We start from the raw sequence: 72,089 nt of genomic DNA, 5'->3' as shown, positions 1-72,089 counted from the left end.
GAAAGTGGGAAGTATTAATCCTAGAGTTATAACTCCATTAAAGGACGTACTTATAGAACTTAATTCCACAAGAGGATGTAAATAAGGGAATTTGTGATAGAGTGGATTCACGAACAATACGTCTCCTTCAAGGAGTAGGTACACACAAGTTTTTGTGAATCACATCTTACCAAGGCCATGTTTATGAGGACTCTTCAATAAGGATGTACACATGCAATGAGTAAAAAAAATTTTGTTTCATAATGATGTACTAGGGAGTGACTTACTTGGTGACTTTAGCTTGATAGGGCAATAACTTAATCGATGCCCCTCGACTCCACATCCCTTACACACGTTGGTAACATACGAATATACTACATTATCCGGTGGTGCCGTGACATTAATAGGAACAAGGGTACTCCCCTTAGCAACAAGTTCTACCAATCACTCCATGGCTCGATACATTCTCATAACAAACGCTTAGGCAATCTCCCTCGGATTCAATGGTGGGGTCATTCCCTCCTTAATGCTTCAAACTCGTGGATTATGGTATCGAGAGTTCTACCGCACGATCTGGAGTATCAGACAAGGGTGAAATTCCTAAATGTCCGAATAGCCTCAAACTTATAGATGTGGTCGACTACACACCGATAAGAATGACTCTACTAGACATGGCTCCGAGACATCCTAGGACACTTTAAAACCTTAGGATCTGATACCAAGTTTGTCACGGCCCCAAAATCCGAGGAGCGCGACCGGCGCTCAACCGAGTAAACCCGACTGAGCAAGCTTGTTAGGTTTCATTCTACCCAAACTAATTCATGAATAAAGAGGAGATGAAATCCATTAATCATACATTGTACATATATCATTAACGACTTCCATTTCATTTCCATTAGCAACTTCATTCATAATTTTCAAAAGTATTACAAGTTTTCTACATCTTTGCCAAATATTAATATTTATAATTCAATTCCCATTATCAAACTCCACCCACAACCTATCTACGGAGCCTCTAAATATAATTGAAAAATAATATGGAAATGCCGGCAACAAGGCTCCGGCTATAATTCAAAATACAAAAATACATGATAAACAGATGAAACAGGACCCCGAAATGAAGTGGGGCTCACCAAGTCAGCTGAAAGGAAGATGCGTCACTAGCTGCGACCAACACTGCCTGCTATGGAAACACCTACATCCATTTAAAGACGTAGCGCCCCCGACAAAAGGGACGTTAGTGCCGTCGAATAGCACTAGTATGTATAACTAAACACCATCTCATTAGAAAGAACTATCATACAAGAACAAAGAAATCATAAGTATTCAACAAAAGCATCAAACAATCACCACGTCATCAAATAAAAGGAATCACATAGCTTTCACATAATTTTCATACCTCTAGGTTGGGACATTTCAAAACTTTTCATCATCGTTCACAATAGCACCGCTTTATGGCGCGGAGTCCGATCACGGCCCGATCGGCTAAGCTGCCTCATTTGAGACATATACCTCAATCACTATTTCTTTGTCATTTTCCGGGTTCAATATCAACACATTACCACCATGTGTGTAGCATGGCATCCGATCACGGCCCGATCGGCTAAGCCGTCTTACCAAGACGTTACCTCAATCACAATTTCATCCTCACTTTCCGATTTCAATATCAGCACAATACCACCATGTATGTAACATGGCATCCGATCACGGCCCGATCGGCTAAGTCGTCTTACCAAGACGTTACCTTTTCCATTAATCATCTCACTTCAATTTTTGTTTCACATATATTAGTTCATAGGCACTTAGGGCCACAATTTCCACATCATGTCCACTTTCAATACAAGCATTGCAATTTAGGATAACAGGTACAAACAGGAGCAATTCAAGTGTAAACATAGATAAGATTTGACATAGTTGGCATGACAATCTCAATTTAAATCCTGACATTGAGGTCTAGGCATTCCAACACATGGTTTATATTCTTCACACATCTTTAAATTAGCAAGAATAGTACATTAAACATATTGAGGCACCCCTATCACGTATACACAGTTGCAAAACCAATTCATGTGAAATAACAATCAATTCATCAGTCCAATTTCAGTCTTACCACATTTGCATATACACCAACAGAGCTCGATTTCTAATAAAAGGGGGTTTTAGCCATACATACCTCAAAGAGCTTCCCCTTAGGTTTCTACAATACACCAACACCTATAGCAATAACAATCTATAAGGAGATAGTGGAAATCGATTAATAATTAGGAAGATTACCCATGGTGTAACTCTATTAGGAATTTCATCAAACACCTAACATGTGAAGTAGACTACAAGGTTTAGAAATGACAATTCCTTCCTCCCTCAACCAATTTTAACATGAACTACCCATATTAGTTCTTTAACATCACATACTACAACTTAGTTCCACATGCATGGCCTATTTCTAAACTCCACAACATATTTGAACCTTTAACCTCTTGCATGAAATTTTGAAAGTAGGACTTACCCGGATGGAGGACAATCTATGGTTATCTTCCTTGATTCTTGAAGACTTGAGCAAGATTTGGATGATTATGAAGCTAGGCCCCTCCTTTCTCTCTCTATATGCTCTCATCTCTCTCTAAAATCAGTAGAAAATGACCCTAAATGAAGTCCCTCAACCTATTTATGAAAATGGGGTCGGGTTATAACAATAGGAAGATTAACCCTCCGAATTCGGGTTTGCGATCGCAGAATGGACCGCAAAACAAGAATGTGGGCCGCAGAATGCATCACGAAATAGGTGCCCAAAACTGGGCAACACTGGCCCAATCTGCGATAGATCTGCGATCGCAGAGTCAAAAATGCGATAGATTTGCGATCGCAAATTCGACACAGGATCGCATTTTTCCAGTCTTTGGTAATTTGATCATAACTTTGTGTAGGAATGTCCAAATGACAAACGATTTGAAGCGTTGGAAACTAGACTCGCAGTCCTTTCATATGATAGATTGTTCATCACATAAAACCTTATACATAATTAGATATGTTTGTTCAAAGTGTGGACTTGTGCAAACTCATTTGGAATTTTAGCCCATTATGAAATTTTTCGATTTGACTTAGACTTAGGCACCTCTTTGGACCCCAAATTACTTACCATAAGAGTTATACACTTATTTATCAAATCCAATTGATGCCCATCATGTTAATAGCAGATAAAATATTATAATTAGTCTACCTGGCACTACGAAATCCTAAATTACTTAGCAAAATTTTCCGGGGCCTTACATGATATTAAGTTATTCTGGCTAGATCTGAATTGTCCGAAGGTTGATTCACGCAGAAAGGCTTATTTGATGTGAAATCACGTATCCTTAAAACCTCATTTTAAGTTTAATTGTTATCCAATTTTTAGGGTAAACAGTTTGGCGCCCACCGTGGGGCTAAGGATAATAGTGATTGCCTAGTATTAATCCTCATAACACACACTGCTTTTACACTTGTTCTCGTAAGTGTCTTTGATTTCAGGAATCAACATGTCAAACTCTCAAGTAGTGCCTACTCACACAGATATCGGCCTTGGTCTTCATGGCGAAAACGAGTACATAGTCGCACGGGAAACAGAGTACCTCCAATCAATCCCGATGGACCACAGGTCGTAGATCTAGTCGATGTCAATTCTCGTGTTGCGATTGATTTAGGTGCCGACCTTGAAATTAGCATTCGCAGAGATGCTCGGGCAGCCGATCAGAATGCATAGAGTGGTAAAGAAGACGGGATTAGCGTTCGAATGATATTTGAAATGTTGCAGACTCAGCAAGCTGCGATAGCGCAACTCCAAAATTATAATCGAGCACCAAGCAGAATTGAACTCGATGCGTCACATGAAGTTATTCACAGGGTCGAGCCTATACCGAAAAAATCGAACGATAACGGATCGGGAACTGACCCCGCCATCATGAAATGCTCGAGGAGCTCACTAAACGGATCGAATCAAGAGAAAAGAAAATTGAGGGTAACGATAAAAAGGTAGAAACATACAACTCACGGATTGATCAAATACCGGGGGCACCCCCGATTTTAAAGGGTTTGGATTCGAAGAAGTTCGTACAGAAACCTTTCCCACCAAGTGTGGCTCCGAAGCCCATTTCGAAGAAATTTCGCATGCCAGAAATTCCCAAGTACAATGGAACCACTGATCCTAATGAGCATGTCACTTCTTATACACGAGCAATAAAAGGAAATGACTTAGAAGATGATGAAATTGAATCTGTTTTGTTGAAAAAATTTGGAGAAACTCTATCGAAGGGGACAATGATATGGTACCACAATTTGCCGCCCAATTGCATCGATTCCTTCGCCATGCTTGCTAATTTGTTCGTAAAGGCACACGCCGGGGCAATAAAGGTTGCGACTAGGAAATCAGACCTTTTCAAAGTGAGACAAAAGGACAATGAAATGCTAAGGGAATTCGTATCTCGGTTCCAGATGGAACGCATGGACCTGCCCTCGGTCACTGATGATTGGGTTGTCCAAGCCTTCACCCAAGGCTTGAACGAGTGAAGTTCGATAGCATCACATGTAAAAGAGAACAATTACTCTCTTTTAATAGGTTAGTAATCAGAGTTTGATTGGGACTCAATTGCTGATCTTCTATCGTAGTTGAGTCCTTGAAGATCTCAAACTCCAACACTATCTTTATCCGGATTGTGTTCTCTTCATATAAGGAGACTTTCTCCCCTTATCCAATATGCAACCTTTTCGATCAGATCAGGAGATATTGTTGCTTGATCAGTAGGACTTATCTCCTTCACGTACATCTCACATGTATAGCTTGATCATGACTATGTTCCATAGGATGGACCTGGTCCATGACTGAGTTCATTTGTCATTCTTCAAAACTTTACTTGTTCTTGGGCCAACAACGACAACTTAAACAGAATTTGATTGAATATCCAGTTGTGACCTGGGCCGATGTACATAACCGATACCAGTCAAAGATCATAGTCGAGGATGATCAGTTGGGAGCCCCTTCCGGTTCCGTTTATCCGAATATAACCGAAGGCAGGATTCAAAGAGACATCGACAGAGAGCCCCGATCAAACAAAGACCGGTACCAACCATACAACGCAGATCGTAGAAACAGTGGACCAGGACGTAATATCGTTCGGAATGATCAAGGACAAAACTCCCGAGGGCTCATGAGTAAGAGTTTCTTTGATAAACATGTCGAGCCCAAGGAAGCGCCACGGTTATCAAAATACAACTTCAGCGTCGATGCATCGGGTATTGTATCAGCCATTGGACGGATCAAAGATACTATGGCCCAACCCCCTACAGTCCGACCCGACTCAAAGAAACCCTAATCAAATATGCAAATACCATGGAACCTATGGTCACAAAATCGAAGACTGCAAGAAATTGAGGGATGAGGTAGCTCGTTTATTCGACGAAGGTCATCTTCGAGAGTTCCTGAGTGACAGAGCTAAAAATCATTTTAGAGACAGGGATGCAAACAAGAAAAACGAACATGAGGAACCACAACACGTGATTCATATGATCGTTGGTGGGGTCGATATTCCTCAGGGCCCGATATTTAAATGCACCAAAGTTACATCACAAGGGAGAAGCATACCCGGGACTGCTTACCAGAAAATACCTTATCTTTCAACGACGAGGATGTAGAAGGGATTAAACAGCCTCACAACGACGCACTGGTAATATCTATCCTTATGAATAAAATTCAAGTTAAACGTGTGTTGGTTGATCCAGGTAACTCGGCAAATATTATTCGATCGAGGGTCGTAGGGCAACTCGCCCTCTAGGATCAAGTCGTGCCTACAACTCGAGTATTCAACATGGCGAGTGAAACCACCAAAGGGGAAATCATTTTGCCAGTAAACGTGGCCGAAGCTGTCCAGGAAACGAAGTTCCATGTAATCAAAGGTGATATGAGGTACAATGTGCTGCTCGAAAGACCTTGGATCCATAATATGAGGGCAGTACCTTCAACGCTTCATCAAGTCTTGAAATTCCCAACACCGGAAGGAATCAAAACGGTTATGGCGAACAACCAGCAACCAAAGAAATGTTTGCAATTGATGAGTTAATACCAGTATCGGCACTAACATCAACAAAGGGACCAGAATCAAGGGAAAAGCAGGAGGTCAAATAGCAACCACTGTCGCCGACCTCGACCAGATCGAAACAACAGGAAATTATCGAGGATGATGATTATATGATACCTCAAAACTTCGTAATCCCCAATGATTCCGATGCTACGAAGTCAACCATTGAAGAGCTGGAACAAGTCATACTGATCGAGCATCTGCCCGATCGAAAGGTATACTTGGGCATGGGGTTAAATCCCGAGCTCAGGGAAAAACTCATTAAATTTCTTATTAAAAATATGGATTGTTTTGCTTGGTCCCATCTTGACATGACAGGGATCCCACCGGAGATTACCACTCATCGATTGAGCTTGGACCCAAAGTTTAGACCGGTAAAGCAAAAGAGAAGGCCATAATCCGAGGTAAAGCATGCATTCATCAAAGATGAGGTAAGAAAACTTCTCAAAATAGGATCCATCCGGGAAGTAAAATATCCCGAATGGTTAACAAACGTAGTCGTAGTCCCCAAGAAAGGGATAAACTTAGAATGTGTGTAGACTACAAAGACTTAAACAAAGCATGCCCTAAGGACTCCTTTCCTTTGTCGAATATCGATCGCATGATTGATGCCACGGCCAGCCACGAGATCCTCAGCTTTCTCGATGTCTACTCCGGGTACAACCAAATACAAATGAGCCCGGAGGATCAGGAAAAGACTTCATTTATCACTAAGTATTGTACTTATTGCTATAATGTAATGCCGTTTGGACTAAAAAATGCTAGTCCTACTTACCAACGCCAGTAAACCCAATGTTCGAAGAAAAAATAGGTAAATCAATGGAGGTTTATATTGATGACATGCTAGTTAAGTCCCTGCGCGCAGATGACCATTTGACACATTTGCAGGAAACCTTCAACATATTGAGAAAATATAACATGAAGCTCAACCCCGAGAAATGTGCGTTCAGGGTCGGTTCGGGCAAATTCCTCGGCTTTTGGTGTCAAATCGGGGAATCGAGATCAACCTCTATAAAATTAAGGTGATCGAAGACATCACAGTCATGGACAGCGTCAAGGCCGTACAAAGATTAACAGGGCGGATAGCCGCCTTAGGCCGGTTTATCTCGAGGTCTTCGGATCGAAGTCACAGGTTCTTCTCATTGCTCAAAAAGAAGAACAATTTCACTTGGACCCCAGAATGCCAACAGGCATTAGAAGAGTTAAAGCGATATCTTTTGAGCCCCCCATTGCTTCACACCCCGAAAGCGGACGAGCAACTCTACTTATATTTGGCAGTCTCGGAAGTTGCGGTAAGTGGTGTCCTAGTTCGAGAAGAGCAAGGTACGCAATTTCCTATTTACTACGTTAGCCGAACATTAGGTAAAGTCGAGACCCAATACCCACACTTAGAAAAATTACCCTAATAAGCGCCTCTAGGAAATTAAACTGTATTTTCAATGTCACCCAATTTGCGTTGTAACCATTTATCCACTTTGCAACATATTTTGCACAAGCCCGAACTCTCGGGCCAACTGGCTAAATGTGCCGTCGAAATCAGTGGGTATGATATCGAGTATCAACTCCAAACGACCATTAAGTCTCAAATCTTAGCAGACTTCTTGGCCGACTTCATGCCTGCCCTCATACCCGAGGTCGAAAAGGAACTATTGCTAAAATCGGGAACATCCTCGGGGGTGTGGACCCTTTTCACAAATGGAGCTTCAAATGTGAAGGGGTCCGGTCTAGGCATCGTTTTGAAGCCACCCACAGGCAATACAATTAGACAATCTATCAAACCCCTAAGTTGACTAACAATGAGGCCGAGTTTGAAGCACTGATTGCAGGTCTCGAGCTAGCTACAAGTTTGGGAGCAGAGGTCATCGAGGCCAAGTGTGATTCCCTACTCGTGGTTAACCAAGTCAACATGACCTTCAATGTTCGAGAAGATCGAATGCAAAGGTACTTGGACAAACTGTAGGTAACCCTACACCGGTTCAAATAATGGACCCTAGAGCATGTACCTCGAGAGCAGAACAGTGAGGCCGGTGCCCTTACAAATTTGGGATCATCAGTCGAAGACGACGAAATCAGCTCGGGGACTGTCGTACAACTTTCAAAGTCGGTAGTCGAAGAAGGCCATGCTGAAATAAACTCCACAAGCCCAACTTGGGATTGGAGGAACAAATATATCGATTATCTAAAGATTGGGAAGCTTCCATCGGACCCTAAGGAATCAAGGACTCTGCGAACGAAAGTTTCACGATTCACATTGGTCGAAGATGGAACATTGTACATAAGGATGTTTGATGGGCCGTTGGCAATATGTTTAGGTCCGGGAGACACCAACTACGTCCTACGAAAAATTTGCGAAGGTACTTGCGAAACCATTCTGGTGCTGAATCGCCGGTTCACAAAGTCATCAGAGGAGGGTACTATTGGGATAGTATGGAAAAATATACTAAGGAGTTCGTTCGAAAATGTGACAAATGCCAAAGACATGCACTAATGATCCACTAGCCTGGGGAGAAACTTCATTCGGTCCCATCCCCATGGACGTTCATGAAATGGGGAATGCCCTCTGCCATCGGCCCCAAATAAAGCTAAGTTCATTTTATTTATGACTGACTATTTCTCTAAGTGGGTTAAATCACAAGCTTTCGAGAAAGTCAGTGAAAAAAAAGTTATAGACTTCATATGGGATCACATCATATGCCAATTCGGGATACCTGCCGAGATAGTATGCGACAATGGAAAACAATTTATCGGCAGCAAAATAATAAAGTTTCTCGAGGATCACAAAATAAAAAGGATATTATCGACGTCGTATCATCCTAGTGGGAACGGACAGGCCGAATCAACAAACAAGACCATCATTCAGAATCTAAAGAAAAGATTGAACGACGCTAAGGGAAAATGGAGAGAAATTTGTCCCGAAGTCCTTTGGGCATATCGAACAACGTCAAAATCTAGTACGGGGTCAACACCATTCTCCTTAGTATATGACGCCGAAGCCCTGATCCCGGTCGAGGTCGGGGAACCCAGCGCCAGGTTTCGATACACAACGGAAAAATCAAATCACGAGGCTATGAACACAAGCCTCGAATTTCTAGATGAAAATCGGGAAGCCGCCCTCGTCAGAATGGCAGCAGAGAAGCAGCGCATCGAAAGATATTACAATCGAAGAGCCAATCTTCACCACTTTCGAATCAGCGACTTAGTTCTGAGAAAAGTTACCCTCAACACTCGAGACCAGAACGAGGGGAAACTTGGCCTAAATTGGGAAGGAACATATTAGGTCATCGGTATTATCGGAAAGGGATCTTACAAGCTTGGCACGATGAACGACGAACAATTTCCAAACAATTGGAACATATCACTCCTCAAACGATATCATTGCTAAGGTATGACTCTCTCCTTTTTTCATTTGTATTTGATACTAACTTATCGCAGGTGTTCGATCGAAGACATCGAGAAATTCTTCAACACAAAGACCTTAGGCTTTAAAGCACGCGTTGCACTCTTTTTCCCTTAGATCGTTTTTTTGTCCCAAATGGGTTTTTCCGGCAAAGTTTTTAACGAGGCAACAATTTATCTTCTTTTTCTTTCCTTTGAAATATCATCACATAAATTGGGAAGGAAGGACTACATATAATGGAAAGAATTTTTAGTAGTTTAATTGGTTGTAGCAGCTTATTTGTCTTCTTTTCTAGGTTCCAATTCATGATAATTATAGACAGTTGCCTGTATTTTTGCTCTTAATTGATTTGCTCTCGACAATGCAACATAAAGCTGGCCATGTGAAAATACTGGTTCTCGTAAATATATACCAACAAAATCTAATGTTTGACCTTGTGATTTATTTATAGTCATACCAAAATAAAGTCTTACTGGAAATTGTGTTCTTTTAAACTGCACTGGGGATTTTTCATCTTCTGATGACATCAATGGTATTCTTGGAATAAACACGTGTGTATTTTTAAAGTCGCCGCTTGCAATTTTTGCGCTTATAACATGTGTTTTAAAATCACAACATGTCAATTTTGTGCCATTGCACAAACCTTCACAAGGATTCAAATTTCTTAGTAATATAATTGGACAATTTTCTTTCAAAGTTAATCTGTAAAGAGGTAAATCAGCAGGATTTAAAGAATGCAAAAAATCTTCATATTGACTTTGATCATTCGATTCACATGTTTCATCAATTGCAACGAATGTTTTAGCTTCTTTTGGAAATTTGCCTATAAGCATATCATTTATTTCATTTACAAAATCATTTTTCGTCGTCAAAATAACGCGGGAAGTTACAGAAGATGCATCACAGAAGAAAGCATGCATGTTAGGAAATATTGTTTCAAATAATGCATTCAAAGATTCCTGTTCAGTAGTATAAGGGACAATAAATGAATTTGGAATTTCAATTTTATTTTCAGAAGTAAGAGATTCTTTTCCATTTCCTATTCTCATCAAATATTCACAAAAGGCTGAATCAGTTTTTGCACGCATGTTTTCTGACAGTTGCAATCTTTCAAGTTGGGGCCAAATGTCAGAATATAATAAACTCTAATGAATTAAATCTTCTCTTTTTCCGTTTCGAACTACTGGTAGAGTTTGTCTAAAATCACCACCAAAGACAACAACTTTACCACCAAAAAGCACATTAGTACTCAAGAGATCTTTCAAAAGTAGATCAAAAGTTTCAATCATTTTCTTTTTTGCCATCGATACTTCATCCCATACAATTAATTTTGCATCTCGAATCAAACAGGCAAGTGAACTTTGTTTGCTAATATTGCAACTAAAGTTTTCATCAATGTCAATGGGAATTTTAAAACGGGAATCAGCTGTACGGCCACCTGGAAGAATCGAAGCCGCAACTCCAGAGGTTGCTGTTGCTAGAGCAATAAATCCTTTGTGCTACCTGGGGACAATTCAACAGTATCCGAGGCTTCTTTACAATCAACCTCGAATACTGGGGGCATCACCCTCGGATGTAATCACACTCGGATGTTATGTTCTCAAGGAAAATACTCCGTATCAACAAGTCTCGATAGGTAAAATTTTGTAAAAGGCCAAATGAACTGTGTCCTTGTAGATTACTCGAGCCCCGATGGAAATACATGTATGCATGAATGATTTGTGGAAAGAAGTATTTTTTTTCCTTACCAGATATTCCATGCCTTAGTGAAATTTCTACTTTACTTATGATCTATTGCGGAAGCTGGCTCAAGTGCCGATCGCAACTAAAGCTCGAGCTATCAACCCCGTACTCGAGCTATCAACCTTTACTTTTTCTGCATCAGATGTGGCCTTTGCAAGCTCAGCGGCCAACCGAGTCTCGAGCTCCTCAATTTTCTTGGCTCGGGCCAAGCTTTCCTCCTTCATGCTTTAGAGTTGACGCTCAGCCGAAAATAGCTGGGCTCGAGCAGTATCTTTCTCCGAGGCGAGGCGGTCCATGTTTTGCTTCCACCCCCAAAGTCTCTGCCTCTTTCATCTTGGCCTCCTCGCGAAGCTGCTCGATCTTTTCGGCCTTCTGCTGAACCTGTAGGATCAAAGTATTAGTCGAATTGATACATCGAACTTCTAAGAAAACTTTTCATTACCTGTTCGATCAGGTCGGTCTGCTCTTTGTGGGCTTTGGCTAGTTCAGCTCGGAGGTCCTTGATCTCCTCTTCTTTTTTCCCACTGAAGAGTTTGAGGTCATCTCTCTCCTCCGTGAGCCTTTTAAGATCGGCCTCACACCGATTTAGCTCGGGCCCGGATTTAGTCCCGATGAAGCGTCATGGCCTACAGAGAAAGAAAGGAAATTAGACAAAAGGAAATAAAGTCAAAAATGATATTGGTAAAGGGAGCTAAGGCTTACCTAACTCAGAAGTAGATGGGCCTCATCGAAGATACTCGATGCATCACCCATATCAGAAGCATCTTCGACTCCCGTAAAGCAACCATGAAAAAAAGTCCTCCCCTTCATGGGCCATTCCGACATCGGGGGTCTCCATGGCATGGGCTTCCTGAAGTTGCCCCTTGGAAAATATGGGGAGAGGTGGCGAATCGTCAACATTCATTGCCCCAAGCGAGTCACTTGGTGCGTTCTCTTCGTTTTGAAGGGCCTCAGAAGTGGCCCCTTCAGGTACGTCCACCGGTTGCCCATCGCGACGGGAGGTATCTTCGGCCTCCGATAACTCGGGACTTTGCTCGGGCCATCTTTCGAGATCCCCTCAGTCTGAGGCTGAACCTCTTCGATCATCACCGGCTCAGCGACCTTTGGGATCTCGGCGCTCCTCTTTCGAGCCACCAGCTCGAAGACGGCATCTTCATTCTCTTCTTCTTCATATCGTAGCTTCTGAACTACATATGCAGGCAGGGCGGCAGTATCTTTCTTCGACTTGCGAGCCTTGCTCTTCTTGGGAATTGGAGTATCGAAGGGCGAGACCCTTTTTCTCTTCTTATCCTTAGCCGGCTTCGGGGCCTCCTCCTCCTCCCCATACGGGGGCCTCATGATAAAGTTGTCTCGAGACCTATATGGAAGGAAATCGAGTAGAAATAGAAAAGAGATATTTCAGAAAAGAGCGTCAAACACATGAAAAGAACTTACCATGATTTTTGGCCTCCCAACGGCCCTTTGACAAATTATGCCACGAGCTCTCGGCATATGAAGAAGTCGATGTCAGTTTCCAAACTCAGTCCTCTATCACACCCCAAAATCCGAGGAGCGGGACCGGCGCTCAACCGAGTAAACCCGACTGAGCAAGCCTGATAGGTTTCATACTACCCAATTTCGTCTCTGAATAAAGAGGAAATATACATCATTAATCAAATTCTATAAACAAGTCTTTAACGATTTCCATTTCATTTTCATTAGCAACTTCGTTCATAATTTTCAATTATATTACAAGTTTTATACATCTTTTGCCAAATATCAATATTTCTAATTCAATTCCCCATTATCAAACTCCACCCACAACCTTTTCTACGGAGCCTCTAAATACAAATGAAGAGTAATATGGAAATGCCGGCAACAAGGCTCCGGCTATACCTCAAAATACAAAGTACATGATAAACAACGATACAGGTCCCCAAAATGAAGTGGGGCTCACCAAGTCCGCTGAAAGGAAGATGCATCACTAGCTGCGACCAACACTGCCTGCTATGGAAACACCTACATCCATTTAAAGATGTAGCGCCCCCGGCAAAAGGGACGTTAGTGCCGTCGAATAGCACCAGTATATATAACTAAACACCACCTAGTTAGAAAGAACTTTCACACAAGAACAAGGAAATCACAAGTATAACTCAAAACCTTTAAACGATCACAACATTATCAAATAAAAGAATCATACAATTTTCACATCTTTCTTTTTCATAGCTTTTAGATTGGGGCATTTCACACTGTTCATCATTGTTCACATTACCACCGCTATCTGGAGCGGAGTCCGATCTCTAACCCAATCGGCTAGGTTGCCTCATTTGAGACGTACACTTCAATCACAAATGCATTACCACCATGTATGTAGCATGGCGTCCGATCTCGGCCCGATCGGCTAGGCTGCCTTACCGGGGCGTTTCCCTTTTCCATCAATCATCTCATTTCATTCTTTGTTTCCCGTAAGTCATTCCTTAGGCACTTGGGGCCACAACTATCACGTTATATATTTGGCACTAGGCCACATCTCACATCATTCCCAATTTCAATGTTAGATTTGCAATTTAGGATAATATGGGCACACAAGAGCAAATAAGATTGTAGGCGTAGATGAGACTTCACATAGATGGCACAACATATGCAACTTCAATCTCAATTTAAGGTCTAAGCATTTCAATACATGATTCATATTCCTTGAACCTTTTCAAGTTATCAAGAATAACACATTGACCATATTGAGACACATCTCCCACGCATATAAGGCTGTAATCCCCACATTCATGTGAAACAACAATTAATACAACAATTTAACTTTCAACTTACCGTATTTACACAAACACCAACGGAGCTCAATTTCTAAAAGACGGGGTTTTAGCCATACATACCTTGTTTAAGCTTTCCTTAGGTTTCTACAATACACCAACACCTCTAGCAATATCAATCTATAAGGAGATAGCGGAAATCGATTAATAATTAGGAAGATTACCCATGGTGTAACTCTCTTAGGAATTTCATCAAACACCTAACATGTGATGTAGACTACAAGGTTTAGAAATGGCAATTCCTTCCTCCCTCAACCAATTTTAACATGAACTACCCATATTAGTTCTTTAACATCACATACTACAACTTAGTCTCACATGCATGGCCTATTTCTAACCCCCACAACATAATTGAACCTTTAACCTCTTGCATGAAATTTTGGAAGTAGGACTTACCCGGATGGAGGACAATCTATGGTTATCTTCCTTGATTCTTGAAGACTTGAGCAAGATTTGGATGATTATGAAGCTAGGCCCCTCCTTTCTCTCCCTATATGCTCTCATCTCTCTCTAAAATCAGTAGAAAAATGACCCCAAATGAAGCCCCTCAACCTATTTATGAAAATGGGGTCGGGTTATAAAAATAGGAAAAATAAACCCCCGAAACAGGGTCTGCGATCGCAGAATGGACCGCAAAACAAGAATGTGGGCCGCAGAATGCATCGCAAAATAGGTGCCCAAAACTGGGCAACACTGGCCCAATCTGCGACAGATCTGCGATCGCAGAGTCAAAATGCGACATATTTGCGATCGCAGATTCGACACAGGATCGCATTTTTCCAGTCTTTGGTAATTTGATCATAACTTTGTGTAGGAATGTCCAAATGACGAATGGTTTGAAGCGTTGGAAACTAGACTCGAAGACCTTTCATATGATAGGTTGTTCATCACATAAAACGTTATACATATTTAGATATGCTTGTTCAAAATGTGGACTTGTGCAAACTCATTTGGGATTTTAGCCTATTATGAAGTTTTCTAACTTGACTTAGACTTAGGCCTCCCATTAGACCCCACATTACTTATTAAAAGATTTATACACTTATATACCAAATCCAATTGATGCCCATCATGTTAATAGCACATAAAAATATTATAATTAGCCTACATGGCACCACAAAATCCTGATTTACTTAGCGAAATTTTTCGGGGCCTTACATCCTCAAGGTTCGGAATTGCATCAGGCACCCAAGAGACCGTTGCATCATAGGAAGGAACATCGATGAGAAAAACCAAAAGGAAAGAAACAGTAAGTGGGGGCCAAGGGTGGGATCTGTACTTACGCTTCATGTTCCAGTCTTCGGGTAATGTCATCTTCTCGGTCGCAATTATGTCAGAAATCCTCACTCGGACAAACTGGCCCATCGAGGGTATCAGAGCTTGAGGGCTCTGTCCAAACGCTGGTTTGCTTTATATTATTATCAATTTGCATCTCTTATCTTTTCTTTTATCAATTGGTATTAGGTGAAATCACTTATCCTTAAAACCACATTATAAGTTTAGTTGTTATCCAATTTAGGGTAAACAATAATTTGGTATGATTGAACAGTTATAGTGTTCAATCTATGGTGGTTACAAGAGAAAGCTAAGCTAATTATTGCTTTGCCTAGAATTCTATAATTGAAAAAACTTGTGTATACGGTCAAAATCAGGGAGCCCGATTTCGAGGTCTTAAAATGGGCTATGAGTCCGAGTCCGGGAAAATCGAGATGGAGGTCGGACCCAGCTGAGGGACACATACCTCGAGGAAGTTGATCGAAGGCCTGGCATGACCTACATCAAGGGCAGCATAATCTCGAAGTCAATTAAGAAAGATCGGGAATTTCTCAAGGGCACGTGGATCAGGGCATAAATTAAAGGATAAGATTTGTACGAAATGGTACAGGTCCGTACTAGGTTGTTATACACATGTACCAACAGAATTCTTTACTACAATTGGGAATGTACTAAATTGGGGTTTTCTCCTCCTATATAAAGGGGACCCCAATCATTTTGTAAGGATCATCTGATATTATTCATTGCTTTAACATGCTCCACAATTATTCTTCAGCTTTATTGTCTTTACTTTATTGCTCATACTTTATTGTTCTTAGCTGACCTCGAGGTCCCTGGGATAAACGAACTCGAGGCCCTATTGCTCCAGCAACACTGATTTGGTTCTTTTTTTCTTCTTACTTAAGCTTAATATTACTTATACAATCACTAGCATTAGAATATATCACATATCTTTAAAACCACAAATTATCTTTAATTGTTACTCACATTTTTCGAGGTAAACAGTTTGGCCCCACCGTGGGGATAAGGATAATAGTGATTATTTTAGTGCTAGTTTTCATATAACACACGTTATTCTTCACACTTTTTCTTGTCAAAGATTTTTTGATTTCAGCCCGAAATATGTCTAGCACACAAAACGCACCAGCTCATGATAGTGAGGGACTTGGAGAAAACTGCGGTATAGGGCTTGGCCTACCACCCATAAACCTTGAGGGAGTGCCAAACATGGAGCCAGTTGATATCAGTTCGCACAACGCTCTAAACACGGACGCAGGCACAGACCCCGTAAGGGATGCACACAAGGAAGGCCGAGCCGGAGGCCAGGAAAGGCGAGGAATGGAAGAAGGAGGACTCAGCCTCCAAGTGATATTCGAGATGCTGCAAGCTCAGCAAGTCGCCATTGCACAACTTCAGAGTCAAAACAGAACTCCAAACACCGCTGAACCAGTGGACGCTCGGCATACAGAACATGCGCCTGAAAGGCCTGATGAAAATGGCTCGGGGACTGACCCCGCTATAATGAAAATGCTCGAAGAAAGAATCGAGTCTGGAGAAAAGAAAATTGAAGAAAATGACAAAAAGGTGGAGACGTACAATTCAAGAGTCGACCAGATACCAGGAGCACCTCCGGATTTGAAAGGACTGGACTCGAAAAAGTTCACACAAAAACCCTTCCCCCCAAGTGCGGCTCCAATGTCCATTCCCAAGAAGTTTCGCATGCCCGATATACTGAAATACAATGGAACAACTGACCCTAATGAACATATTGCTTCATACACTTCTGGAATCAAAGGAAATGACTTGAACGATGATGAAATCGAGTCAGTATTGTTAAAAAAGTTTGGGGAAACATTATCAAAAGGAGCTATGACCTGGTATCACAACTTAGCTCCTAACTCCATTGACTCATTTGCTATGTTGGCGAATGCCTTCGTGAAAGCACACGCTGATCGGACGTCTTCAAAATAAAACAAAGGGATGACGAGATGCTAAGGGAGTTCGTGTCCCGGTTTCAGATGGAAAGGATGGAATTACCACCGGTCTACGACGACTGAGCAGTTCAGGCCTTTATGCAATGTTTGAATGAAAGAAGTTCGATAGCATCTCGATAGCTAAAGCAGAACTTGATCGAATATCCGGCTGTAACATGGTCAGATGTGCACAATCGGTATCAGTCAAAAATTAGGGTCGAGGACGACACGTTGGGAGCCCCCTCGGGCTCAATTCACCCGAATAGATTCGCAGCCAAGCCCCCGAGGGACACAGACCGGGGATCAAGATTCAACAAGGAAAGATATCAATCGTACGTCGAAGATAGAAGGAACGTTTCAAGGCGTAATGCACCTCGGAATGATCGAAGAGTAGATCGATGCCAAAGCTCCTGGGGACTTATAGGCAAAACTGGGTCCGACAGGCGCTCGGAACCAGTGGAGGCACCCAGATTATCAGAATACAACTTCAGTGCCGATGCGTCAAGTATCATCTCAGCCATTGGCAAAATTAAAGATACTAGATGGCCCAAGCCTATACAGACAGATCCTTCTCAGAGGAACCCCAACTTAATGTGTAAGTATCATGGTACTCACGGGCATAAGACCGAGGATTGCAAGCAGCTTAGAGAGGAGGTTGCCAACTACTCAACGAGGGGCACCTTCGTGAATTTCTCAGTGATCAGGCCAAAAACCATTTCCGAGAAAGAGATGCAAACAGGAAGAATGAACCCTAAGAACCTCAACATGTCATCACATGATCATCGGTGGAGCCGATGTCCCACAGGGACCTATATTCAAACGTACTAAAGTATCAATTACAAAGGAAAAATAGACTCGGAGCTATGTGCCTGAGGACGCTCTATCATTCTGCGACAAGGAAGCAGAAGACGTGTCCCAGCCTCACAACAACGCCCTGTAATCTCTATCCTTTTGAATAAAATTCAGGTAAAATGTGTGTTAGTGGATCAAGGTAGCTCGGCGAACATAATCAGGTCGAGGGTCGTGAAACTACTCGGCCTACAAGATCAGATTGTACCTGCGTTCCGGGTGCTGAATGGCTTCAACATGGCAAGTGAAACAACGAAGGGAGAAATCATCTTCCCAATCAACGTGGCCGGAATCAGACAAGACACCAGGTTCCATGTCATCGAAGGTGACATGAGGTATAACGCACTCCTCGGGAGGCCATGGATTCACAATATGAGGGCAGTGCCTTCGACTCTCCATTAGATGATGAAGTTCCCGACAGAGGGAGTGAAAACAGTCCACGAAGAACAGCATGCTGCAAAAGAGATGTTCGCAATCGAGGAAGTGATACCGATACCAGAACCCTTGACCTCGGAGACATCAAACTCCAAAGGTAAGCAGGTGGCTAAGTAGTAGTCACAGCTCCGAGCCTCGATGAAAGTAGAATAACAGGTAATCGAAGGCGAAGAAAGGGATTCCCCAGATCCTCGAACCTTCATTGTTCCTGATAAGCCTGATGCTACCAAGTCTGTCACGACCCAAAATCCACTAAGGGTCGTGATGGCGCCGGACAGCATTGTCAGGCAAGCCAACACTAAATAACTAGTAACTTCTCGTTTTAGATATTTCAAGATGCACCTCTTTTATACATTTAAACAATAAGGAATAAATTTCACTGAATAATTAATGGTATCTTTAACAATTTCAAAATACAGACTAATGTCATAGACATCCCAGAACCCGGTGTCACAAGTGCATGAGCAATTACAAAGGAATCAAATAAAGTGCAATAACTGTCCGGAATACAAATTGGACAGATAGTAAATACAATACGCTGAAAGAGACTATACTGGATGCGGGTCACCTCGAGAAATGTAGCTCACCTAGTCCCAGTATCATCCATGCTGCTACGCCCATTAGGCACCTAGAAATACATGTGCTTGTGCAACAAAAAATGCATAGCAAGTGTAGCATGAGTATGAAAACAACGTGTACTCAGTAAGTATCCCGTCTAATCTCGAAGAAGTAGGGACGAGAGGTCAACTTCGACACTTACTAGTGGTCCGGTAATGATACGTCAATAATATAATAAATCGAGGATTTTTATAAACATGATTGTAATGCAATAGAATGAAGCAAGTAAACATTTCTTCTTTTATGGGAAATTCTCAAATTCCTGTTCACCATTTATACATATATTCTCAGGCCGGGAAGAAACAATATCACATCAATAAATTTCAAGGCAAGCAATATAAGCATGCGCAACTCATGCTGAAGACGTACGGCCCGATCCAACAATAATTAAATTGTGCACTGCCAGAAGGTCGAATGGCGCGAACCATAGATGCATCTATTACCCCGCTCGCGAATCATACATGCGACGCGGTCAAATATAAATAAACACAACAGACAATCAATCAAGAGTCCATCAGGGAGCAATTATTCAAGGAAAACAATTTCTCTTTTAAAAATCAAGAAACGATGTCCAGTCTTTTAGAAAATCATTATACACGTTCAATATGTTTTAAGCATTTTTAAATTGACAATAATGTTTCAATTATTGCAAGTAAAGCATGCTATTGGGTCCTAGACTACCCGGACTTAAGCATAATAGTATCTACGCACGGACTCTCGTCACCCCGTGCATGCGTAGCCCCCGCAATTAACAGCACATATTCAATTAATTCACCTATGGGGACAATTCCCTCTTACAAGGTTAGAAAGGAGACTCACCTCGCTCCGAAGTTCCATAACCGGCATTCCACGCCCTTCCGAAGACTCAAATCGATGCACAATGCTCCAAAACTAGCCAATAATTATGCAAATCCATTAGTTTATGCTTAATTACTCCTAATGATCCAATTTATAACAATTCCTAACTCCGATCAAAAAGTTGACAAAAATGCCCTCGGGCCCACGTGCCCGGATTCCGAAATTTTTCGAAGATAAAATTTACCCATAACCTCACAAACTCAAATATATAATTTACTCTCAATTTCATACCCAAAATCGTGGTCAAAATCCAAAAATACAAATTCTAGGTCTTTCCACCAAAACCCCAAGTTTTCCACTAATTTTCATGTTCAAATCCATATCTAAATCGTGTATTTAACTTGTAATGAGTGGGAACAACTTACCTTGAGATACTTGAAGAACATTTACCCTTGAAGCTCTCCAAAATCGTCTACATCAAATGAAAATGGGAGAAAAATGACCAATTCCCGATTTTAAAAGAACACACTGCCTCCAGCCTTTCCACACCTGCGGTGCACCAGTCGTACCTGCGGCTCCGCACCTGCGGAAATGCATTGGAGGTGCGGTCCTCTTCAAGCTAGGCAAAATCCGCTTCTGCGGTCCCTCGAGCGTATCGGCGCCTTCGCACCTGCGTGCCCTTCCGCTCCTGCGACCCAGCTGCCCCTCACGCATTCCGCATTTGCGGAGCTTACCACGCACCTGCGGGCTCGCAGATGCGAAAATACCCTCGCATCTGCGGTTCCTCCCAGCTCTGCCCAAACGCGCTTCTGTGACCACAAAGCTGCACTTGCGTGATCGCACCTGCGGCCTTCTTCTCGCAGGTGCAGTTACACCAGAAGCCCAGCTGCTTCAGCTCTTCCTCTACTTCAAATTTGATCCGTTAACCATCCGAAATCCACTCGAGGCCCCCCGAAGCCACGTTCAATCACACCAACCAGTCCCAAAACACATTACGGACTTGCTCGAGGCCTCAAATCATATCAAACAATGCTAAAATCATGAATCGACCTCCAATCCAAGCTTAATGAACTTTAGAATTTCAAACTTCTACATTCGATGCTGAAACCTATCAAATCAGGTCTGATTAACCTCAAATTTTGCACATAAGTCATATTTGACATTATGGACCTACTCCAACTTCCAGAATCGGAATCCGACCCCGATATCAAAAAGTCCACTTCCAGTCAAACTTCTCAAAAACCTTCAAATTTCTATCTTTAGCCAAATGACTCCAAAACGACCTACAGACCTCCGAATTCACTTCCGATCGTGCTCCCAATACTAGAATTACCATACGGAGCTATTCCCAGATTCGAAATCCCAAACAGACATTGATAACACTAAAATGCACTTCAACCCAAACTTATGAAATTCCTCCAAAAATGCTAACTTCCACAATAGGCGACGAAACGCTCCAGGGTTACCCAAAACCCGATCCGGGCATATGCCAAAGTACGAAATTGCCATACGAACCTGCTAGAACCTTCAAATCCCGATTCCGAGGTCGTTTACTCGAAAATCTAATCTTAGTTAATTCTTTCATCTTAAAGCTTTCGAAATGAGAATTCTCCTTCCAAATCAACTCCGAACTTCCCGGAATTTAGTTCCGACCATGCGTACAAGTCATAATACCTGAAGTGAAGCTACTCAGGGCCTCAAACCGCTGAACGACGCGCTAGAGCTCCAAACAACTGGTCAGGTCGTTACAAAGTCAACCGCTCAAGAGAAAGGTACACCTGGGAATGGGATTAATCCCCGCACTCAGGAAAAAACTCATTTAGTTTCTTATTGATAATATAGATCGCATTTCTTTGCCCCGTTTAAATATGACAGGGATTCCGCTCGAAGAATAAAGAGGTAAAATAATAAAAGCTTATATTGATGATATGAGTGATCAAGTCCCTGTGCGTAGAGGACCACTTTAATTCATTTGCAGGAAATAGCCAACGTTTCGAGGCGATGCGGCACGAAGCTCAATCCAGAGAAACGTGCCTTCGGGGTTAGCACGGGTAATTTTCCCGGCTTCATGGTGTCGGATCGAGGCATCAGAATCATCCCCGACCAGGTCGAGGCTTTTACGATCGCGGATAGCATGATAGGACCGCATTGAGCCCTCGAAATCATTGGTAAAGGATTTTACAAGCCCGGAATGATGGGAGCTCTCAAAGGCGCATGATCTCGAAGACACCCTTTTTACACGAAGGCCTTAGGTTTTAAAGCATACGTTGCACTCTTTTTCCCTTGGCTCGAGTTTTGTCCCAAATGGGTTTTACCGGCAAGGTTTTTAACGAGGCAACAACTATATGCTGCCTAAGGAAAACTCAACAGTATCCAAGGTTTCTTTTTAATCAACCTCGGATACTGGGGGGCATCACCCTCGGAGGTTACATTTTTGGGAAAGACACTTCACGCCTAAGAGGGTCTCGATAAGAGAACTTTGTAATGGGCCAAACTGTCAAACGAACCGTGTCCATATAGAATAGTCGAGCTGATCGTGGCCAACCCTACACCACTATAGAGTGGCAAGAGCGGTCGATGAAGCTTTTACCCGAAAGGTCGGGATCGAATCCACAAAGAGCTAAGAAAGGTTTGGAATTGGGTTCCTATCTAATCTAGCAATGTGCGATGTTCTTGTTTGCACTTCCAATCATTTTTTGTTTGTTCACTATTCTATTTTAATACTAATGATGCAGGAAAATAAGCTAAGTATGATATTCTTGTATGGGTTTTCTTAATTGGTAAAAAGGCACTAGGGAAGTGACTTACTCCTAGGTGAGTATCTAACGGGATCTAAAACTTAGGGCAAAATTGTTATATTTGAGATCATGATATAGCCATTGCACGTAACTACTCACTCTATACCTCTCGGTAGTTTGAATGACTTTGACCTAATTGACTTTCTCAAGCCCAATTGGGTGTTCAAACAGTGCAAGCAAAATTAGCTCATGTCGGGTATTACTATCTCTAGGTTTAACCCTTTAAATGGGGCTATCAATCTCTTGAGATTGAATGCAGCCCAATTCCTTGTTAGCCTGAATTTTTTAAACTTGGACTCTCTTTCTCAAGAAGAGCCTAAGTCAAAAAGGCATAAATAGTATTTGCAACCACCAATTCAACATTTAAAGCATAAATCAGACCAAATATCAATCACCCATAAACATTTAAGCCCTAAAATAGAAGACCCATTAAATACGCATACTAGGGTTGAGCCACAACCCTAGCTAATGGATCTAGCTACTCATAATCAAAGATTTAGATGAAATATAACCCATAAAAAGTAAATACATGATTAAAATCTAAGATTAATTGTTAAAGATATTCTAAAATTACTCAAAAAGGCTAAAAACGGTTGTTCACGTGCTCTACAAAACAACAGATGACCTAAAATCTGAAAAAGAAGTATTTATACACAGCTAAATTTTGCGGACAAAAATTCCCCTACGGAGGTTCCGCTGACAGCGAAAAATGGACTGTTGCAGCGCTTGGATTACCGCGGCCATGCAAAAGCAAGCGCGGACCGCGGTTCTTCTCTTTTTAGCTGGTTCTGAGCTTAGGACCGCTGGGAGCGGAAAAATGACCGCCATAGCGCTTCTCCTACCGCGGCCGCGAAATATGAGCGCGGACCACGGTCTTTACTTTGAGCTCCAGAATGAGTTCTCTGATTCTCTCCTCCGCTGAGGGCGATAAATTGACCGCTGCCGCGCAAAAGCACCGCGAGCATGTTGATACCTAATTTCCCCCATGTATTTTTATATACTCAAAATAGTCTCAAAATAGCATGTACATGCATATATAAGCATGCCCAAGAATTTTGGTATTTTCCCTTATTTTTAAAGTTTTAAAAGCAATTTATTGTCCATTTTAGCAGTACAAAACCAATAATTGTCCCAAAACAATTATCCTTTTTGTGATTAAACTATTTTTATTCTCATATTTACACCAAGATATAATTAAGATAATTTTTGCATATTTTTTACGCATTTGTTTGGTATTTTTAAAGCTAAGTTGCATATAGTTGCAATTATAGCCTATTTTTACGATTAGCAGCATTTTACAATTGTAAAATCATTTCCAGTATTTTTAGATTAATATTTATACGTTATTAATTAGTCCAGTACCTTTAATTTGTTTTAAAATCTTTTTTAACTATTCTATAAAAAATAAAAGAGGGAAAATTTGCTATTTAACAAACAGCCCTTTATTATTTCAATCCTAGCCAATTTAACCACACCCCCCATCAGATTTAATTGGCCCAATACCCAATTAAAACACCCCAGCCCAATCCCTAATATAACCCGGCCCAACCCCGATTTAATTTGAGCCGTTGATCAAATAAGATCAACGGCCCAGATTACCTTTCCTTAATTAAAATTCTAACTACCCCCCCCCCCATTTCTTCACCGTCTCTCATCTCTCTATTCTCTCTCTCTCTCTCTCTCTATCTCTAGTCTCTTCTAGAGACTTCTGTCTCTTCCCCTTCTCCGACGAATCCCTTCATCTTCTCCGGCGACCTTCTCCACCGGAGACCATGGATTCCTCACCCTCTGCCTCGTATGGTTTTCTCATGCCGGTAAATGTCATCCCTAAGGCCCTCGAAGGGCGAGGACCCGTCTACTCACACCCATGGTGTTCCTGTTTGCTTCAGGCCTCTGAAGTTTGATTTCGAGTGAGGCCTGTGACCTTTGAGGCTCGAACCAGTAACGTTTGAGGTTCTTGTTATCTTCTCTGAGGTTTTCTTTGAAACCCTAATGCTTGGAACCTCCGATTCTTTTAGATTTACACTAGATCTACGCATATTACGAGTTATTATGATGTTTCCTTCAAAAAACTTTCTATTTTTTCTGAACGCACCTTCACTTTTAACTAGGGTTCCGAAACCCTTTCTCAAAATGGTTTTCTTTATCGATTTTTAACACTATCTCATGATTTTCCTTCATATTTACCATTGTTGAAGTCTTTTCCTTGTGATTGGGTCAGTATATGTGCTTGATTATCATGAATGGCTTGAAATTCTAGTGATTCTACCCTGTTTTCCCATTAGGGTTTATGGCTCTTCGTCTCCTTTGCATGTTGTCACACCTCCTTTTCACTACACCCCCGCAAGGGTGTAAAGGAGTTTTTCCAATTAAAGGACAATCGAAACGGGATTTATTTATTAAAGATTCAGAGTCGCCACTTGGAAGATTAATGGTGTCCCAAGTCACCGGTTGAATCCTGAATCGAGGAAAATATGACTCTGTTAACAGTCCGCGAACCAGAAATCCGAGTAAGGAATTCTATTAACCCGGGAGAAGGTGTTAGCCATTCCCAGGTTCCGTGGTTCTAGCACGGTCGCTCAACTGTCGTATTTGGCTAAATACCTGATTTTAGTACATGTTTTTATCTTTGAAACGCTTTTATTATTATTTTTTAAAGTGAATTGCAACGTCGCGAAAATATATCTCGAACCACGTCACATAAATGCACCCGTGGTTTTTGACACATTTCGACTTCGTTGGGATTTGGATTTGGGTCACATAAATGTGCACCCGTTTTTAGGAAGGTAAATTATTAAAGTACGCGCCTAAAGAGACTAACGCGTTATTATCTTTGGGGAAGGCCGTGAAATTCGCTAAACGACATGCCCGAATTCTAAGTATTTTAATATAAGTATTTAATGAGGGCCCCGCAATTTATACATTTTGTTTGGCGAGGCTCGTCTCTTCGTATTATTTAAAGGCCAACCTAAAGCAAACTACGATTTTCTATTTATTTTTGTCTCTAAAGGACCTAATTAATTTACATTATTAAATCTATGGTTAAAGTAGTCAAAGAATTTGGGCTCCGGTTCAAGTCCAACCCGAACAAGGGGTGAACCTCTTAATTCGAATATGCTACTTAACTGGAAAGCCAAAAACCTATACTACAAAATTAATCTTAGATTTAATACCCACAATATTTGACTTTGGAATTTGCCCCAAAACAATACAAATGAAAGCCATCGGCCTTGGGCCTAAAATGGGTAGGGCTATGACCTGGGCCTTGTATCAGCACTATTGAGGCCCAGATCAAATGGTACAGCCAATAAACGAGCCCAGACAAAGCAATGGAAACTATCCTAGTGATTAAGTTTGATACTTGAAATAACGAATAAAAGGGAAAATTTCAAATCCAATCCAATTGTCAGTTTAAATCTAAATCTGCTACCCAATCTAATTTCACAAGGCGTTGTAAGCACTCAAAAGCCTTAATGACTGGATTAATGCCACTAAATTCAGAACATAGTTGAAATTCTGGGAGATTGATTGTTTGAGCTCATAAATCACCTTTAACTATTCACCCTAATTACAGAGTCAATTCTACTAACAATTTATTCGGGCATTGAATTTAAACCTACAATCTATTATGTGCAACAATTCCAAATGATAAAACAAAATTAGTCTAATTGATTGAGCGTGCTCCTATGATTGTACACGAGCCACCGCCTGCCAGGACTTATACGATTGGCCTTTAACATCCTGGAGCTGAGGGTTAATAAGGACTTAAACAAGTCATGACGAAATAGCTAATCTGAGTTATACTAGATCTAGATTTAGGAAGTTAAAAGTCCATACAGTCCAGTGCAGTCCATGAAGTCCTAATTAATACATTTCAAACATTGCTCAAATAGATCAATTAAACCAAAAGGCTAAGCTAGACGACAGCGAGCAAGTAGTTCTTCATTGTTCGACTTCAAATGTGTTCATACATGCTGATATGATTCCAATATCTCTTGAGTCTAAGGATATACCTGGAATTAGAACAGAAATGAAGAAGAGGTAAGTCAGCTAAGCAGTAGCTAACAGCAGCTCAAACTCAAGGCAGTTAGATCAATTTTTGACTCCAAAACACCACAGCCAAACCAGGAAGGAATAATAGCAGATTACACACCAAAAGCAAGCAAAACCAGATACGATTGGATCAAATTCTACTCGAAATCAACCAGAATTCCTGGACTTGAACCCAAATCAGATCTAAGAGATGCTCGGGCCATTTTTAACCCTCTGTTGACTGAAAAATTACTCTACAGCTGAAAATCTAGCTTAAACTCCTAAAAGAGTTCGAATGGAACAGTATTTTTTGGATTTTTTGTAGTTTTTGGTTTTGTATTTTTTCTTCCTATTGGGATGAACTGAGATCTAAAAGAGCTTTGAATTTTGAATTCAAATTCCAGATATGCTGAAATTGTAGAGTCTGTTTTTAGGGGTGATTTTTAGGGTCCGAAACTTGTGAATGAACGCACTAATGACTGCCTTTTATAGGCAAATCTAAGGAAATTTCAGATCTTCAACTTTATATATTAGTCCCTCTTTTAAATTTCAGTTTTAATCACTTAGTCCTCTATTTTCTGACTTGTTACTCAAGTTACTACACTAAAATTGCTAAAGTTTAAACTAAGGCCCTATTCTAGAAGGGTCTAGGGAGTTCTACCTTCAAGTACAACATTCTTATCTAATTCTGAATACCTATATTACCCCTGAATTTGTTTTAAAATTACTAACCTAATACCAAACTACACCTCACCCTCTTTTATTCTAATTAAGCCTATCAGCTATAACCAAACAATCTACTTAACTATGGTTACCCAAACAGATCCTAAATCAAACTAGGCAGATTAACTAATCAGGAGGTTGAAACAATTAAAATCTAATTGCAATAAACAATTATGAGTCTGACTAAACACAAGATCAGACCATGAAGACTGAAGAACATTAACAAACTAGCAGAATTTAAACTAAGCCCTGAACATGGAATTACTAATACAATTACTAATTAAACTGAATTAAACTAAACTAATTAACACTAACTATCAACCATAATGGATTATTAGTCAGTTCAAACAAACTAAAATTCAAACAAGACTCAAACAGGATCGACTAAAGAATTAAAGGTTATAAAACATATTCAAAGCAAAAATTAAACTAAAACCTAAAACTACCAACACAGGAGGCAACAAAATTAAACTAGACTAAAAAACACAACAATTACATGAACAGAATTAAACATATACGGAACCAGAAATAAGAAACAAAGAAAAATCGAAAACTCACTGAATTTGGGATTCGATCTTGACTGTCCTCAAGTTTTGGGTCCTCAAATAAAACGAACTCTTGAATGGCAAACCCTAGATCCGGAATTTGAAACTTGTCAATTGGATTTGGGGAAAACAATTCGAGGATTCAGGTAGAGGAGAGGGAGGGGAGTATGGGGTATGAGTTTGGCAGGGTTTGGGTGGCGGCGCCGCCGTGCACGGTGGTGGCGGCGCCTAGGGTTTGGCATATTTGAGGCGTTCCAGGGGTGTTCGAGGAAAACCAATGGAAGATATAGAAAGAGGATGGAAGGAGGATTTAGTGGTGTAAATTTGGGATGATTTGGACGCCGGACGTCGCCGTGAGGTGATTTCCGGCGGCGGCATAAGGCGGAGCCGGCGGGGACAGTGGGTACGAGGAGGGTGACTATTTGGTCTCTAGGGTTACTAAAGAGTTTGGACATTTTTATTTAATACTCGAGATTGAACTCAGGCCGTTGGATTAGAAAGAATGGACGGCTGGGATTGACTTGGCATTAACTAGCTCAACGACGCTGTTTCAAAGGTCTCAGAGACATAAGATTTGGACCGGGTGGGCTGTGACCTGGATTTGGACCGGGTGGGCTCAATTTTGGCCCAAAATTGGGTAATCCATGAAGACCACCACATTTCTTTTAATTTTCCTCTCTTTTATTGTATTTTTTTTTCTATTATATATTTTCAGATTTTGTAAAATGCAAAATTAAAATAAAGACTTGGTTTATTAAACTAATTATTTCCTCAAAATTGATTAAGTCCTATTTTAAAAGGAAACTCATGACAAATTCAAAAATTAATAGTTAAAAAATGCCAACAGAACTATTTTTGTTATTTTCTTTATTTTAAAGTAACGTAATTACTAATTGATCCTAAAATGTGAAAGTAAACCCTGAATGCAAATGCCAAGTATATTTTGTATTTTTTACCAATTAAAATGCAGAAACAAAATGCAAACAATTAACATAAAATGTCACAAAAATCCACAAAATTTCAAATAATGAAAGAAATTATTTTGTTTGAATTTTTGGGAGTAATTCATATAGGGCAAAAATCACGTGCTCACACATGTATCATGTCTACTCTATTGATTCGTACTAGTATCTGTGTGAAACCCTAATTTTTAGACTTAGAACCCTGAAAGCTGCTCTTTTTTCCTGTGTACTTGCATTTGCGTTCATGTTTCACTAATCTTTACCCTATGTTGTTTGTCTTTGGGTTCATCTCGCATCCCTGACTCACATGACTCCTAATGTTATATACCGGGGTTTCTGATTTTCGTCTAATGTGTGTTTATTCCCTTTAAATCAGTATTAGTTTGCCACTTTGAATCCTTGAATGATTGTGACTAGTACTTTACTGATTTTGTGTATTTTCCTTTAACCATGATACTTGCCTTAGAACTCTTTGCTGATTTTATGTATTTTCCTTTAACTGTGATACTTGCCTTAACACTCTTCACTGATTTTGTGAATTTCCTTACTTGTTGACATCTGCCTTAACTGATAACTGATTCCCTGCGATACTAGGGGATCTCTTACTGATTTTCAAAATGATACTCTGCCTTATTTTATGTGCAAGCATGTCGCCAATTGATTCTTACTTTCCTTAATTCATATGTTCTGTACTTGGTCCTAACCACACGCCTTATTCTTTACTACTCTATGTATGATTAAAATTAGTCTTTCAATTAGTCTCTTTCCTTATTTGTCACCCTGGTAGCCGTTTGAACTAGGACTCCCCAATTAAAGGGGAGTACTTACATTGATTGGGATTCGAATTGTATTTACTTCCATAATTATACTACACTTTACTTCTTACCTTATTTTTCTACTCGTTTCCAGAACTATAAATACTCTACTCTTTCATTAGCAAAACACACACACAGAGACACACATCACTGAATACTCTCAATTCTACATTCTCTTGTGCTCTTTTTCTCTTGCTCTTTTGCTCTATTGTTGTTCTCTGCTCTTGCCTCTTATTAGCCGGCTGTAAGCCAAGGCTAAAATTGTGTTATCACTTTATCTTTGCATCCTGCTCTTGCTCTTTACTGGTATATCCTAGTTTCAATTCAAAGCTCCAACAACAATGTGATTCTCTATTTGTTTCAGTTCTTACTATTTCTAGTTTGCTTCTATTTGTGGTTCTCTTGCGAAATCTGTAATTAAAATGTATTACTAGCATGTTATTATGTCTTCCCTTCCCTTTGGATTAGTATACCCCCTTTATGTGTGTTTCCAAGCATGACTTACATACTTATCCCAAATCCCTATCACCCCTCTATGTGGTTGTTCTTCATATCTGTGTTTTTTCCTATGACTGTCTGAAAGTGTTTGAGCTAGTCCTAGGCCTTCGCTGGGTTACAGTTTTGTCCTATGTGTCCCTAACCCCACTATCCCTATTTGTGTTTGTTGGACCTGCCTTGGTTATGTGGTCTTTGGCTGTGTATGAATCTATTTTTGGAGGTGCTGTGTCTAGGTTCTTGCTTATTACTTTATTCTCTTTTCAAAAAAAATGTTTTACTAAACAGACTCTCTTTGTTTTACGAAATGTTTTAAGTGAAATTCCTTTCAACACTGTCAAAACATTTTCGAACTCTCTTGCACTTCACTTAATTCCTAGATACTTAAGTTCCACCCCCTCAGTGTGAGCACTGCTTTGGGGACCTCCTGAGTACCCTCTGAACTCTGACACACTGAGGCTGGTATCTCCACACTGCACATGTTTAACTCCTGGTTACTAAGTCTGGGCGTGAGCATGGCCCAAGAGCCCTCGAGGTCCTTAGGGAACTTTGGCACACCCAAGCTATGAAAGGCTATTTTTGCAGTAAAGTTGGAGGATTTGGGCCTACTGAAGGCTCCCTATAGAATAACTTTTTATTTGTTTTTATTTCATTACTGTAATTCAGATACTACTGGTTTGTAATAATTTGTAAAATGAATGATTGGGGGCTGAATAGTGAATATGGGGGAGGGGTATGCATGTTTATTTCTATGGGTAGAAAACATGTTTATAGGTTTTTATTTACCTATTTGCGCAATAGATAACCTGCTTAGGACATGCATTTCATATGTTAGAAATCCTGTTTTAGGTCTTTTATTCTCAGCATATTATTGTACTCATTTCGTAATCTTAATTATTAACAAACTGTCATTACTGCATTGGCATAGTAGAGATCATGTTTTAGGAACTCTTCTATGCATTAGACATCCTGTTGCTTAGAGTTTTATACTTATCTGGATTGCAATTGTCAAAACGCCTATTAGCATGCTTAATCCAATAACACAAGTACTATGTGTATCCTTTCTTTTTAAATCAGAATCAAATATGCATGTCCACTCTTTAAGACAATCAGATAATGTATATGACGCCTAGGCAAACTTTAGGCCTAATAAGAATTGATTAATCATGTGGTTACCAGTTTAAGACTAATTAGCCTCTTTTAATTTTGAACTCTGCTGCTCCCATTCTTATTTTTGATTCTCTGAACTTCACTCTGTTTTACTAAACTGTCGCCCTACTTTGAAATGATCCCGAAATTGTGTATCTGTTCTACTATGTTTTCTACTAGGTTACCCTTTTCTGCCCAGAATCGTGCTATTATTTTCAAAATATATATCCTACGTCTCGTCAAGTTAATGTATCTCCATGCCTTTACTCTATTTACAAGGAATGTTTTAACGATTTTATCTATCTTTTCACTAACTCCTAAACTGATGTATACTTCTAAATCCTACTACTGTCCCAAGTCGTATTTCTGAAAACCGAGCATTTTTTCAAATCACTTAGTCTTAATTAAGCTTCTGCTTTCACTGAAAATTCACTGTTTTATTCAACATTCCGGCTTTTAAAACTCTTGTCTTTGAGACCTTAAATGTGTTTGAGATGTGCTAATTATGAGTTCACTTGTGGAGGGATCTGTGGGCCTCTATGTGCCTTTGTATGTTCCCCTTATGTGCAGTCCTATTTGTTATGTATGTCGCTTAGCATTTTTGCCTTTAAACTTAAGGGTTCAGCCTAGTCCCCACCACGTAGGAGTAGTGGTCCTAAATACCCTCCAGGACTTATAGGACGGGACGGGTAATAGCACGCAATAAGTATTCGTGACCAACTCACGCGTTTAATAACCTTTATGGGGTGGGAAGGGTAGAATATGGATATGATGACCACGCGATAACACCACGTGTATAAATGGTTACCGGGTGTTGTGTGGGGTGATCCATATTGATTATAAACCTAGGACCCCCCTTTCCCTTTATTTATTTTTTTCATTTATTGTTTAAATCTTTTCTTGAAACTTCTGCCCTCTTTATCTCTCCTCAAATTTCCATTTTACTTGCAATATTATGTGAATAATCCCTCTATTTGAACCCTTATTTGCTTACTTGTTGAGTGAAGTCACAATTGTAACATGGCCGGGAACCACACTAGTAGATCTTGGAGGGTGCCTAATACCTTCCCCTTCCCCTCGAGATAATTTTTAGCCCTTACCCAAACTCTGGTTTTCACACTCAAAAACCCTTTTTTTTGTGTCCTAATGCACTCAATCATTAGGTGGCGACTCTTCAAATTCCAAAACAAAACCCGAATCCCAAAAGGGAAAAGAGTTGTCCTCCCAAATGTCGTAAACCCGATTTCGCCTTTAAGAAGAAAAAGGGGGCATCGACAGAGCAGCGGTAACTTGCAAGCCAAAAGTTGTAATTCTCTGAACCTTGCCACCGTTGAGAGCGTAATCAAGACCGCCTCAGCGCTGGACCCTCCGCGTCCGCGTCTGATTTTTCGATGTTTGCGCCCTTTTTGACTATGCTTTGAACTTGTGCAGATTTCACTCCTTTTTGAGCTGGTTTTGACTCTCTTGTCTCTTTGACCAAACACTGCAAACAAGCACAACATGTTAGCTTTCGAGAATACTTGTACACACTTTTACTCCAAAACATAAGCAAAAAGGAGCATAAAATAGACTAGAATCCCTAGTTATCACGAGCCCCGACGGCAAAACATGTACGCATGTATCAACTATTTAAAGAAAGCATTCTTAGGGGTATGCATTCGAATCAGTTTATCGATAAATCGAGTCGATTATTTGTTATCGGTTTATCGATATTGGTTTATCGAGTTATCGATTTCGATTTCGATTTTGTCCTCTTCGGTTATCGGTTTATCGATAAACCGATAAGATATACTCCCTCCGTTCCAATTTATGTGAACCTGTTTGACTGGGCACGGAGTTTAAGAAAAATAAAGACTTTTTGAATTTGTGGTCCTAAACAAGTCAAAAAAGGGCCCAGAGTATTTGTGTGGTTATAAAAGCTTCTCATTAGGGTATAATTGTAAGTTTAAGCTAAATTGTTACCAAATTTAGAAAGGAGTAATTCTTTTTGGAATGGACCAAAAAGGAAATAGGTTCACATAAACTGGAACAGAGGGAGTACTAAAGACAATTTTTTTTACCCTTATTCTATAATACCCTTTCCTTTACCCTAAGTCTCTAACCCTATTATTTCCTCTACCACATTTAAGGAATGATCATATTTAAAGCTCAGGGGAATGAAGTTCAAATTAATGGAAAAACAGAATTAGCCGTGATGATGTATTTTGTTTTGTTTTTTTCATACCGTTGGAGTGTTGGTGGCATACATTTGATCCCTTACTTTAGTTTCGTTGCATCTGCTTGTTGACACAATTTTTATGTTATAAACGGTGTTCGTCTTATTTTAGCTTCTTTTTGTCCATATTAGTTAGGCGTGTTTATAGCAATATACTTTCCGTGGAATCCCGCAAATTTTCTTATTGGTGTAATCGATAACCGAATCGATATGCCCCAAAAATCGATAAATCAAAATCGAAAAAATCGAAACCTTATTGAAACGATAACGATAAGCATATGTACAAATTGATAATCGATAAGTAATTATCGATAAGGGTCAAAATCGAATCGATAAATCGAATGCACACCCTTAAGCATTCTGGTTACATCAAAGATACTTTGTGCCTCGTACGAGCTCTACACTTACAATCCTACGGGAAACGACTTAAGAGCCAAAACATAGAAGCACCCCGAATACTCAGGGACTGTCATCGAAAATCTGAAATCATAAGACCTCAAAGAGGCACCCCTTCGAAACAAAGGCCAAGGCCAATATTCTCGGGGACTAACTTCTCGAACAAGTTCGGAAAGTTATTGGGAAACAAGTCCAAGTAACATACCCGAAGGCTACGACCATACTAAAGACTACGGTCATATAAAGGCTACGACCAAATAATGCGGCTCGGAGACGTCCGACTTCCGCTATAAATTGAAGGCCTTCAAACACTTTGTAAAAACCGATTAAATCAGGCTACCCTCGGCAAAAGCAAAATACAAAGGGCTTCGACAAATTCAGCCCTAAAAAATTCCAAGGGTTTTGATAACATCGGCCCTCGGAAATACCTCAAGAGGTGTTTGATTATGTTTACACAAACAAATCACTAATAAGGTTCCAATATGTCAAACCTTCGAAAAACCTACAGGTGCAAGAAACGCATGCTAAGGCATAATTAAAATTTCACTAAGTCTTTTAAGCCGAGATGAAGGAAAAATTATCTAGCCATTCTAAGAGGCCAAGGGCCAACTTAAAGAGCCCAAGGGCCAACTTAAAAGAGCCTAAGGTCCGATATATAAGAGCCTAAGGGCCGACCTCGAAAGGCTTAAGGGCCAAAAACTTATAGTCCGAGACTCTGCTTTCATTTTGATCCAGACTCAAGGTTCACAATATCCCGAGCTCACAACACATCGATTTAAACTCAGCCTGAAAATTATTATTCCTACTGGTAAATATCTAGGGATTTATAATACCCCGAACCAATCCTCGGACTATTCATTCAAACGAAGTTTTCCATAAATAAAGGCAGTGTTGAATAAAGGCAATGTTAAAACCAGCACTAACCAAAGACGAGGTGAAAGTTCCCTTCGTACCTCTAAAAGATGATTACAGGAAATATTTACACAAGGGAGGCTTACAAGGAAACAAAATAAAGTAACCTAAAACTATTTTAGGGTCACATCCTTAGCAGCTACATCTTCAGGAGTCACATCTTCGGGAGCCTCGCCCTCGGGGGCTTCATCCCCGTCTCCTTCACTCTCAAAGACACTAGCTGATCATCTTCATCAGAAAGCAGAGCAGCCGCCTCTTCTTCCAAAATCTTCTCCGCTTCAATATCGGTTGAAAGGTCGAAGCCTCGAGCATGTATCTCCTCGAGGGTCATCCTCCGGGATTGTCGCCCAGCATGGTCAAGGGCACTTGATAACTTAGCCTCCGCCGTAGAAGAGATCTCCTTTGCTCGAGCATTAGCTGCTTCGGCATTGGCTCGATACGAGTTTATAATTATCGGAGCTTCAGATTTGGCCTTGACCAGCTCAGCAGCAGATCTGGCTTTAAGTTCCTCGATTTCGAGGCCTCGAGCTAGGCTCTCATCCTTCGCACCTCGAAGCTGGCGTTCGAACGAAGCTAATTACTCTTTTAATGTTTCCTTCTCAGAGGCGAGATCGTCCATACCCTGCCCCCACCTCAGGGTCTCGACTTCTTTCATCTTAAGCTCCTCCCGGAGCTGCGCCTCCAAATCGGCCTTATGATGGAACTGCAAAACTAAAAGTGTCAGCCTCCAAAACAAAACAAGTACGTAACAGACCCTCGGGAGCCATATTACCTTCTCAACATACTCGGCTCGACCTTGGCATGCCTGCGTCAACTCGACTCGAAGCTCATAGATCTCCACCTCTTTTTTAGCATAGAGGGCTTTGACGGCGTCCCTCTCCTGCAAAGTCTTCTTAAGTTCAGCCTCGCATCGAGCATCGGTTCGAGACTTGGAAAATGCCCTTTTATGGAGCACCACAGCCTTCATAAAAAAGCAGGAAAGATAGATTCAGAACAGATAAAACAAAGGCATAGGCATAAAAACAGAAAACTCACTTGTTTAAAGAGTCTACGAGCCTCATCAAAAATGAAAGAAGCATCGGGTTCGGGGCCATCTTCGAGCCCCACGAGACATTCTTGAAAGATGGCATGCCCTTCATGGCTTGCTTCCACTTCAGAAGACCTCATATTCAGAGCCTCTTGGATTTGTCCCTCGGAGAACTCAGGGCTAGGAGGTGAATCATCCACGTTGATTACCCCGAGTGACCCACTCAGGCATTTTATTTTATTTGAAGAGGCTCGGGGTCAGGTCACTCGGCCTTGCCCTCATAATGATCTCCTAAGCAAGGCGCCTTCTTTCTGGATGATGGTTCGGGAACTTTGTTTGAACTCCCTTCGGAGATTTCTTCGGCTTTGGAATGAGCCACATCAACCGCTGCTGGTTCGATGGGTTTTGAAGCATCAGCATTGTTTCTTTTATGGGTTACCAGCAGGCAGTCATCATCTTCTTCTTCCTCCTGATCTCGAAGACGTTGGGCCATTTCCAGAGATAAGGCCGTTGTATCGGCCTTAGGCCTTCGAGCCACACTTTTCTTTGGCTTCGGGGGATTTTCATATGACTCTCTCCTTCTTTTTCTTTCGGAACCTCCATCTCACCAGCTGGGTCGGCCTCAAATCAACGGCGTCTCCAAGACCTACATGAAGCCGAGATCAGTATCCCGTAACAGAAACACTGGAAGGCAAACAAGAGAACTCACCATGGTTTTTGGCCTCCCATCGACCCTTGGCCAGATCTTGCCAGCAGCGCTCCGATTAAGAGGAGGTAGAGGCCAGCTTTCGGACCCAACCCTTGAGGTCCAGGACCCCACCAGGAAACCAAGCGGCAGCTGCACCATCATAAAGAGATTAGACCAATGAAAAATATAAAGCCGGGGAAAAGAAAAGGAAGCAGGGTATAAACCTGCTGCATACTCACGTTTCATGTTCCACTCCTCGGGGAACGACATATAATTAGCGAATTAGATCGGAGGTCCTCACTCGGACAAATCGGCTCATCCACCTGCAGTCTTTGTCCTCGTCAATACTAGAGAAGAGAGATTTTAAATATCGGCGTTGCAATTTTATCAAGCCCCCACGATAAAGTCGGGGAATGTACAATCTGATCAGATGATCGAGGTAAAAGAAATCCCCTCGATTTGGTTCGAAAATAACCTGATTAAGTAAACAATTTGCCAGAATGAGGGGTAGATCTGGCCGAGCGTCACTCGGTATCGTTGGCAAAAGTCGAGGATAACTAGATCTATGGGACCCTGTGCCGGAATTGCAGGGCCCAACGTAAACGGGTAAGTATATACGCTCAAGTACCCCGCTTTATATGTGGTGATATCCTCCTCAGAGGAAGGAATCACTATTTCTTTATTGTCCCATTTGCAATTCTCCTTTACTTGCTTGAGATCGGCCTTGGTCACCAAACAAACATATCGAGACATAGGCTCGTATCGGCCTGGTGTCGAAACAAGTTTTTCGATTTTGAAATCGGATGTTATCTCACATGGCGGGGAGATGCATTCCTCGATACGAGGTGGCACTACCGGTTTACTCTTGGTCGATCGAGAAGATGAAGGAGCTTTTTCCTTTTGAGGAATAGATTTAGAAGTTTTAGCCATCACTATGCGGTAGATCCAAGAAGATGAAGAATATTGTTAGTAAAGAGAAGGGAGAGCTCAAGGAAATTGAAAAGGCTAAACGAGACTTTGAAAACAATGTGGGAATAAAGTTTGTAAGGTTGTGGGATCAATCTGTTTATAAAAGTCAGTTAAGCGTACTGAGGAAGCCAAAAGGCCGACCGTCAGCCGCCTCCAATTAGTGATTCTGGGAATCATACAAAAAGCAACTTTTCAGTCATTTCAACCGCTTATGTCATGATATTGGCATCGGGAATTAATTTGTCAAAAATCATAAAGGGCAGCCTACAAGTCGAGTTCGAGCAAACACTCACTCGACTATTAAGCCAAGGGCTACCCAAGTTTGAGCGAATTCTCACTCGGGGACTATCTATAAAGCCTAGGGCTAATTTTATTTCGAGTTCAAGAAAACACCCACTCGACTATTAAGCCCAAGGGCTACCCGAGTTCGAGCGAATTCTCACTCGGGGACTATCTATAAAGCCTAAGGGCTAACTTTATTTCGAGTTCGAGCAAACACTCACTCGATTATTAAGCCCAAGGGCTACCCGAGTTCGAGCGAATTCTTACTCGGGGACTATCTATCAAGGCCAAGGGCTAACTTTATTTCGAGTTCGAACAAACACTCGCTCGACTACTAAGCCCAAGGGATATCCGAGTTCGAGTAAATTCTCACTCGGGGACTACGAAAAGATTTAAAGATTAACTTCATTTCGAGATGTTGCTATCACCCAACTCGAGCTCGGGGATCATGATGTTCAGGGTTCACATTTAAGCTCAACTCGAAGATTAACGAGAACCTCGAGGGGTACTATATTAAAAACCTAAGGGTTTATTATGTTTTGAGCTCGATATTTGGGCTAGCTATTGAAACCATCCCATCAAAGTCTTTTACAGATAAAGATAGAGCAGAATTCAACACGAACCAGAAGGGATACAAAAGGATCCTTTTTTGCTTCCAAGAAATATTTACAAATTACAGCTACGACACACAAGAAGGATGCTTACACAAGAGCAAAAAAAACAAAAGCCAAAGAACCTAATCCACTTTAAAGACTATGACCTCGAAAGCATCGTCTTTCCTCGAAGGCATCATTCCAGATCTCTGGGAACGTATATATGGGGCAGTTTGCCTCAATAAAGGTAATTATATCTCCACCAGCCGAGATCGAGCATTCCGATGAAGTTTTGGGCCACAATACATCAAGAAAGAACAAGCAAAAGGAAGAGGCCAAAAAGGGGTGCAAGATGCACAAGCAACAGTCCAAGAGTGGTCACCCCTGAACTCTGTTCCGGTGTGGGATGCAAAAGTTAGTAGATGATAGTGCCACCTCATTCCATGGAAAGCAAAGAGAATGAAGCGCCACACCAGGTTGAAGATAAAAGGAGATGAGCAGCAGTGTAAGGTCCGCATATCTTCTGATACGAAAGGGATCCGGTGCCTTTCTCCCGTTGTCTCGAGCCGAAGTTTTGAAAAAGGAAGCCTTGGCGTAACTGGTAAAGTCGCTACCATGTGACCTTGTGGCCACCGGTTTGAACCATGGAAATAGGTGATTAGAGGAAGAGGTAAAGAAGGGAAAGGACTAAAGGTAGATGAACAAGGAATAAGTGTAGTTATCGTCCAGCAAAGTAACCTCCCATTTATAGAAAGCCGACGACGGAACCGGTGCCGCAAATGGCCGACAAAGGCTGAAACGTATTTGACGTTCTGGGGAAGCACACTGACATGACATTCCGCTCACTTCAAACGCCTACGTCACAGTCATGATGTCATCACAAGTGGTTTGGGAGAATCAAGGTTCAAATCGCTTCATATCATTTTATTCTAAGAAACGCGGGGACTATCTGTATACAGTCAAAATCAGGGAGCGCGATTTCGAGGTCTTAAATTGGGCTATGAGTCCGAGTCCCGGCAAATCGAGATGGAGGTCGGACCCATCTGAGGGACACATACCTTAAGGAAGCTGATCGAAGGCCTGGCACGACCTACATCGAGGGCAGCATAATCTCGAAGTCAATCAAGAAAGAGCGGGAATTTCTCAAGGGCACGTGGATCAGGGCATAAATTAAAGGATGAGATTTTTACGAAATGGTGCAGGTCCGTACTAGGTTGTTATACACCTGTACCAATAAAATTCTTTACTACAGTTGGGAATGTACTATATTGGGGTTTTCTCCTCCTATATAAAGGGGACCCCAATCATTTTGTAAGGATTATCTAATATTATTCATTGCAATAGAACATTCTGCTCTTCTTGTTTAACTTGTTCCACAATTATTCTTCAGCTTTATTGTCTTTACTTTATTGCTCATACTTTATTGTTCTTAGCTGATGTCACGACCCGGATTTCCCACCATCGGGATCGTGATGGCGCATACTCGTGGTAGCTAGGCAAGCCAACTTATTTACCTTTCATTAATGAATAAATCTGTTAACAATCCATAGCATCAATAAGAAACATGGAATTTAATAATAATAATAATAATAGCGGAAGTCTAATTTATAAGTCTGAATCAAAACGCGGAATTAGTTAACAATAGCCTCTACCCAAGATTTGGTGTCACGTTACTCACAAACTACTAAGAATAAACTAAATACAAAGGTCTGGAAGAAATATAACAGCTGTCTGTCTCGAAAACAATGAGGCAACAGTCAAAAGGAAACATAAAGAAGAGACGGCGGGCCTGCGGACGCCTGCAAGGCTACCTCAGTCTCGTGAATAGGAAAGTCTGCTCCCGAACTACTGCTGCTGCTGCTGCTCCTCAAAACCTGGACCTGTGCAAAAATGCACAGAAGTGTAGCATCAGCACAACCGACCCCATGTGCTGGTAAGTGTCTAGCCTAACCCCGGCGAAGTAGTGGCGAGGCTAGACTGGACATCACATAAACCTGTGCAGTTCTAAATATACAGCGGAAATCGAATACCAAGTAATTAACAACATGGGAGGGGAAACATGCTAAGGGGAGATACAATATTAACAACAATCCAGAGTAACAACTAAAACAGCTTAGGTTCACAATGAACAAGGAATCAATACTCAAATACAAACACATAGCCTCAATAACTGTTGCGGCGTGCAACCCGCACCATAATTACTATTGTTGCGGCGTGCAACCCGCTCCACAAATACCACTGTTGCGGCGTGCAACCCGATCCATATCATTTATCATGTATCATTGTTGCGGCGCGCAACCCGATCCTCACCTTTTAGTGTTGCGGCGTGCAACCTGATCCTCACCTTTTACTGTTGCGGCGTGCAACCCGATCCTCAATATCATTGTTGCGGCGTGCAACCCGATCCTTAATATTATTTAACAGTCCGACTCCCCAAACAACAGTCACAATTAAGGGGCATAAAAAAAAGTAAATATTTGACAAACATCCCGGCAAGGGAAAGAATCCAACAAGTTCAACCAAACGTCCCGGCAAGGGAATAATCAACAACGCTTTCTCTTTCTTACTTTTCTTATCTCCCGATATCACTGGAGCCTAAGCTCCAAGAAATTTCTTATCTCATATTCCGTCACAAACAATAATATAACGACTTCCCAGTAAGGGAACAAAACATCATCTCAAATATTCCGGCAAGGGGATTACTATAACCACATTAGTTCCAACATTTAACCACCACGGCTATAACCAACCTATTACCACACTTAACCATCTCAGCTATATCTAACCGATTACCTCACCTAAACACCCCATTGATAACTAGCCTATTACGTTACTTAACCACCTCAGCTATAACTATAGTCATCCCACGACACAAGGAAACATTAACCTAAGCGATCCTAGTATCCGTCAAGAACACAATGCAGAGGAATCACAACCCAACAATAGCCCGTCAAGAGGGCAACATAATGATCTCTTCTCTTCACAACTCGAGTAAATGCTCTAGAGGTTCAATTATCACTTGTGCTGTCACAATTCGTTCTACAACTGGAGCCGACGCTCCTCAATGAAACAAGTCATTTCATATACTTTCAATATTCATATCACAATTCGAGCCAATGCTCCTAGGAATCAAATTATCATATCACCATTCACATGTTATTCACAACATATAGAAATACTCCAATAAACATGGAATTCACAATCAGTTCACGATAATCACATTATAAGGACTCACGGTCATGCTAGACACCAATGTATAGATACTCGTCACCATGCCTATACATCGTACTCGATCACATAGCAATTAGCAACAAGACTCGATTCCTATTCCCTCAAGTTAGGGTTAAACCAAACACTTACCTCAAAGCCTTGAAATTCACTTAATCCTCAACTATCGCTTTACCTCGCGGTTCCACCTCCAATTCGCTCGAATCTAATCATAAATTGCTCAATTACTTTAATAAACACTATATGAATCAATTGAATGCATAAAAATGAGTTTCCCAAGTTTTTCCCAAAAAATTCAAAATCGCCCCGGGCCCACGTGGTCAAAACTCGAGGTTCGAACAAAAATCTGGTTACCCATTCCCCCACGAGTTCAAATATATAATTTATTTTGAAATCGGACCTCAAATCGAGGTCCAACTCCCCAATTTATAGAAAACCTAGGTTCTACCCAAAAATCCCAATTTCACCCATGAAAATCTTTGATTTCAAGTGGAAAACATGTTTAATGATGTTAAAGATTGAAAGAATTGAGTAAAAATCAACTTACAAGTGATTTGGGATGAAGTTTGCTCTTAAAAATTCGCCTATGGTGTTTGGGTTTTGAAAGAATGGTGAAAAGTGGTGAAAATTTGACTAAGTATAAAATTTGCTGGGCCTCGGATATGGGAAATGCGAAGGTAAGTTCGCATTTGCGAACATCACATGCTTGGGAATTGCGACCACAGGGATCGCATTTGCGAACTCAGGTCTGGAGGCCAGGCTTCGCATTTGCGAAAATGCCATCACATTTGCGATCACTGGCCTCTCGCATTTGCGAGCAAAATTCTCGCATTTGCGACCTGTGCGTAATTGCCCAGACCTCGCAATTGCGACTGGAAGCTCGCATTTGCGAGCTCGCAATTGCGAGTCTCCCTTTCGCATTTGCGAAAACCACAGAAGCCAACATACCAGATTTTTAAAAAAATGAGAAATGCAATCCGATGCCTATCCAAAACTCACTCGAGCCCTCGGGGCTCTAAACCAATTATGCACACAACCTCAAAAACATCCTACGGACTTATCCCTGCGATCAAATCGCCAAAATAACATCATATACATCGAATCAAGCCTCAAAACTCATGATTTTTCATTATAACTTCATAAACTTCAAACTTTATATATATAGGTCCGAAACACGTCAAACGACGTCCGATTTCGACCAAACGTCACAGAAAGCGCTTAAACAATATATAAGACTTGTACCGGGCGTCAGAACCAAAATACGAGCCCGATACCACAGCCTTTTAATAAATTTTCATTTCCGTTTTCCTTAACAATTTCAGAAAAATAATTTAACAGAAAAATTCTTTCCTCAGGCTCTAGGCCTCAGAATTCGACTCCGGGCACATGCCCGAGTCCCATATTTTTCACCTTCCGGGCCCGTCCAATCTCGGGTCCGGGTCCGTTTACCAAAAATGTCGACCAATGTCAACTTTAATCATATTAATATCAAAATTCTTCAAATTTTTCACAGAATTCATATATTTCAACATAAAAGCTTTCCGGCTACGCGCCCAGACCGTGCACGCAAATCGAGGCAAGTAAAAAAAATGAGGTTTCTAAGGCCTCGAAAGCACGGAATGGATGAGGAAATAGGTGATGATCCTTTGGGTCGTCACAGCTGACCTCGAGGTCCCTGGGATAACCGAGCTCGAGGCCCCTATTGCTCCAGCAACACTGATTTGGTTCACTTTTTCTTCTTACTTAAGCTTAATATTACTTATACAATCACTAGTATTAGAATATATCACATATCTTTAAAACCACAAATTATCTTTAATTTTTACTCACATTTTTCGAGGTAAACAACTTGAATGACTGTGCTTCCAGGGATTTGCGTTTGCACAGGAAAAGGTGAGGAGAGGTGGGGGCTAGGAAACCAGATATAGCGAGAAGATGAGCTGGGTTTAGTTCTTAAGAGAGAAAGAAAAAAAATACCCATTTTAAAAATGAGTTGTCGATGTATTGTTTAAGGGTATTTAAGGTAAAGTAAAGATATATATATATATATATATATATATATATATATATATGGATAAGGAGATAGTTATTCGGAATCAAAGAGCTCTGGATACATAAGTAATATCAATTTGGATGAAAATCTTGAAAAGAGAAATGAATGGTATGGAAAAGAGGATAAATAACGTATATTGGGGGAGTTCACTTATGTTTCTTTAGTATATTTTATTTATACATATGGGTTTTAGGTTGGGTGGGGTACGTCGTACTTTAATTGCTTCAATATTTATTAGATTGAAAATACAAAATAAAAAATATGGAGTAGAAAAATTTTGCATTGAAAAGTTGAATTTTTCATCATTGTGACTTTTGTGTAAGCATTGAAAGTCTTGTGATTTTTGTGTAAGCATTGAAAGTCTTGTGATTTTTGTGTAAGAAAATATAATTATGTGACTTTGAAAGGAAAAATTTGTAGTATTGACCATTTGTGAAATTTACCCCTGGTCTCCAGACTTCTTTAAATATTTTATTTATATCTCTCCCCTAAAATGATCTCGTCAATATCAATTGGTAAACCATCATAATAATTGGTGCGCCAGCACCTATTTTCTCTAAAATCGGATTACAACCAATTGCATAGTTGTATAGATTCGCCTTAAGCGACCAATCTAATAGAACCCATAGCAGTTTCAGATGGCTAAAAAAAGAACGAGCTCTACTAGTAGCATAACTTACAAACACACAACACCAAAAATACAAAAGTTAAATAGTCACAAGTAAGCTGGTTTTTCACCACATTATTTTATGGGATAACCGAGCGTAGATTATTCTTTATGCTCAATCTTGCACTCATAATGCCAGACACTTTCGCTCATACATATATAAAGAAGCTTCACACTCATCCGAGGAAATATTCAAGCATGCTATTGGTAGTTTCTACGATCTATGACTACGAATATAGTTAACAAAGAGGTATTTAAGTTGCTCTTTTTTTTAGGCTTGCTGCGGAGAGCATATATTCTCATACTAATTTCTACTCTACCTTCGCAGAGTTCATTCTCCAGGGAGCTCCATGTAAATTACTCTGGCAAACAAAAGTATTAGGTTATTGGGAAAAAATTAATATACTTCTAATGTCGAATCAGGATCAACTATATGATCTTATTGATCACCATCCTCTCTTTTAGGTTCCATTTTGGGCCCTTACCTTGTTCAAGAGAAAGCGAGGACGTTCTTTTAGCTATCGATCCAAACAAAAGAGATTAACCTCTTGATTGATCGATCAATTTGATCGGAGTATGAAGGAGTTGATTTTCTCTTTGCATGTCACTTTCATCTTGAAGTAGCATACTGTCGTATTAGAGTTCTATTATATTTACTTAAACTTATTGTTCCTTCCTATTTTTATCGTATTAGCTGTCTTTTAGCAACCATATTACCCAGACATTATAGTGTCCTCTGACTCGTTTTGACAAAGTTATGATTAACACATCATTAATGATAAGCTTAAAGTATCACAAGTGTGAATCCACTAGACTCAAAGCATCCAAGGAGAGAAAGACCTGAAGGTCGGATGCCAAACTCTTCAACCTCCACACAAAGGTCAAAAATCACAAGCGAAGCACACATTAGTTAACAAAGTTACCAATTCGATCACAATAAGTCACACAAACGACGTGGTAGTAGTCGATAAAGTCACTCTTTTATACCTGGATTTGAAAAATAAACTGTATATCCAGATATTACAAGAATTGCTATTAACGATTAAATATGATTTCATATGTAATTTTAAAGGTATTAAATTAAACTCGAACTTGTAAGAATTTTACCTCTTTATCGTCCTGCAATTTCATCTTTAATAAAATTTCATAGAAATCTGATTTCTTCAAATTCAAGCAACTTGTGAAAATCCTATCTTTTTTCACATAACCATTCTAGTTGCACACACGCGCCATTTAAGAGCAGTAGAGATCCAATACTTAAGGTTTTTAAATGGCGCGTGGGAGGTTTGTACGCGGCGTTTGGACGGCAAAAAAAGAAAAAAAGAAAGTTAGCACGACGCATCCAACCTCCCACTTCTCCTATACCTTTTACACGGTACAAATCAAAATTAATCACCTAATTATCGAAAAATAGAACCAAAATTACCTCACAAACCACAACACAGGGAGAAAAATCCCATTTTTTATTAAATATACTGCAGTATACAACCTGCATATATTGTTGTTTAATCAAATCAAACGCCAAACCCAGGAAAAGATATTGATACTATCGATCTATTGACAGCTAATCATAAATCTTTGAGAAATAGTCTAAACATTTATGAATTAAAAGATAGTGGTGGGAGATGATTGGATGGAGGGTAAGCAGAGTTTGATGCATAGAAGAGAAGAAGGGGGTGATGGCAAGAGCAGAAGCCAAATGGTGTTCGTACAAACGAACCACGATTGTTGTTTGTTCAATTAACATTTTTGTTGCTCTCTATGTGCTTCACTCTTACACTTCAGTATACATGTACACTACTCGCAATGATACCCAAAGGGGTAAGTCCTTATTTATGCCTTTTCTTGATTTTACCCATTTGGGGATTCTGTTTCTTTTCTTTGAAAATAAATGCTATTATGTGTATACAGCTTTTAGGTATACCCCAGATCAGGTTAGGAAAATGGACGAATCGAATCGAATAAGAAAACGACTAGAACCTGTGCAGCTTATTAAACTAGTAAGTCCCTTTTCTGATGTTGGATATTTTAGTTGTTTTTTTTCCTGAGCTTTAAGGCTATGGGCTTGATGAGGGATGTTTGTTTTTATGGTGAAGATAAAGGGATTAAAGGAAGAATTTTTCATTGATGAAAAGGTGGTGCAAGTGCCACAGCAAATTAAACAGAAGATAGCTGATGAAATACTAGCAACTTTGAGAGGTGTCAATGCCGGTGACAATGCAACAGCACAACGAGGTGATTATGCCTTCAGTTTCAGAGTAAATTGATCGATATTGGGCTATATTTGTTACTAAAGCTGCATTGTTGAATCTTTTCATAGGATGTCCTTCTTGTTGTTCATTCTGTAGCCTAGATAATTGTGGACTTCCTATTATCGTGTCTTTTTCGTAATATTGCAAGATCTGGTAATAGTTGATCTATGCTACATTGGGCATATAGAAGTCTCAGGTACATGTAGAAGGCTGAGACAGTACAAGTACTTCATTCCTTTTTGTGCCCATGAGATGTCACTATATAACTGAGCAAGTGGGACAAGGTGGATGAGACTTGGATAATATTTTTTCATAATCCACATTGATTTCATCGATAATATTATCAATATGGTGTGAAAAATATTTACAGTAGGGTGCAAGGCTTAACCTCATTCATCTAACAAGCCTGTCCAACTCTCTATACAAGAGGGTATCTTCCTTCTTTGCCAAAAGTATAAATGAGACTTTTTGCTGAACTAGGAAATGTCATGTTGGTTGAAGATTCGGATAAGAATGACAAGGCCAATGCTCATCAATCAAACTGAAGATCTATACAATTTATTTGCTATTTATTTGGAATGGTCTCTGAGGTGTTTTCTTTGGAAAATGATTGATGAGGCAAAAAATCATTTAGACCTACTTTTGAAGGTAGTTTGCTAAAGCATAATTGGAGTGGGTCCCAGAAGACTTGATATTCGGAGCGAAAAAAAGGTTTAGACTTGTTTGACCGGACATATTCTTGGGACAAGTACATTCGGCATTGGCAAACTTTGATATCTCTTTAATAGGGATCCTATTTATTTGAATTCAAACCTTAAAAAGGGAAGTGCTAACTTTACCCGAATGAGTTTCTGCAGTCATTTAACTTTTTAAAAATGGTCGCTGCAGTTATTTCTTAGTCATTTTTTATGGTCCAAGCACCCAGTTATTGGCAGTTATGCGAGCTGCAATATCAAGATGAGATCCGTAGGTCTTCGTTTATTTTTCACTCTTTAACCAAAACCACAATTGAATTGGACCAAATTGCTCAAGTTTTGTTGTTCTTTGCTCTTGGTAAAAAGACAATATATTAATTCGTAAATTAAGTTGTAAAGTTATCTATGCTTGTGCTCCAAACTTTTAGTGTTCTGTTTTCGTGTTGGTCTCCAAGTGCTGGTCTTTTTGTTTTTTCTTTTTGTCCTCTCCCGTGGTAAGTGGTCCCGGTGTCTTTTTTTTTCATATGTAGGATATGTTGTGGCTATATTTGTAAGTGAAAGGTCATGGATAAATGAATGTGAACTTGCGTATTGTGCTTTCCTTCTTTTTTAAATAGGATGCTTAACATAGGAAGTAACCTCATCTTAGGATGTTATTCCTTTATTACTTATCAATAGAGATAGAAAAGGATGTCATTTCCTGATTCGTGGGTGCTTCTAGGTATAATACCTAAATTTGGCTTATCTCAGTTTCTAGTCCTCTCATCTTAGTGCTGCACAGTTCTTACCAAATGAACAGTGTTAGTGAATCAATTGCTGTATCAACAAGCTGGAAATTGAGAAAGGTGACTTTAGAATACAGAAGTTCCAGAATTTGTGCTCACGTACTTTCTTTTTTATTGAGTATAATGTTACATTTAAAGTTCCATTTATGTTCATAGTGCTTAGGCGGTCCCAAGTTCGGATAAAGGAGAGTTGCAGTAGGTTGAAAACTAGCATAAAATTAGCCTAATTATGAAGAACCCTCTTTTTAACACATTTTTGGGGAGGTGCTCTTCTAGGCATTCCCTACACAACAGCCCAGGTATAGTGTTAGATGGATAGGCGGTTCTTCTATCACATCACAACTGGATGTGGGGGAGTGTAAACTATAATGGACCTGAATAGCTGACAAAAATTGATTTGAGATTGAGGATTAGTTGTTGATTGATTGGTAAAGTTATGTTTGGAAACAAGGAAAAGGGAGACGAAGAAAGGTAAGTTTCTAAGATTTCAATTATTTGTTTGGCTTGTATGAAAAACGTGACAAGAAGTATGAAATAGGGAAGCCGGTTTCCTGTTGCGCCAGAAAGAAAAGAAGAAATGTTCTTGATTTTGACTTCTATATTTCTATTTCTATCTATTATTTTCCCTTTCTTTCTTTTCCTTCCCATAAAAAAAAGATCCAAAATTTGTTGTGCCAATAGCCTCTGAGGTTGATGACAAGATAAAAAGGAAGACATACAGAAAATTAACTGATTTGCATCAACAAAATAACACTTTCTAGGTGCTACTACTCTTTAGGCTTGAAATTGGTCTTGATCAATGCATTTGGGAGATAACGAGGAAGGACAGATGAGCATTTGGATGATAATGGTGATAATAACATAAAAAATAGTCAAATGATCTTATTTTCTCTTTCTTCTTGTGAATTTTGATTGTTAATTTATGATGTCTGTAGGACGAAGTTGTATATCCATGCTCACGAGAATAATATGTATATTTTGTTTGACAAAAATGCAGACCTATTGGAATATAGACTTTAGACGAAGACTCTATACAATAGTAGGAGTTACTTATGCGTAGAAAAATAATTTAAATATTTGGTTTGAAGTGGTCCATGAAATTGAACATCAATTTAATACAGCTCTTGGACATCTTACCATCCCCAACTTGATCTTGACTCTCCCATGTGATTCCTTTTGCATCATGAAAAGATGTGCGAAAAGATTGAGAAGCCTGACAACCATTTTCTTCCCATGACATATAATTATGATTTTGAATGTCTCGTTAGTCGACCTTCATTACTAGTTTGTCATTACATCTTTCATCTATTTATTTATTGTTTATTCTATATATTCAAAACTCTTTGACCTTGTTTACTTTGCCTTTCAATAATCTAGGAGTGTCTTGAGGTAATAATCCTAGATTAATAATGTTCTCAGATCTCCTAGTAAAAAGTATCTGAGGGGTTGGATAATTTTATTAGGTCCATGATCTCTGAGTTATCCTCATTTAAATTTGTCTCGCTGCCACGATCCTTTACGTGTAGTTCTTGTTCAAAATTCCTAATGGTACCTCCCTTAGGGAGAGTGTGGCATGGAGAAATTGAGAAGCATCTGTGATCTTTCTCGTATTGGGGCGGTGAAGTTGAAAGATCATCTCCATGTTGGGATGTAGGGATTCATCTGAAATGGAAGAGGCGATTGTGTTTCTGTAATTTGGTTGCTAGAAGCATTTCTTTGTTTGAAAGTGATCGTGCTAGTTTTCTTTCTCCTCTTTTTCTAAAAAAAAATAAAGAAAGAAAGATGTGATTGTGCAAGTTCTCTGTGATACTTAATTCTTTCAATGCATAAGGTGATAGAAGGAATTACAGTTATCTGGTTTTCTGATTTCAGGCTGGTATTATCTACCCTTCTTTTATCACTCCCGATTTTAAAGAGGCGTTGACCACTTGATTTGCTTTAGAGAGAATGGTTTCATACACAACTCTATCTCTTGCAGCTCGACAATACATCATTTTTTCTTTTGATAAGTATCACCCGTGCTTATGCATAATGCTCCAATTCGTCTCATCTCTATCTTCACTTTTCACCTTTTGATAACTTGAATGTTGGAGAAACTAATGATCTCAACCCAACTTTGGCTTGCTTGATGAACGAATCCCTTTTGTAACTCAATTTTTTTTTATTTGGTTCCTTGTAAGTTTCTCTTCTGTTACCTTGCTCCTTGTATAGTCCAAGCGCTTCTTTAAAGTAGGCTAACACAACAACAACAACAACAACAAACCCAATATAATCCCACAAGTGGGGTCTGGGGAGGCTAGTGTGTACGCATCCCTTACCTCTACATTTAAGAAGGCAGAGGGGTTGTTTCCGTTAGACCCTCGGCTTAGGAAAGCTAAAAGGAAAGGCAACAACAAGCAAACCAATCAGAAAACCGAAGCGAAAATACAAAACTAACAGTAGGTAATGCAATCAGAAAACCAAAACGAAAGCAAACAACAAGTAATAACAGAAGTCAAGGAGTACGAAAATACACAAATTACACTAAGTAATATACTAAAGCTACTGTTACAAACAAGGACAACGCTCAGTTACTTAACTCTTTACCTTTATTCTCAACCTACATACCTCCTATCCATGGTCATGTCATCAGTAAGCTGGAGCAATTCCATATCTTGCCTAATCACCTCTCCCCAATTCGGCCTGCCTCTACCTCTCCTTAAGCCCTTCAAGGCCAACCTCTCACACCTGCTCACCAGTGCATTTTTGACTCTCCTCTTCACATGCTCGAACCATCTAAATCTTGCCTCTCGCATCTTGTCCTCCCCCTTGTCCCGAATAACTTCATTTCTAATTCTATCTAACCTGGTATGGCCGCACATCCATCTCAACATCCTTCTTTCAGCCACCTTCATCTTCGAGATATGGGAGTTCTTGACTAGCCAACTTCGTCCCATACAACATAGTCTTAGTCGGTCTGACCACCGCACTATGGAACTTACCTTTAAATTTTGTTGGCACATTCTTATCACACAAAACACCGAAAGCGAGCCTCTATTTCATCCACGCCGCCCCAAATACAATGTGTGACATCCTCGTCGATCTCCCTATTCCTTTGTATAACTGACCCAAGGTGCTTGAAACTTTCTCTCCTACGGTTGACTTGTGAATCAAGGCTCATGTCTTCGTCCACTACCTGAGTCGCACCACTGAACTTGCACTCCAAGTATTGGTCCTGCTCAACTTGAAACTTTTAGACTCCAGGGTCTGCCTCCAAACCTCTAACCTCTTGTTAACACCGCATCACCTCTTCTCAATCAGTACAATGTCATCTGCAAAAAACATGGACCACGACACCTCCCCTGGAATGTGGCGTGTCAGTGCGTCGATCGCCAGGGCAAATAAAAATGGGCTGAGGTCTGACCCCTGGTGCAACCCCATCACAACTGTTCCCCTTCCGCTGTCCTCAATCGAGTCTTAGCTCCATCATGCATGTCCTTAATAGCGCTAATGTATACAACATGAACACCTCTAACCTCCCAACATCTCCACAGAACTTCCCTTGGCACTTTATTGTAAGCCTTCTCTAAGTCGATGAACACCATATGTAAATCTCTCTTCCTCTCTAATTCGATGAACACCATAACACGAACCTTTTTTTTTTGATAAGGTAAATTGTATTAATCAAAAGGGAGAGAACTCCTGTATACAGGAAGTATACCAACACGAGATAATTAAATTGGCTTTGTGATATCTTTACATGTTATATTGAATCCAAATCTTGAACTTTATTCTCTTAAGCTCTGTTTCTTTTTTAGGTTGTGGCCACCCAACATTGACTACAAATCCAGATTCTTAACCTAACATCCTATCTTGAATCAAGAAAATTATTTTCATTTGCTACACAATCATAGACATTCTCCTCAAACCATGGCTTCCTTGGCACGATTCCTCTTCTCTTTGTGATCACCAAGGGTGGACTTTGTCAAATTGGAGGCAAATTCTTCTAAGATTCCTTACTTGTATTTGTTGTCCACCAGTTTCACCGCATCATTTTTCTTGACAAGATTCAACATAGACTCCACACCTTCACTACATTTATGTGTCGGCAACACCAATCAGACGATCCTTATAACATAGTTGATACCATGTGAACATAGAGAGAAGGGAGTCTTATTTTTATTTTGAGAATGGTAACAAGAGAAGGGAGTCTTATTATTTTGGTTAAATACATAAATTTTTTTTTTTTGGTATCCGAGAAATCCAACAAAGGCTAGTGGTGCATGGTTCGAAACTCGATGGACAATAGGCCCACCCCTATACCCTAAAAAAGGGGCTATATATATGGGAGTTTCCTTGAGGGATATAAAACATGGGGTTACGCTATGCATTAGAGCTCTGACTTGGGAATTGTGCCTGTAGCCTTTTTCTATACTTTTAGCTCATCTTTCCGAGGCTTTTCGAACTTATTCTCTTTTAACATGGGTGATAAGTTAATCCTCATTAGCGGTGATTAATCTTTTGAAGGTGCAAATATTAGTGATGATCGAGTCAGATGGTTTTATATCACCGGATGCAGCAGACGTTTTACAAGCACAATAAAGGTTGACGAAAGCAACCTCCGGTGGATATGTTCAGTCCTATACCAAGCATCTAAGGGGACAAGGGATATATACAGAAGATGGGGAAGGAAAGAACAAGTATATCTCTCCAAGGTATATGAAAACTAGAACATCTACGGGCGCTTTCTGAGGGTGGAAACTTGGCTGGGAGATCGGAAGTCAGCCATCATTATTCCTGAATCAAAATATGGTGTCGGTGGGTGGAGATTGCAGAGAGAATCCGATGTCATTTGGGAATTGAAAGTGCGCATTTACAGCCCCACCTCCTCAGTTGAAAACTTACTCAGAAGCTGCAGATATTCAGAAATGGCCAGAGTCACCGCCAACTTCTTTTGGGGTAGAAGATAATCACCCACTTACCAGATGCCAAGTGGGCAGATTCAATGATGCTTTTAATCACACTCCGAAGACAGATTATTCACAAATGGTTCATATCCAGATGGAAGATGACTGCTGGACTGAAAATTACTTCTTTGGATCACAATCTCTTCCTCTTTGAGTTCCATCAAGGAAAGAGGCAACCAGAATCATGGCAGGGGACTGGTTTAGGAGCGGCAGACATTTATCTCTGGATTGGTGGTCACCGCCTCTACTGGTAAAGTTGCAATATCGGAGAACATCTGGGTAAAAGTTTTCGGAGTTCCGTTACATGCGTGGTCTTTGGAAACTTTTAAGTTGATCGAGGTTCATTGGGGTGGACGAGGATACAAAAAACAGAAGCCACTTCTCCTTGTCTAGAATATGTGTTAAGAATACAGGGGTGAAACCTCTTGTGACTTGCTAGGTAAAAATTGATGACGAGCTGTGAAATATCTATTTGATGGAGCCTCACGAAAATTGTAGCAAATATGGGGTTGCCGGGAAGGAGACAACGGTTAGAGAAGGCGTGGTGTTAGAACCAGCGGTCGTTTCATGGTGAAAGAACCAGTGGTCGCTTCTGTGGTACCAGCTGTTTGCCCTAGCTGTGCGGTCAAATCAGTCAACAACTTTCATTGAAATCCCATGACCCTGCACTCAGCTGATCCAACCCGTTCTAAACCCAAAGCCGTCCTTAATAAGTCTAGGGCCAAAACCCCAGTGGTAAAAGAAAGGTGGGATGTCTTTTTAAGCCCCTCTTTTGAACCTGTCGTTTATTTCGACCTGGTTTCAATTGAACTCCAAGCTCATGACTTCAGTTCCAGACCTTTGTCTGGTAACTTGGAGACTTACCTAGACGCTGATGACAAGGCGGAGGATACACAGTTGATTAAAGGGTTGTCTAGGGTAAATGACTCTGAATCTCTTCTTTTTTCTCAATTGCTCAATTGCTCAACGAGTTTCTCCCACTACCATGGTATGAACGGGAAGCCATGAACACACAAGTTGCTGAAAATCCCACCGTGATTGAAGCCTCTAGGTGGTAAAAAATGGCTATGCTAAGGCATGCAAAGCATTTGGGGTTAATGTTGCCGGTTTTGAGCACGATACTTTGGAAATTATCCTGAGAATGGAGCAGAGGAGGGCAGTCCTGTTACAACGACAGAAATCCAGCCCGGCAATACCTAAAAAGACCAGGAAGAAAGGGGAGATTGAATTTAAAAAAATTAACATGGGGCTAAGTGACAGCAGTGATTAGGGCAGGTCTCAACCCAAATCTTTTGAATGTTATTGAAAATTATTAGTTGAATATATGGGGGATCAACAAAAAAAAGAAGCGAAGCACCTTGAATTCTCTTGTTAAAAGTGGGGGCCAGACATTCTTTGTTTGCAAGAAACCAAAGTGGTAAACTGGACCACCAACCTAGCAAGACATATTTGGGGGAACAGGTGGGTCACTTGGATAGAGTTAAAAGCCCGCGGCAATAGTGGGGGCATTATCATACTTTGGGACAAAAGGTGTTGGAAATGCATCGACACACAATAGGAGGAATTCACTATTTCTTGTAGGTTTGAAATTTACAAAAAGAGTTTAGGTGGTTATTCACAGGTCTATATGGCCCTCACACTAACCCCAAAAGGGTAGAGTTGTGGGAAGAGCTGGCTGCAGTTAGAGGACTTTGGTCTGATCAATGGGTTATCAGGGGAGACTTTAATGTGTGCAGATCCGTAGGCGAGAGATTCAATTGTTCCAGGATCTCCAGGGCAATGTCTGGGTTTTCTAGAACTATTCAAGACCTTGAACTCATTGATCTTCCACTTTAGGGGAGCCCAATTCACTTGGTCAAGAGGAGAGGACCAACTTCAAGCGTCACGGATTGATAGGTTTCTAATATCTCCGGAATGGAATGATTGTTTCAAGTCTGTAAAGCAAGTGGCATTACCTAGAGTTTTATCTGATCACAAGCCTATTCTCCTAGAATGTGGCGATTGGGAAGCAACCCCATCTTATTTTAAGTTTGAGAACATGTGGCTCCAAGTTGTAGGTTTCCTGGAAATGGTGAGGAACTGGTGGCAGTCCTACCAAGTAATGCGCACTCCTGACTTTATTCTGATTCAGAAGTTGAGGCATCTGAAAAGGGACATCACAACATGGAATAGGGAGGTATATGGTCAAGTGGACAGGAAAGAAGTCAGGCTCTTGCTGACTTGAATGCAATAGAGCAGGCAACAGAGATAAGAGTGCCAAGTCAGGATGAAAAGCAGAGGGCATTCAACCTGGAGTTAGAGCTGGAGCAGATCACCATTGCAGAGGAAACCTTATGGAGGTAGAAATCCAGATGCTTATGGCTAAGGGAGGGTGATAGGAACACAAATTTTTCCAAAGAACGACAAACTCGCACATGAGGAACAACCACATTGACAGGCTTCAGGTTGGTGATGAAATCATAGAGGACAAGGTCCTTATAAAAGCTGAAATTCTGGATTTCTATCAAAAGCTATACACTGAAAGTGAACCATGGAGACCAGTTGCTGACTTTGACGGACTATCATCCTTAGATTTGGAAGATAGAACATGGTTAGAACTCCCCTTTGAGGAGGAAGAGGATTTGGCAGTCTTAAGAGGACAAGGCTCCTGGTCCCGATGGCTACACCATGGCCTTCTTCCAAAAGGCCTGGGATTTTCTTAAAAATGACATCATGAATGCAATGCAACACTTTCATCAAACAGGGCACTTGGTGAGATCCTATAATGTTTCTTTCATAGCTTTGGTTCCCAAAAAGAAAGGAGCAATTGAACTAAAAGTCTATAGGTCTATCAGTCTAATTGGATGTGTTTACAAGCTAACTGCAAAAGTTATGGCTGAAAGATTAAAAGAAGTGATACGGAAACTGGTCTTTGGACAGCAGAATGCATTTAGTGAAGGCAGGCAGATCTCTGATGCTTCACTTATTGCAAATGAAGTGCTTGACTGGAGGAGTAAAAGTGGCATTCTTGGGATCCAATGTAAATTGGATATTGAAAATGCTTTTGATCAGCTAAGATGGTCGTTCCTTATCAATATTCTGGAAAAGATGGGGTTCGATAGAAAATGGATCAATGGATTAAATATTGCATAAAAACAGTGAAGTACTCAATATTAGTAAACAGAGGACCAATTGGTTTTTTCTCTCCCATAAAAGGTTTGAGGCAGGAAGATCCCCTCTCCCCATTCCTAGTCATATTGGCAATGGAAGCGCTTACTAGAATTTTGTAAAAGGCCAGGCAAATGGAGTGGATACAGGGCTTCTAGGTGTGCAGAGATCCAACAGGTTCTATCAACATCTCTCATTTGCTATATGCAGACAATACTCCGATATTTTGTGAAGCTGATACGCAACAAGTCCTCAATCTCAACCACACTCTCCTTTTTTTTTGATAAGGTAAATTGTATTAATCAAAAGGGAGAGAACTCCCGTATACAGGAAGTATACCAAAAAGTAGAGAATTTACATCAGAACATGATTCTCATACGGGGATCCAACCTGCATGTCTCAGTTCAAACGAGGGAATTGAAGAAACAATCAATCTTCAAAGGGGGGCTCAGCAAACCACAATTGGCTCAATTCCAGAGAATCAATCACAAATCATCCCCTACAATGACTCTGAACTTTGGGAGATAGAGGATGTCACGCCACTGGAGATACGTAATTCAATTGCAGAAGATGAGGCTTCATTATGGGTTCACAAAGATGTTCTCAAACTAAGTAAACAATATGGGGTAGATTTCCAGGGGTGCGAATGGGAGGCACTAACTCTATTTATGAAGATTGACAGAAGGAGAAACGAGAAAAAGGTAGTTGATCTTAATACTAACTCTTTGACTCCAAAGAACAAAGGCACCAGAGAAATTCAAAATTTGCAGTTTGGGATCAAATTCAAGGATGGTGGGTCTAGAAGCAGGGTAAAGAGCTTAACCATTAGTTCCCAATGAATCTGAAAATCATATCATGGAATGTTAGGGGCCTCAATGATAAAGGGAAAAGGAACATCATCAAGTCACTGATCCAGGAGTAGAGAGCAGACATCTATTGCTTCCAAGAAACTAAATTGGAAGGTAATGTCTACATATTTGTTAAAGAAATATGGGGGAATAGATGGGTAGATTGGGCATGCTTGGAATCAAATGGTAGGAGCGGTGGTATTTTAATTTTGTGGGACAAAAGAGCATGGGAGGGAGAGGTTGTTAATTCTGGGACACAGAGTATTACTTGCAAATTTACTGCTCTGAACCAGTAGTTTACTTGGCACATCACTGGGGTTTATGGATCAAATGATAGAATCGAGAGACAAGGATTGTGGTGGGAGCTGGCTGCTAATAGAGGAGCTTACACAGGGCCATGGGTGATATGTGGTGACTTCAATATCACCAGATATGTTGCAGAAAGAAGAAATTGCACCAGGCGCAATAGAGCAATGATCGAATTCTCGGACCTAATAAATGAACTAGAACTAATTGACCTTCCTTTGGATGGAGGAATCTACACTTGGTATAAGGGGATCAATCATTTGGCTGCGTCAAGGTTAGATAGGTTTCTAGTTTCCACTGAATGGGATGAGGAATTCAGGTTCATCAAACAATCCTTATTACCAAGGACGACATATTATCATATTCCAATTTTACTACAATGTGGGGAATGGGAACAAACAAAATCTTACTTCAAATTCGAAAACTGGTGGTTGGAGGTAGAAGGGTGGTTGGAGGTAGAAGGATTCACAGAGAAAGTAAAGGAATGGTGGGATTCCCTAGTGGTTAGCGGCAGGCCTGATTATATTCTAGCAATCAAACTAAAGCTATTGAAGGCCAAATTGAAGGAGTGGAGTTCAAGTAACTATGGCAACCTGGGAATGAAAAAGTCTGCACTTTTAGAACTACTGCTACAATTTGATAGGATCCTGGAACAAAGAAATCTCACAGATGATGAACTGATTACCAAAGCCAATGTAGAAATGGAGTTCCATGAAATCGCTAAATATGAAGAAACAGCATGGAGACAAAGATCCAGAGTTCTTTGGTTAAAACAGGGAGACAAGAACACCAAGTTCTTCCATAGAATGGCAAATGCTCACAGAAGATTCAATACTCTGGACAAGCTGGAAGTTCATGGAGAGCAAATAACTGACTCAGAGGTAATTAAAAAAGAGATTGTAGAGTTTTACAAGACATTATATGCTGAAACTGAGACATGGAGACCGGATTTCACATATATGGGCTGCCCAAAAATTTCAGAAGAAGGATGTGTGGCTCCAGAGGCCTTTTCAAGAACAAGAAGTCTTGGAAAGTATCAAATTATGTGCTACTGACAAAGCTCCAGGCCCAGATGGTTACTCTATGGGATTCTTTCACACATGCTGGGATTTGGTGAAAGATGACATTATGAGGACTATGGAGAATTTCCGCACTCAAGAATTTTTTGAGAAAAGCTTCAATGCTACATATGTAGCTCTGATTCCAAAAAAAACCGGTGCCAAGGAGCTGAGAGACTTCAGGCCAATTAGCTTGTTTGGGAGTGTGTACAAGATAATCTCTAAAATGTTAATTGAAAGACTAAAGAAAATGAAGGATAAACTGGTGGATAAACATCAAATGGCATTCATAAAAGGATGACAGATTATGGACGCTGCATTGATAGCTAATGAAATTGTGGACACAAGACTGAGAGCTCAAATGCCGGGAGTTCTTTGTAAGCTGGATATTGAAAAAGCATTTGATCACGTCAATTGGAAGTTCCTTATCAAAATTCTAAAAGAGATGGGCTTTGGTAGGAAACGGCTAAGTTGGATTCATTTCTGCATTAGCACAGTTAAATTTTCAGTCCTCATTAATGGATCCCCAGAAGGCTTTTTCCCATCTCAGAGGGGGCTCAGGCAAGGAGATCCCCTATCCCCCTTCCTGTTTATTTTAGTAATGGAGGGCCTCAATAGCATGTTAAAGAATGCCAAGTCAAATGGATGGGTGAGGGGATTCAGAGTTTCGAATAACAACTGCAACATGGAAATTTCCCACATTTTATATGCAGATGATTATTTGATATTATGTGACGCAAACATTGACCAACTAAGGCACATCAGATTAATTCTAACAGTCTTCGAGGCAATATCAGGCTTACATGTCAATTGGAGGAAGAGTATGTTATATCCCGTTAATGAAGTGGATCAACTACAAAGGCTGGCAGGCACACTGGGGTGTGAAATTGGAACCCTACCAACAACTTACCTGGGGTTAGCTTTAGGGGCAAAGAACAAATCTCAAGAGATATGGCAGGGGGTGATTGAAAGAAGTGAAAAGAGGCTAGCAAAATGGAAGAGTCAATACCTTTCTTTTGGGGGAAGAGTGGTCCTGGTAAACAGTGTGTTAGACTCCATCCCTACTTATGTATGGATGGGGGTGTGAAATTGGAACCCTACCAACAACTTACCTGGGGTTGGCTTTAGGGGCAAAGAACAAATCTCAAGGATATGGCAGGGGGTGATTGAAAGAAGTGAAAAGAGGCTAGCAAAATGGAAGAGTCAATACCTTTCTTTTGGGGGAAGAGTGGTCCTGGTAAACAGTGTGTTAGACTCCATCCATACTTATGTGATGTCCTGATTTCCTATTCCAGCTAAAGTGGAAAAGAGACTTGACACTCTAAGAAGAAAATTCATGGCAAGGTAACAAGGAGAACAAAACTTATCACCTGGTAAATTGGAAGACTCTCATCTCCAGCAAGAAAGTGGGTGGCATGGGTATCAAAGATTTGAGGAAGCATAACAAAAGTCTACTTTCAAAATGGCTTTGGAGATATAACTATGAGCAAGAAGCATTATGGAGGCAGGTGATCAACTACAAGTATGGCCAGTTATCCCATTGGTGCACCAAAAATGTGAAAGCTACTTTTGGAGTTAGTAATTGGAGAGCTATCAGATCTCTTTGGCCCAATTTCATCACCCACTGTGGCTTCAATATTGGTGATGGCAGTAGAATTTCTTTCTGGCATGACAATTGGCTTGGGCAGGGTCCTCTCAAAGATTTATTTCCTGACTTACACAACTTACTATCCAGTTCTGAAGCAACAATTGGGGAGATGTGGGGTCAGCAGGGGTGGAACTTCAATCCCAGAAGGTCTCTAAATGACTGGGAAATTGACAGAGTAGCTGAGCTATTGAGGCATCTGGAGTTATTTCAGGGCACAACAAATACAACAGACACTTTGATATGGAAGGGGACTAGCAAGAAGACATTCACAGTCAAATCAGCTTACACATTACTATCGGGAAACAATCAGGGAGACAACAATTGGCCTTGGAAACAAATTTGGAAAACCAAGGCTCCTTTCAAAGTGGTATGCTTTTCATGGTTAGTTGCTAAGCAGGCCTGTCTAACTCATGAGAACTTAATGAAAAGAGGATTTCAACTGAGCTCCAGATGCTATCTGTGCTCTACAGATTCAGAAAGCAATAGCCATCTGTTTCTGCACTGTAGAGTTACTTCCCAGTTGTGGCAACTTTTTCTCAGCATGATTGGACTTAGGTGGACTATGCCAAAAACCACAACAGATTTACTGAGATGCTGGAATAATCAGGAGGGCAGTGTAAGGCAAAAAACCTGGTGGAATTTGATCCCAATGTGCATATGGTGGATAGTCTGGAAGGAAAGGAATGCCAGGTGTTTTGAAGACAGAAGCAGTCCTATTCAGAAGTTAAAGATGAACTGTATCTTGTTGTTTCATTTTTGGTGTAAAGAAAATTATGTGACTGATGAAGAATCGATTCTAGACATCATAGAATCCTTGTAAGAAGAACAAGGATAGGTTTTTGCTTCTTTTGGAATCTGTAAATGGTTACCAGCACAACCTTTGTGCTGGGTTTCTTTTTTTTATAATACATAACTGTTACCTTTGTCAAAAAAAAAAAAACATGATTCTCTACAAATGACGCCCAATCTTCTATACAAGTAGGGGCTATATGAGTGCACCAAAAAGCGATCAAAGATAAAAGACTATTCTTTTAAGATGTGAAAAAGGAGACTCAATCCCATCAAAAGCTCTCCTATTTCTCTCCCCCAAACTATCCACATGAGAGCTAACAGGGCGAACTTCCACGCCTTTTGCTTTCTTTTTCTACGGAAACCGGCCCGGCTATATAACATTTCCTTTACAGTGCTTGGAATCACCCATTGAACACCAAAAAGATTCAGGATTGCCCTCCACAAAGCCGAGGACATAGGGCAATGCAACAAAAGATGATTAACTTCTTCCCCTGAGCTTTTACACATGTGGCACCAACTAACAAGTGTAATTCCTCTCTATCGCAGATTTTTAGCAGACAAAATCACTCCCCTCGCCGCTAGCCATGCAAAAAAGCACACCTTCGTGGGTGCCTTAGGAATCCAGATCGAGGAGTATGGAAAAGTGGCCTCCTCTCTCACCAACATACTCTGGTAAAAGGACTTTAGGGTGAACAAACCATCGCCACGCAAACCCCATCTCCAAGAATCACAAGATGGCTGGGGCCTGTCTTGCCCATATAGCATTGTCAACAAATCATGGAGCTCCGCAATCTCCCAATCTTGCATGTTCCTTCTAGATGAGAGGTCCCATACTACCCCCTTCATGTTCCTTACGAATCTGTTGGACCATCAATTCCTTCTGGCTTGAAACTCTAAAGACCTGGGGGAAGCAGACCCTGAGAGTGTCCTCTCCACACCACCTATGATTCCAAAAATTAATTCTCCTCCCATCTCCCACCCTGTAAGTGATGTTGTCACTGAAGGCTTCCCAATTCTTCATGGTGTTCCTCCACATGCCACACCCGAACGGTGCTGTGATTGCCTTGGTCCTCCAACCCCCTCCCGTGGAATCGTACTTTTCTACTATGACCTCCCTCCATAGAGCATGCTCTTCTACGCCGAATCTCCACAGCCACATCCCCAACAAAGCTCTATTGAATACCCTAAGCTCTTTTACTCCAAGTCCACCCCACTTCTTTGGGGAAGTGACTGTCTGCCAATTCACCAGATGAAACTTTCTGGTTCCATCCGCCGCATTCCAAAGAAAATTCCTTTGAAGCCGCTCCAGTTTTCTGATGCTCACAGGAGCTTGCAACAAGGACAAGTAATAGGTGGGCATACTCGATAAAGTGCTTTTATGAGCACTTCCTTACCGCCTTTTGACAAGTACCGTTTCTGCCAACTTGCTAATCTTTTTTCAACCTTTTCGATCACTGGATTCCAAACCGTAGTATCCTTATGCGAAGCGCCTAATGGGAGACCCAGGTAAGTAGTGGGAAGGGACCCTACCTTACATCTGAGAACATACGACAAAGCATCAATGTTATCAACCTCACCCACCAGGAAAATCTCACACTTGCCGAGGTTGATTTTGAGTCCTGATACTATCTGAAACCACTGCAGGACCTGCTTCAGGTAGGTCAACTGATCCATATCGGCATCACAGAAAATCAGGGTGTCATCCGCAAAGAACAAATGAGAGACTCTTCGGGCACTGAGCACCCTGATCGGAGCTGAGAATTCTCTCAAGAAGCCTCCGCCCGCCGCACGATCCATCATTTTACTCAGAGCATCCATCACTAGAATGAATAGCATGGGGTATAGGGGGTCACCTTGCCTGAGACCCCTGGAGCTGCCAAAGAAACCACACGGGCTACCATTAACCAGGACAGAGAATCTGACTGAGGAAACGCAGAACTTGATCCATCCCCTCCATCTTGCCCCAAACCCCATCCGCATCATAATGAAATCCAGGAACTCCCAATTGACATGGTCGAAAGCCTTCTCAAGGTCCAAAAACTTGCATAGTAAGCCGCGTTCTCTATTTTTCCTTCTAGGGTCTACAAGCTCATTTGCCACCAAAGCAGCATCCAGGATCTGCCTACCTTTCACAAACGCATTCTGGGAGGACGAAACAGACACGTCAAGAACCTTCTTGAGTATGTTGGAAAGCACCTTAGAAATAATCTTGTAAATGCTCCCCACGAGACTAATAGGCCTGTAGTCTCTGATACAAGATGCACCTTCTTTCTTAGGCACAATAGTAATAAAATAAGCATTGATACTTCTCTTGAAAACACCATTCACATGGAAGTATTCAATGGCTTCCCACGAGACTAATAGGCCTGTAGTCTCTGATACAAGATGCACCTTCTTTCTTAGGCACAATAGTAATAAAATAAGCATTGATACTTCTCTTGCAAACACCATTCACATGGAAGTATTCAATGACTTCCATCAACTCCCCCCTTGATGGTGTCCCAACAGAACTGGAAGAAGGCCAAGGAGGAACCATCAGGCCCAGGGGCCTTATCACCAGCACAACTCGACACAACCTCGTGCACCTCCTCCTCCTCGAAAGCCCTTTCTAGCAACTCACCGTCTCCCTCCCCTATGTGGTTGAACTCTATTCCCACAAAGTTGGCCTCTAGCTACTTCCTCTTTGTATAAGTTCTCATAAACCCCATTGTCGCCCTTTTTTCCTCCTCTCCCTCAATCCTCACTCCATCCACAACTAAGGACTCTATGAAGTTTCTCCTTCGATTTGCAACCGCCACCCTGTGAAAAAACTTGGTATTCGAATCCCCCTCCTTTAACCAGAACGCCCTCGATTTTTGCCGCCAACTAGTCTCCTGAGCTATTGCTAACTCGACTATTTCCCTCTTAACCTCCCCCAATCTCGCTTTCTCAGATTCATCTAACTCCCTCACCCCTTCCCCTCTCTCTAATTCCCCCAATTCGTGCATAAGCTCCCTAAACCACACTCTCCTTATCTTTGAAGCTTTTTCTCGTTTGCATATTAACATGCTGAAGAGTGTAATTTACCCTGTTAATGAAGTCCCAAACCTAGAAGAGCTTGCTGGTATTCTAAGTTGTAGCATTGGTACCTTTCGTGCTTCTTAATCGGGACTACCATTGGGACCAAAATTCAAGGCAACATGGATCTGGATGGCATTATTGAGAAGTTTGAGAAGAGATTGGCTTCTTGGTAAATGCAATACTTATCCATAGGAGGAAGACTTACACTGATTAATCGTGTGCTTGATAGAATACCAACATACCATATGACTCTTTTCCCTATGCCAAGTTCTGTCCTCAGGAAAATTGACAGAATTAGGAGATCATTTCTATGGGAAGGGAGCAGCCAAACACACAAATTTCGCTTGGTAAAATGGAAAAAGGCTACCTACCCTAAGACACTTGGGAGGCCCAGCCATAAGAGACCTCAAGCTGCACAACAAAATCATGCTCTCCAAATGGTTCTGGAGATATGGGCAAGATGAACCTAGCTATTGGAAAGAGGTTATCAATGCTAAGTAGGGGGTTCAGAATAACTGGTGCACGAAAAGGGTTACAACAGCTCATGGCACTGGCCTATGAAAGCACATGTCCAGTTACAACAATGAATTCTTCCAGAACATTTCCTGTAAGGTGGGTAATGGAACTCATGTCAAATTCTGGAAGGACAAGTGGTTGAGAACCAATGCTTTGAAAGACTCTCATCCTGTACTTGCATTGATTGCCTGCAATCCTGATTCAACTAGTGCTGAGAATAGAGAGGGGAGCAGATGGAACATAACTTTTAGAAGGAATTTACAGGATTGGGAGTGTGATGACTTCCTTGTCCTATTAGCTTCAGTTGAGGCTTGAAGGTCACAACATAGAAGAGTCACGGCCAGATAGAATGTCATGGGCCAACTCAAGCAGAGTATTTTCACAGTTAAAACATGTTATTACCATTTAAGTGCCCAGAATGGCATAATTGAAAACTGGCCTTGGAAGCTCATATGGAGAACAAGACTTCCCACCAAGGTGATGTGCTTCGCATGGATTGTCATAGACAATGCTCGTGTAACTCAAGACAATCTATGTAGAAGAAGCATCCCACTGGTCAACAGGTGTTATGTGTGACATCAGAATCTGGAGTCCATCAGTCACCTCTTTCTTCACTGCGCCAGTTGCAGCAGAGTTGTGAATTTTTTTGTCTTTATTTTTGGACTGGGTGCAACCCCAGTCTCCAATGGAAGTCTATATATACTAGAACTCTTGCAGAGTGGACAAGGCCATCAAAAAAATCCGGAGAATGATCCCAGCTACTATCTTTTGGTGTATTTGGAATGAAAGGAACCGCCGATATTTTGATGGAATCTCAACTCCAACTCACACTTCGAAGGGCTCATGTTTAGTTAATCTATACAGTTGGAATTTCCTCAAACCCGTACATTGCCCAGTTAATTTTTTTTGATTTTGTTGGTTCCCTGATCTTTTAACTGATCCTTTGTATTTTGGAGCTGACATTATCATCTCTTTTGTACTTATTTTGCATCTTCTTGACACCATTTAATGACAATTATTTACTCCATCAGAAAAAAAGGGATATAGGACATGTATATAGAATATTCTCCTACTCAGAACATATTATGACATAGATAATTCTAAAATGTGAACGTACTGAATTCTTGATTATATGCAAGTCTAAGAGCCCGTTTGGACATAAGAAAATTTTCACTTTTTTTCGAAATCAGCGTTTGTTTATAAAATTTTCAATTTTCAGTTGAAGATGCATTTTGGAAATTTTTGAAAATTTGAAAAACTCCAAAAAATAGTTTTTCAAAATTTTCACTCAAATCACTCACAAAGCTTCAAAAACAACCTAAAATTATATTCATGTCCAAACACAACTCTAAATTTCAAATACCATTTTCACTTGAATAAAATTTTCCCCCTATTTTGGAATTTTACAATTCTTATGTCCAAACGCCCACTAAGTATGAACACAAGAATTTGAACCCAAACATTGAATGGGAAAGTTCAAATTAACATCCAGTGAACCCACCTCCTTGGTCGTCTAACTGCTTCATTTGGAGGGGAAAAGTTCAGTAAAATGTTGTAGCATTTACTTGATCATTAGTCCGTTGCTTAGATCTGAAGTCACAAGTTCATAATTGATTGGTTCCTCATCTTGTTAGTTTCCAGGTTTCCTTATATATTGTCCTTACTAAAAAGAGTTGTGGTTGCTCCTGGGACTTTGGTCTAGTGGTAAGAGCACAACACGTGATGCGTGGGTTAGGCGCACTGAACTAGTTTGAATTTTACAGTAGATAAAAAACTTGGTGTTTAAATAGAGAAGGGTATAGTGATAGGCCCATTATCCATCGAGTTATGAACTATGTGCCAATGGCTCTCAGAGATTTTTGGTAATTAAGAAAGATAATGAATAGAGTTGTGGATGAGATTTAGGCATAATATGTAACTAAATACATCATAGGGGCTTAGAAGAAAATGAGAACTAGAGCTTAGAAGGTAGTGCCTTTAGCATAGAGATGGACAATTTGATTTGAACGCAGTATAAGAGATTTTGAAGGGGGGAAAACTCATTTTTACAAATCAGGGGATGCTTTCTATTTCTTAAATATTTTGTTGTACTCATGAGATTCCGGTTACCATTGATGATTGGGTTAGATTCGTAGAGAATCATCTTCTTTTTTCAATTAGGCTTTTTTGCTTTTTGTATACGAGAGATTGCTCCAATATATCACTACAATTATTACTTAATCAGAGAAAAATAATAGTTGTTCTCTATACACAAATCATCCTTCTAACGTTCTCTGTCTTTGTCTGGTTAAGGTCTACACTAATATGTCTTATAACTGTCTCATCACTGATACAAACTTTAATTGGCTACTTTTTAAATTGCTCCCCCTCCACTTTGTCGAGCCTCTAGAAGTAGATTTCTGATTTATTAAAAAAATGCTTTATCTGATAGCTAAGGTAGAATAGCTCTTGCGCTTGCATATAATATAGATTCTTCTTGCTTCTTTATTTCCTAGAGATTATTTTTCCACCGAAATGTCATTTTGGTGTTATTGCAAATTGTTTCTTCATGATTGATCAAATGCCTTTATCCATTTGTCATTTGAGATTTTTGTTTGGTTACAACTAACATGGTTACTAGTTGAAGTCAAGACTGCCAGAGCCACTTGAACTTCAGTAGATCCCACCCCATTGAATGAGCTGCGCTTGATTATCATCTCATAATAGATCAAAATTGGTACTGCAGCTGTTTATGAGCAGTTTCTATGCAAATATTTTAAGTTGATTCATTCTGTAGTTCATTACGGTCTAATTATAGGGCCTATAGATTACCATCTTAGCTCCATATTGTAAATGGTCCTTCTTCTGTGATAGATACCAATTTATTCTTGGTATTCTTTTTGGTTGTTCGTTTAGAAATTTTCCGCTTATACTTTGTTTTTTCTTTAAAAAAAAAAGTAAATATCACTTGTTACTATAAGCACGATACTCAATCTTATACAGACCATCTTCAGGGGAGGGGGGGGGGGGGGGGTTTACTGTACACAAAACTCAGTATCTAATACAGGTCATTTCTATGATTATTAGGATAAAACTTAGTTTGCCCTCCATCCCTTCCCCTTTGCTCCTCTCCCTCCCCCTTGCCTCCCATCACTCGACCTCAATTATGCAAGTTCTTTATATTTTTCATTACTTAGTGCTTCAACTGGCTTTCGTTCTATGTCTTCATCTACCTTGACAATTACAGTTAAACACGAGTTAACAATTTACCATTGATTGTTTATGTTCGAAGATTTTCAGATGAAATATCAATTATTTGTTATGCTTGACAAAATTTAATTCTTGTAACTCAAATCATGCCCTTAATCTTATGAAACGTACCTGGATATAGAAGACCTGCATTGTTAACGCCTCCACAAAATTTAACAAAATAAATCACCCATATTATGATATACTTATCCTGATTCCCCTTGGTATTACTGCATCTGTTTGTTAACGCCTCCACAAAATTTAACAAAATAAATCACCCGTATTATGATATACATATCCTGATTTCCCTTGGTGTTACTGCATCTGTTTGTTAACACCTCCACAAGATTTGATAAAATAAATTACCCGCATTATGATCTACTTATTCTGATTCCCCTTGGTATTACTACATCTTTATGATAGCACCTCCCCAAATTTAAAACAAAAAGCAATTAAAATCCCACCCCATTAATGTACCCTTACCTATTAGTAAACCAAAGCACTTCTATAAGGTTTGATGAAAATAAAAAGCTTAAAGAGATCCAGTTCTTTGAAGTGATATTTCTTTAGATAAGGTAAGAAATTTTATTGAAATTGGGAGCTCCCGTTTACAAGAGGTATACCAAAAAGTCGAGAATCTACAATGATGTTTTCTCTATCAAAATTAACTTTTCAGCCATTACATACTATTTTCTTGCACTACAAGTAATATAAATAAGTCAAATGAATATCTTAAATGTCATGTCCAGTCAAACACCACCACATGAATTGAAATGGAGATAGTAGATGCTAGTCGAGTGTTAGTCCTCTTGAGCTTAGCATGCAATAAATTTTTTCTGATTGTGGTGTTGGCAGTGGCTTGACATTCGGCAAGCCTGGTGCCAATTTCTTTTATTTACTTACATTTTACCAAATGAGCTAGAACTGAGAGCCGGCGGGAAGGACCACCCTCCACCTCCACTTCCAAGATAAGGTTAGCGGGTCGAGTCATCAAGGAAGCAAAAGTGGGAGATGGCCACTGTGAGGCTTTTTGATATTGTTTTATGGGATTGGGGTTTTACCATATCCAAAAAATTTATAATAATAAAAGAATTGATGTACTTGCATACATCAAAAGAAGAGTTAGAGTTCTGGAAAGTATTGAGCCAAATCCTACTGCCTTTGCTTTATGCAGCATAGAATTTGCTAATTAGAGGCAAATAAATATTACGATATTCCTTGCATTCTTGAAAACTTGATCTGAATTAGTTTACAAGGTTCAATTTGCTGATCATCGGTATCGGTTTTGACATTGATTAATTCATATTCTCAAACTCAAATTTATAATATCAACTACATAATAATAGCGTTGCCCGAAAATCTTATGATTAAGAAAATGTATGAGAAAATCACAGTAAAAGATTCTTTTTTTTTATGACCACAGTAAAAGAAGATTCTTTTAATTTTGAACTTTTGTATAGGGGTAAGTTACTGGGAAATGCAAACATGCAGTTATTTTTCTGTTTCTTTATAAGCTATTTTCTGCAATCACCATCAGTTGCAAGAAGCTAATGAAAAATGATCTCCCAACCCCACCCCCTCTCTGTGGTTTCACTTTCATTGGAGCCACTAGATGACCTGCATATTTTTCATTCTTGAGTTGATAAACTGAGTTCAAAAGTATGTCATGAAAGATGCTTATTCATATATCTGTTCCCAACAGAAGATGCCACTTAGAACTGCAATATTTCTGAACAAGTCGACATGATTGCTTTTATGAGTAAATTATTCTATATTGGACTAAGGTCTTCTTGTGCAACAAAAATTGGATGATCTACTTAAATGCAAATTATTCAAGAGTACTACTTGAAGGATACATGTCTATGCAAATATAGTAGTTACCGTTTACTGATTTCATTTGTTATTACATTCTTTGTCGGTTCTAGTGCTCTGTGAATAATGTGTCAATATTGAACGTCAATATCATTTTACAGTTCAGTAGTATTCCTTCTGTTGTTTTTCATTTACTTCTTCCTGGTTATCATTGTTGGTGTTGTTTCTGGTCAACAGAGGCAGTTGAAAGTTGGCGCAGGAAAAAGTTAAAAGAAGCCAGGAGGCTTATTAATAGGAAGACGTCAAATTCAACTATTGCCCCAGAGGAAGCTAGTACGTTCTTTTACTTATGACTGTTTTTATTTCCTTTATAACTCAGTTTTTGTTCACGCTTTCTATATTGAGCTATAAGCTGATGTTAACCGGGGTTTCTTTTTCCTAGCCCATAATCCATATGTACTTTGACAAGATAGTTTAATAGTTCTTAGGAAATTTGCTTGCAGGTATACTTGCACAAGCTTTGGATGTTGACTGGGCTGATCTTGCAGAAGAGATTGGTCTTTGGATACCTGTTGCAGTAATTAATAAGGAACATGATGACAAACCTGAGGGTGAAGAAGAATTTGGTAATGACGTACTCCATTTTTCAGTCAAAATCTTGAGTTTATTGTTTTGATTCAGATATATCATTCACTTTATTCCCTATCTTTATTTCCCGATGGAAGTGTAGTTGTTTTCTGTGTAGAAGATATGAGAAGGTAAAATATGATGGATAGATGGTATTTCCGCTTAATTTGTGCAGTTAAAGCACTGTAACACGAACTACTTTCAGTCACTAACTTGCTCTGTCAGAACAAGCTCCCAGGGGAAGATTTGCTTTCTTGTTTCTAACCCAGTATTCACTTCCATTCTCCAGACAATGAAATTATAGCTGGCAGGCGGCTTCCTCCTGAGTGTAACGTTGAACTTCATACTGATTACGGTGGCGATGCAGTCAGGTGGGGCCTAACCCACCCTAAAGAATCTGCATATGAGTGTTGCATGGCCTGTTTGAATCAAGCTAAGAATGCTGGACCTAATGACAAGAAATGCAACATATGGGTTTATTGCCCATCTGAGACAGGATGCCATTCTCCGGATATTTATCAACACAAACATCAGGAGTGCTGGCTGAAATATGTTAGTTCTTGGCCCCCCTTCATTAAGTTTACTACCTACCATGCTTTTTCTCCTCCTTATGTCTGATAATTTAAGAATGATGACTAAAGCGGTCCCTTTGATTTGCTAATGCAGGCAGAGAAACCTAAAACGACTTTTAAGGACCGGTATCCTGAATCATACAGAAATGCCCACCCAAATGCACCAGTTGTTGTTCCATGGATGTCTGGTGTTGTCAGTGTATAATTTCCCGCTAACAAAATATAGTTACTAAGTCTTGAGGCCTTGGTGCTTCTATAGTGTTGTGATGGCGTATAAGCTCCACGTGAGGCCACTGTATCTTGAGATAATTGTGCAATCGGTATTCTTGAACTGCAGGCACAGCTGCTTCTCTTTTTGTCATGAAGCTTGGAACTAGAGTGTAACATTCTTTTGTATCACATGGTGGTTAGAGTGGTACACTGGTACTGGTAGCTGTTAGAAAACTGACTGACTGAATCCAAGGATATGTGGTTAGAATATTTGAAAGCTTTTTTCACCTGATGAAATAATATCAAAGTCATTACATTATTGTATTGCCCAAAAGGTACCACGTATTGGTACCAGATCAATTATGCCTTTCAAACAATGAATTCGCTTACTGCATCTTTGATGTCTCAAGGTGGGCTGATTTTTAGGCTATCTTTGTGGGAAATTTTACCTCCTACAGCAAAGGTGTATACTATACACCCTATTAATAATAAATCAAAATTATTTTAAAATATTATTTTCCATAGCTACCATTATATTTTATAGCAAAATAGGTATTTATGGTATATGCTACAATTGAGGCATGAGATACACTATTTATGATTTTTCACTCTTTCTTTCAATTAACACACAATTCTCTCTCAAAATTTTTCTTCTTTCTCTCTCTCTTCTGAGATAATATGCCGCGTTTCACTCTCTTCAAATCTCCTGTTATCTAATGTGCAGCTACATGGAAGACATTTTTATGGAAGATACATATTGGAGTTTCTCCCTTTTCCCTATCTTCTCTAGCTATTTTATGCCTTGAAACTTCCTTCAAATGAGATAATTTGTAACAGGGAGTTTCTTTTGCTGTTTGATTATTGCAAATGGCCTTTTACATAATTCTTTCTAATCAATGTGGTCTCTCTCTCACCGCTCTGAGGCTAGGGCTACTGCGCGGGGAGCAAAAATGATGTCGGGATAATCCGAGTAGAGTATGGTTACAGTAATACTGCATTACGCTGGAGAAGATTTGAGGGTCGAGATTTTTGTTCGTCTCCATTTTTAGTTTTAATATAA

General features: G+C 40.3%; 2 protein-coding genes across 2 annotated transcripts; one reads left to right on the top strand and one right to left on the bottom strand.

The window, feature by feature from the left end:
* Nucleotides 1-9,758: 9,758 nt before the first annotated feature.
* On the bottom strand, nucleotides 9,759-10,571 carry LOC109240399 (ATP-dependent DNA helicase PIF1-like). Its single transcript, XM_019407027.1, has one exon. The coding sequence runs from the start codon at nucleotides 10,569-10,571 to the stop codon at nucleotides 9,759-9,761; it is 813 nt and encodes a 270-aa protein (XP_019262572.1).
* Nucleotides 10,572-45,835: 35,264 nt separating this feature from the next.
* On the top strand, nucleotides 45,836-71,423 carry LOC109240407. Its single transcript, XM_019407044.1, has 7 exons — nucleotides 45,836-46,348; nucleotides 46,439-46,527; nucleotides 46,624-46,762; nucleotides 69,858-69,953; nucleotides 70,124-70,246; nucleotides 70,537-70,799; nucleotides 70,914-71,423. Exons 1-7 carry the CDS (start codon nucleotides 46,207-46,209, stop codon nucleotides 71,022-71,024), a joined length of 963 nt encoding a protein of 320 aa, XP_019262589.1. The 5' UTR covers nucleotides 45,836-46,206; the 3' UTR covers nucleotides 71,025-71,423.
* Nucleotides 71,424-72,089: the final 666 nt, after the last annotated feature.

The sequence above is a fragment of the Nicotiana attenuata genome, unplaced genomic scaffold (genome assembly GCF_001879085.1).
Source record: "Nicotiana attenuata strain UT unplaced genomic scaffold, NIATTr2, whole genome shotgun sequence".
NCBI classification, from domain to species: Eukaryota; Viridiplantae; Streptophyta; class Magnoliopsida; order Solanales; family Solanaceae; genus Nicotiana; species Nicotiana attenuata.
The sequence above is the reverse complement of the archived record's forward strand: the minus strand, read 5'-3'. Positions and strand labels throughout refer to the sequence as shown.

What these genes read in the sequence shown, in the direction of transcription:
- LOC109240399 (XM_019407027.1), bottom strand. Translation starts at nt 10,571, where the DNA reads ATGCGTGCAAAAACTGATTCAGCCTTTTGTGAATATTTGATGAGAATA.
- LOC109240407 (XM_019407044.1), top strand. Translation starts at nt 46,207, where the DNA reads ATGGCAAGAGCAGAAGCCAAATGGTGTTCGTACAAACGAACCACGATT. An exon ending in TCGCAATGATACCCAAAGGG is followed by an intron (nt 46,349 to 46,438) that starts GTAAGTCCTTAT and finishes ATGTGTATACAG; the next exon opens with CTTTTAGGTATACCCCAGAT. An exon ending in TGAGGGTGAAGAAGAATTTG is followed by an intron (nt 70,247 to 70,536) that starts GTAATGACGTAC and finishes TCCATTCTCCAG; the next exon opens with ACAATGAAATTATAGCTGGC.